This window comes from Ovis aries, chromosome 1 (genome assembly GCF_016772045.2).
Source record: "Ovis aries strain OAR_USU_Benz2616 breed Rambouillet chromosome 1, ARS-UI_Ramb_v3.0, whole genome shotgun sequence".
Taxonomy (NCBI): Eukaryota; Metazoa; Chordata; class Mammalia; order Artiodactyla; family Bovidae; genus Ovis; species Ovis aries.
Genome location: NC_056054.1, coordinates 250,867,796 through 250,939,884, shown reverse-complemented (window position 1 = coordinate 250,939,884; position 72,089 = coordinate 250,867,796). Strand labels below are relative to the sequence as shown.

The window sequence follows — 72,089 nt, the reverse complement described above, 5'->3', positions numbered from 1 at the left end:
GTGGGAGGAATATTCATGAGTTATTGGAGAACAGGGGTGCGGTTGGGACCTAGCACTGATGCAACCCTCCTTTTCAGTCCTGCTAGAGGCTTTTCAGGTTGTTGTCATGGTGATTGTCAACTGTCAAGGCCTGATGGCTATTTCACTGAGCATGCTAATGCATTCTAGTGAGCATATAATGAGGCTCAAGATATATTGCAAGTCAAATCTTCCACCATATTAGGCTTTAACAGTTATTTTTTTCTCTCTGCGACTCAGAATTTTATTAGAGCTTGGAGCCTGGAGATTTACATTGTATACCGTACTCATCTTACACAGGAAAAAATCTGAGCTCTTAAAGGTGAAAAGCCTTACACAAAGCCCTAAAACAAGTTACTTATCATCTCTAAATTGTGAAGGAGGAGGCCTGGATGCTGGTCTCCAAGATCCACAGCACCTATCCTTTCTCAACACAGGTTTCCTTGTTGGATGTGCAAATCTGATCAGAAAAAGAACTTCCCTATCTGAAACAAGGGATCTCAGCAGGGGCTAGGAATTTGGCACTGGTCTAGTCCACCAATTCGGTAACAATATCATGCTTCCTGCACTCCTGCCAATCTTTTTGATTTTTCAAATAGCCATGCTCCCTCCTGCCACAAAACCCTTGCCTTGGCTGTTTTGTTTTTTTCTTTCCCTGAAGCTTAATAAGAGTAATTGGTTTCCATCTGAAAGAGGGACAAGTGTATGATTCTGGGGCAACAGCCTTGGTAACAGTATCAGAACCTTGGTAGAGATTACCACCACTTGCTAATATTTCCAGTTCTCTTCCTCGCTCCCTTGAAGTTAGATGGAATCCTTACAGCTGAATGTATACATAAGGCTTGCTTTGGCCAATGAAATGTGAGAAGTGGCATCTGCTACCTCTCAGTTCAGTTCAGTTCAGTTCAGTTGCTCAGTCATGTCCATCTCTTTGCGACCCCATGCATCACAGCACGCCAGGCCTCCCTGTCCATCACCATCTCCTGGAGTTCACTCAAACTTTTGTCCATCGAGTCGGTGATGTCATCCAGCCATCTCATCCTCTGTCGTCCCCTTCTCCTCCTGCCCCTAATCCCTCCCAGCATCAGAGTCTTTTCCAATGAGTCAACTCTTCACATGAGGTGGCCAAAGTACTGGAGTTTCAGCTTTAGCATCAGTCCTTCCAAAGAACACCCAGGACTGATCCCCTTTAGAATGGACTGGTTGGATCTCCTTGCAGTCCAAGGGACTCTCAAGAGTCTTCTCCAACACCACAGTTTAAAAGCATCAATTCTTTGGTGCTCAGCTTTCTTCACAGTCCAACTCTCACATCCATACATGACTACTGGAAAAACCATAGCCTTGACTAGACGGACCTTTGTTGGCAAAGTAATGTCTCTGCTTTTGAATATGCTATCTAAGTTGGTCATAACTTTCCTTCCAAGGAGTAAGTGTCTTTTAATCTCATGGCCAGAATCACCATCTGCAGTGATTTTGGAGCCCAAAGTAGAAGCATTTAAGACACAGAGTGTGTTTTTCTCCAGATCCTCTCCTTTCCACATGCTGATGTAAAGGTACCACAAGAAAGGATCAGTGCTGTGAATCTTGGAGCTAACACTTGAAGGATGGCTACCCTGCAAAGCTGACAGGAGCACACTGGGTATAAACCTTCGCCATGTTCGACACTGTGATTTAGAAGTTGTTTGTAATTGCAGCAAACCTAGCAAGCCTATACCTTACTGATACAATCCCAAATTTGAAAAACTCCTCAGAGGAAACACATAACCCAAAGGAAAAACACTAAAATAATTCAGAATTTACACAGACTTTCTTTCATCTATAACTATATCTACATCTCATCTACATTCACAGACCTTTATTCAGTTATAAATTTCCATATCTAGCTTTTCAGAACTGCATCTGACTTGCAGCTTCTGACTTTCAGTCTTAAACACTGAAGAAGAGTGTCTTTTATTTTCATTTTATAAAACTGAATAGAAAACGATTATCAAGTGCCACTCTACTATTACTACCAAACTAAGTATCTGAATTCACTCATTTAATGTTCCTAACAGATGAAATGAAGGCCTATTATTATATACATTTTCCAGATGAGAAACTGAGGCTCAAGTGTACTTGTATTTCCTACCAGATTGTAAATTCCTTGGAGACAGGATATGATATTGTTGTTCAGTCGCTAAGTCATGTCTGACTCTTTGTGATCCCGTGGACTGCAGCACACCAGGCTTCCCTGTCTTTCAATATCTCCTGGAGTTTGCTCAAACTCACGTCCACTGAGTCAGTGATGCCATCCAACCATCTCATCCTCTGTTGCCCCCTTCTCCTCCTACCCTCAATCTTTCCCAGTATCTGAGTCTTCCAATGAGTCAGCTCTTCACATCAGGTGGCCAAAGTATTGGAGCTTCAGTTTCAGCATAAGTGTTTTTATTTGTTTAAGAGTTATTTATTTTTGGTTGCACTGGATCTTTGTTGATGCATGCAGGCTTTCTCTAGTTGCGGTGAATGGGAGCTATCCTTTGTTGCCGTGTGCAGGCTTTTTCTTGCAGTGGCTTCTCTTGTTGCGGAGCACTGGCTCTAGGTCACACGTGTTTCAGTAATTGTGGTACATGGGCTCAGTAGTTGTGGCTCCCGGGCTATAGTGCACAGGCTCAATAATTGTGGCCCACAGGCTTAGCTGCCCTGTGGTAGGTGGGATCTTCTCAGATCAGGGGTCAAACCTGTGTCTCCTGCATTGGCAGGTGGATTCTTTACCACTGAGCCACCTAGGAAGCCCATGGTGTTTATTTCTATACTTCCCACAGTTGACACAGGGCCTCCCTCTCAGTGAGTCTTCAACACATATGTATTAGATCCCTTCATCCGAATCCACATAGCAAGTCATGAAACAGGGATTCAAACCCCATCTGTTCAGGACAATAGCCCCAGTTCCTTCCACACCATACTCACACCACTCTAGCCTCCCTGAGTTCTATTCCTCCAGGTTGTTAATTAATTCAGTGAATTCTAGGAATATGCAATTTATGACCCAACCATACATGCCAATGGGAAAAAGTTTTTTTTTTTTTAATTTTGTATTCAGCTTTGAAAAACATTAAGTCATCTGTTATTTGAAAAAGAAAGAACAGAGAAAACACACTTAATTGTACATAAGATTAAATGGCTTGAGGATGTAACACAAGCCAATCAAAGCACAGAAACCCAGAGTTCACCCTGCAAGAGCATCCTGAAATTGTGTCTCTACTTCCACTCTGGATTTTTGAATGAGAATGAGCTTCCCAGGTGTTATTTTCCAAAGATGACATAACTTAATATCTGGAGGTCTGGACTGCTCTGAACTGGAAAGATAGTATCTTACCATACTTTAGTCCAAGCAGCTTCAGGCAGAACTTCCAAAACTTTTTGACCCAACCTACAGTAAAAGATGCATTGTACTGCAACCCAGTAAGTACATAAGGAGGGATGTGTGTATATGTGTATTTGTAATATTATATAATGAAATAAGAATGTGATGGAATAACACACATCATGTGAAATGCAACATCATGTCTGATGTTTTCTAGGCCGTTTCTATTTTCTATGTTATACTAGTTCATGTTTTAAGAATTGTAGTTGCAATCCACCGAGTTAATTTTACTATCCATTGAGTCTTGCAGTTTGAAAATTACTGGTCTAATGCAAATACAGAAGTGATGATGAGGAACAGGGAGGCCTGGTGTGCTGCAGTCCATGGGGTTGCAAAGATCAAACACGACTGGGCGACTAAGCAACAACAAGCAACACTCCTTGAATGCCGAATATGTGTGTGTTCAGTCGCTAAGTTGTATTTCACTGTTTGTGACCCCGTGGACTGCCAGACAGGCTCCTCTGTGCACAGGATTTCCCAGGCAAGAGTAGTGGAGTAGGTTGCCATTTCTTCCTCCAGGGAATCTTCCCAACCCATGGATCAAATCCAAGTTTCCTGTGTCTCCTGCATTGTCAGGCAGATTCTTTACCACTGAGCCATCTGGGAAGCCCTGAATCCAGGGATACATATCTTATTTACCTGAATCTTTAGCACTTATCACCTCCTTTTATTTATTTATTTTTCTGGATAAATAAGGGAGTGAATACCTACCATAGGCAACCAAACTAGGAGCTAAGTATGCAACCAAGAGCAAAACTAAGAGCTAAAGCTGAGGGAATCCTTGCCCTGGTGGAGTTTACAGCCTACTGAGGGAGACAGACTTTCAGCCAGTACGAAATTAAATAAAAAACTATTTTTGAATGACAAAATTGCTATGAGAATGTCAGCAGATATATGTAACAATGTGTGGGGTCGGGGGTGGCATCTCTCAGAGAGACGTTTAAGCTGAGACCTAACATCCCGATAGAAGTTAACCATGTGGGATGCAGCTAGAGATGATCATACTAAGTGAAAAAAGTCAGAAAGAGAAAGACAAATACCACATGATATCACTTACATGTATAGTCTAGCGAATGAACCTATCCACAAAACGGACTCACAGACATACAGAACATACTTGAGGTTGCCAAGGGTGGGGGCAGGGGGAGCAGTGGCCTTCCAGTTTAGAGTTGGTAGATGCAGACTATCACCTTTAGAACAGATAAACAGCAAGGTCCTGGGACTTCCCTGGTGGCTCACTGGTTGAGACTCCCTGCTTCCCCTGCAGGGGCAGGAGTTTGCTCCCTGGTTGGGGAAGTTCCACATACCTTTCAGTGCAGAAAACAAAACAAACAAACAAACAAACAAAAGGTCCTAATGTATAGCACAGGGAACTATATTCAACACCCTGTGATAGACCATTATGAAAAAGCATATTTAAAAAAGAATGTCTATATGTGTATAATTGAGTCCCTTTGCTATACAGCAGAGATTGGCACAACATTGTAAATCAACTATACTTCAAGTGAAAAAAAAAGTTAGTCACATAAAATGTGAGTGGCAAAGAGATGGGGAGAACATTCAAGGCAGAGGAAAGAGCACCCATTTCAGCGAACAGAGGCAAGAAGGAGTTAGGCACACATGAAATCTCTCCCCACACAGAGTCTGCAGAAAGAAGCCTGGACCTCTACTGGATCTGTCCCCACTCTTCTTTTAGAAGCCCCGACCCCTTTCTCTACAAGGGCTTGGTGGCACTGCTTTGGGGGAGCTTTGCTCTTATCTCACAGGCATGAGTTGGGGCCCAGCCAATCAGAGCTCTGCACTTCCCTGACCACAGTAATAAACGTGATTCATTCAGGGAAGAGCAGGTGACTTTAACCGGACCAACGTCACCTTTCTAATTTGTATGTGCAAAGGGTATTTTTTCCTCTGGAACTCTAGATATAAAATAAGTAAAGCCAGAGCTCGCTTCCATTGTGTGAAGGAGTAGGTTAGAAAATGAAACCAAATGCAGAGGAAAAGAGCGCTAAGAGCAGGAGGAATAGAAGGAGAAAGAACATCAGTTGAAACTCTGGGTCCAGGACTTCCCTGGTGGTCCAGTGGTTAAGACACCACACTTCCACTGCAGGGGTTCAATCCCTGGTCTAGGAACAAAGGTTCTACATGCCATGAGGCCAACAAAAGACAAAGAAGCAGAAACAAAAACCACAAAATCCCTGTGGGTCCAGATTGACCTCAAGCCAGGACCAGCAATACTTCATAATTGTTTGAGCTAATAGCTCCATTTTTCCCTATTACTGGTTTTAGTTGGCTCTCAGCTATTTGCAACTGACTGCAAGTGTGAAAGAAAGGGTAGAAAGCCAATTAATTTATTTTTTAAAAGAAAAAATATGTTTGTGGGGTCACAGACACATTTCTTCCATGAATGGGAAATTTGCCTGGAATATGCCAGGTTTCAAGATTTCCAGATTTATGAGATTGGTCATTTTCTCCCTTCCTTCCTTCCTTCCTTCCTTCTTTCTCTCTCATTATTGTATCAGCTGAGTGGAGAAATGTTAGGGGAGTTTTTAGAGAAAGCTGGGAAGCTACAATATATTCCCAGCTAGAAAAAATATCTAGATAATGTGGCTTAAATGAAGGTGTGGTGCCAACAATAGAGACCAAGAGAAGCAAATTTAAGAACAATTTTGGTTGAATTGCTAGGACTTGGTCATGGATTAGATACAAGGGACTGAACTGCCCAGATGAATGGATAAAATGGTTAATTAACAAATGCTAAGTTAAACCGTCACAGAGTAGCTGAAATGTCTTAGACCCTGTAGTAGGGGCTAGGATAGCAGAGATGAAAGCAGTCCTTGCCTTCAAGGATTTTACAGAAGAGGAGCCCTTACCATTCAGAAAAGAAACAAAAAATGAACAATAACAACATACCAAAGCAGGAGTAGTGAAGGGCTCACCTGGAATTGAGAATGAGCTTTGTAGTCCCAGATGTGGGGGCCTTAGCCTTGCCTTTGGAAGACAGGACTTGTGTTGATGTGTAACCTAGTCTACAGATTCCTCAGGCTGTTGTAGGGGTCAGCGGAAGGACTTGGAATGGCATTGAGAGGACAGTGTTTGAGGGGAAGGAAAAAAGAGGGGGGCAAAACTGTGTGCAGGGTGGAATTGCTGAGTTTCCAGCTACATAGGATTTGGAGAAACAAGGGGTATGAGAATAGCTGCTTCATGATGATTGAATGGGAACCTGTAAGGACAGTATCAGGAGGCCATGTGATTAAATGCTTGGATTGCATGCTTTATTGAACCAAGGAAAAATACATATGGAAAAGCAAGGGGAAAGAGTTAGAGTCAGTTGTCACATTTAAAATAGGAAGCAAAGAGGTAGAAACATGAGAGAATTTGAATCTTGGGCAAACACAGGGCTTGTATATTGTCTCTTGATTGCATCAGCCTTCCCTGCTAATGGTGAGTTACAGACCAGAGTTTTGAGGTTTGAGCAAAGTTATGCCTATGGATGGAAATTTCCTCATCAATAAACAAATGCCAAAGAAATGCCCACAACAATACACTTGGCCACGGATTTTGCTCACCAATTAGTCAGCTGAGCAGTTATGAGTTTTATTTATATATTTTGGAGAGGATGGAGCCACAGTGGTTGCTATCTTCTTCATTAAGATTTCATGCATGAATATTTAGTGCCTTATATATTTAGGGTATCATGAATACTTAGAATTCCAGTACCTCACGTATATTTAGTACCTCAAAAATATTAGGTGGGCTTTCCAGGTGGTGCTAGTGGTAAAGAATCCCCCTGCCAATGCAGGAGACGTAAGAGACGCAGGTTCGATCCCTGAATCAAGAAAATTCCCTGGAGGAGGACATGGCAACCTACTCCAGTATTCTTGCTTGGAGAATCCCATGGTCAGAGAAGCCTGGCAGGCTACAGTCCATGGGGGTTGCAGAGTCAGACAGACTGAAACAACTTAGCACACATGCACAGAATACTAAGTATCTCTTGGTTCCTCCATCTCTCCTCTCTGTGTTTAAACTCACACACCTTGTACTTACTATCTTTTTTAAAAAATTGGTATAGGCTTGTCATGCGGTTTGTTTGTTTTGTTTTTTAGGTTTAGGTCATGCCACTCAGCATGTGGGATCTTTGTTCCCCACTAGGTATCAAACCTGTGTCCCCTGCATTGGAAGAACAGAGTCTTAACTACTGGACTACCAGGGAAGTCCCTGTACTTACTATCTTTACTTCACAAATCTATATAGGGTTTTGCCTTCATCTTACAAAACTATAAACTTGTTCTTTTTCTAAAATAGACTCAAATAGTCTAGAAACAAATGCACAATACAGTAAGACTTCCAGGTCTCCAAGTTGGAGGAGCTTCCGCAAGTGGTGAAAACTATTCTGGCCAAGAGGGCCTGAAGCCCTGGCAAAGGCTCTTCAAATACCAAAGAGGAAAGGGACCTTCTCCTTCAGGAGTCAAGAGCTGAAAGCAGGAAAGGAAGAGGGGCAGCCAGAGCCTTCCAAGGGGTGCTTGGGGGACAATAGCCAGAGGTGTGATAGGGAAGCAACCGGAATAAGCAGAGCAGCCTAACATTCAACCGAGACAGGTAGGATGGTTGACACCCAAAGTTGTAGCAAGTGGCTTTTCCCTAGGATTCCAAGAATGGACACTTAAGGGAAGACGTGAGAGGAAGCCAGGCTAGGTCCAGCCCAGCCCTGCCCAGCCTTCAGTCATATGAATAAAGACCAGCTCATACCAGGACTCCCCAGGTTTCTTGCAAATCTGTAACTTCCTTAAAGTAGGTTATTTTTGTTATTCCTTGTTTCCCTGCAGCTCAACTAGTAAAATGAATAGGCTTTAAGCAAAGAAAGGAGGAAGTGCAATGGGGGGCTGGCTACTTACTTAAAAACCAGCCTGGGGAGTTGAGAACATCCCCAGATGGGGTACGTGGGGGTGGGGTGGCTGTGAATGGACAGCACCCAGGGGGTCTGTGAGGACAGAGGAAAAGGGGTCCATTGCAGTGGAGGTGTGAATGCTGGCTGGGGTGAGGGGTGGGAGTGGGGGTAAGAGCTCAGTTAACTCCTCAGGCTACACTTGGGCTTTCTAAAACCGCTTTGCTTTGTAGTCAGAGGTGTAGGAAAGAGGGAAGTGTGGGAAGCAGTTCTGCCCCCTCCCTCTCTGCTCCCACCATTCCCTGGGCTGCCTCTTCCATCACTGTACCCTCATTGTCTGCTCTTCTTAGGTCTCCCCCGCCCAGACCATGAACGTCCCAGGAGCAGGCACTGTGTCCGATTCACCTCTTTCTGCCTCACAATGTGGCCCAGCATGGGGTCTGACACTTGGAAGTTTCTCAAAGAGTTACTTGTTGAATGAATGAACAAATGAATGCTTTCTCCAAACTACACTGAACTCTGGATGGGATTTACAAAGAAGGAAAGGCCTGATTACCCACTTATCCTGTGCCTCCAGGATTCAAGAAGGCAATGAGCCCCTAAGGTTTGGTTTCCGTGTTTATATGTGTTTTCCTAGGGATAGGATTCTGAATCATCCGTCGGATTTTTAAAAGGGTGTGTGTCCCCCAGAAGGATAATCACTTAAGAACATAGTCCAAGATGGATGTTTTATATAAATTGTCTTCCAATTCATTTTCCTGAACCGAATTATTTTTTCTTCCCAACACTACTGTTTTCTTCTTATATATAATCTCTTGGAGTGTGTTACTTTGTAACATTAGAATCTCCCACTCATCTGAGGAAATGGTAACGAGATGCCAGTGAGGTTCAAGACATGCCACTCCAAAATATGACACCTTGGCATATTAAATACCTTAATTGGAAGAAATTTTAAAAAGCAGCAGAGGGACTTCCCTGACCGTCCAGTGGTTAAGACTCTGTGTTTCCACTGCAGGGGGCTCAGGTTTGATCCCTGGTTAGAGAACTAAGAGCCCTCATACTTCTTGATGCAGCCAAAATTTAAAAATAAAATAATAATTTAAAAAGACAATAACATTTTTAAAAATAAAATAATACTAAAAAGTGGCAGAAGCAGGATGGTCATTCTAACCTCCCTGCCCTTCTTCCCTGAAACAGGTCATAAAACTCCCTTGTGAAAGTACCCTCCCTAGACCAGGAGGAAGGAGAACTTTCTTGTTGCCAGGAACAGTGAGTTTGGGGCAGAGGCTATTTAAGCAAACTGCTAAGCTAACCCATACCTTCCTAGTCACTTCTCGGCCATTTACTACTCCTAGCACAAACCCTCTGTCTTGTCAATTCTTCACACATTCATTATTTGCTTACTAGATGGAAAAGCTTCCTGCTCTGATTACGTCTTCATTCACTCAATGAATTAAATAAAAATGTGTTAAGAGTAGTATGCAGTTTTCTTGTTACCCTGCCTTTGCCAGTTTCATTTTCATGCCCAGCCAGGGGTCCTAAGAGGGCAACTTTTTCCTCCTCTCCCCTGCCTCAGCCTCAGCCCCCTTGTTCCTTTCTCCCACACTCCCAGCTCCTTTGTTCCAGATTTTGCAGGTGGGAAGATAGTGTGGAGGGGGTGTGGGGCTTGTTGGAAGTGAGACCTCAAGGGCAGAGGCAGAACCCGGAAGAGAGCTGTGGAGTCACCCTGCTACCTAATCCAGCTCTCCGCGCCTGCATAACAATGGAAGGAAAGAGGAAGTGGGAAAGAATCAGGTCATCTAATTGAATTAGAAGGGGAATTACCCAGACCCTGGAGCAGAGGTGAAGCAGGTCCCACAAAGAAGGGCTGAAGACAGCACACAAAGATGAGGAGGGGGGAAATCAGTAACAGATATTCACTTGCATCCAGAAGCAAAAAAGTCAAAAGCCCAGAGCTGAGCTGCATAGGCCCTGAGGAAAGCTGAGACTGGCAGGCAGGTCTGAGCCGGGGAAGGATCCCCAGAGGAAGAGAGAAAGCTCCAAGCCCCACCAGGATTTCTCGGCGGCTGCCTTGGCCTAATACTGAGTATCGGTGCCTCAAGGGAAGGATGAGTCAGCGTCAACAGATTCAACTTTAGGATAAAAGCCACTGGAAGGCACTGGGCAAACACATTTCCTGTGAGAGGGCTCTCTTATCACCCAAACCCTGGCCCTTTGCAGGAAACTAGGGGGTCCCTGGACCCTGCAAAAGAGCTCCTTCTTTAAGAGAATGAGAGTGAAGTGCCTGGGTAATTACCTTCTTTCCTCTGCAGAAGGTTTCAGCCAGACATGATGCCCATTGGTTTCATAAAGCTATCTAAAGCCAAGGTTGGCGTAGCACAGAGGGCAAAGGGGTGAGTATCAGCTGATGGCTGTGACTGTCACACCTTACTGCAGGAGGCGAGGAAATCTGGAAACTAAAGAATATTCTTGGTCTTGGGCATGGCTGTAAGTGCACAGAGTGCCTGGGTGCCTCACGGAGGAGACTGAGAAATGGTGTGGAGATCTGGCCACCTGGCATGTGGTTCCTTTGAAGAAGGTAAATTCCACCACCCCATCACGGCATTCAGGATTGTTGAAAGGATGGCAGGACTGGTTGCATCACTCAGCCTGAGAGCTCAGCACTTAGCCTGTGAGAGCGGTTCACAGTGGCTAAGGAACCGATGATTATATTGCGTGTAAGGGAAAGATTGCCATCTTTGGAGGAAGTTTGAGATCGGTGAGTTTGCTTATATGGTTTTGTGGGTGTTTTTGTTTTTGTTTTTGTTTTTTAGGAGCTTTCCTGGTAACTCAGCTGGTAAAGAATCCACCTGCAATGCAGGAGACCTGGTTCGATTCCTGGGTTGGGAAGATCCACTGGAGAAGGAATAGGCTACCCACTCCAGTATTCTTGGGCTTCACTGGTAGTTCAGCTGGTAAAGAATCCGCCTGCAATGTGGGAGACCTGGGTTCAATCCCTGGGTTGTGAAACCATTTACCACAGACTGGGACTTGAACATACATGCGGGGACTCGGACCGAGCCAAAACCCTGCTTGGGACTTGAACTCATGTGGCTGGGACTCAAACCCAGTCAAATCCTTGGTACCTGGTTTCAGGACTTAATGAAGCTCAGGTTCTTGATGTTTCATTGCAGAAAGAATTCAGTGAGAGACAAAGTGATAGGTAAATGGATTTCTTCACAGTCAGAGAGAAGCACACTCCTCAGACAGAGTGTGCACTGTCGCAGAGGGCAAGTGCAACCCCAAGATTTGGTGTGATTAGTATTTATAGACCGGGTAATTTCATATGCTAATGAGTGGGAGGATTATTCCAACTATTTTTGGGAAGGGCAGAGATTTCCAGGATTTGAGCCACTGCCCACTACTTGGTCTTTTAACAATGCCTTGAAATTGTCATGGCACCTTTGGGTGTGTCATTTCACTTGCTGATTGAGGATCTAGGTCTAATCGGGTTATACTGTGTCCTTGGGCAACAATACATGAACCGTGAACTTCCAGATGTTCAAGCTGGTTTTAGAAAAGGCAGAGGAACCAGAGATCAAATTGCCAACATCCACTGGATCATCGAAAAAGCAAGAGAGTTCCAGGAAAACATCTATTTCTGCTTTATTGACTATGCCAAAGCCTTTGACTATGTAGATCACAATAAACTGTGGAAAATTCTGAAAGAGACGGGAATACCAGACCACCTGACCTGCCTCTTGAGAAACCTATATGCAGGTCAGGAAGCAACAGTTAGAACTGGACATGGAACGACAGACTGGTTCCAAATAGGAAAAGGAGTATGTCAAGGTTATGTATTGTCACCCTGCTTACTTAACTTCTATGCAGAGTACATCATGAGAAACACTGGGCTGGAAGAAGCACAAGCTGGAATCAAGATTGCCAGGAGAAATATCAATAACCTCAGATATGCAAATGACACCATCCTTATGGCAGACAGTGAAGAGGAACTAAAAAGCCTCTTGATGAAACTGAAAAAGGCGAGTGAAAAAGTTGGCTTAAAGCTCAACATTCAGAAAATGAAGATCATGGCATCTGGTCCCATCCCTTCATGGCAAATAGATGGGGAACAGTGGAAACAGTGTCAGACTTTATTTTGGGGGGCTTCAAAATCACTGCAGATGGTGATTGCAGCCATGAAATTAAAAGACGCTTACTCCTTGGAGGAAAAGTTATGATCAACCTAGATAGCAATATCAAAAAGCAGAGTCATTACTTTGCCAACGAAGGTCCGTCTAGTCAAGGCTATGTTTTTTCCAGTGGTCATGTATGGATGTGAGAGTTGGACTATGAAGAAAGCTGAGCGCCAAAGAATTGATGCTTTTGAACTGTGGTGTTGGAGAAGACTCTTGAGAATCCCTTGGACTGCAAGGAGATCCAACCAGTCCATTCTAAAGGAGATCAGCCCTGGGATTTCTTTAGAAGGAACGATGCTAAAGCTGAAACTCCAGTACTTTGGCCACCTCATGAGAAAAGTTGACTCATTGGAAAAGACTCTGATGCTGGGAGGGGTTGGGGGCAGGAGGAAAAGGGGACGACAGAGGATGAGATGGCTGGATGGCATCACTGACTCGATGGACATGAGTCTGAGTGAACTCCAGGAGATGGTGATGGACAGGGAGGCCTGGCGTGCTGTGATTCATGGGGTCGCAGAGTCAGACACGACTGAGCGACTGAACTGAACTGAACTGAACTGAACTGGGCTATGTCATTCTTTCAGAAGTTGTGCCCTGCTTTCCCTCCTGTTACAGTTGCGATGATCCCCTGGAGAAGGGGTAGGTTACCCACTCTGGTATTCTTGGGCTTCTCTAGTGGCTCACGTGGTAAAGAATCTGCCTGCAGCACAGGAGACCTGGGTTTGATCCCTGGGTTGGGGAGATCCCCTGGAGAAGGGAAAGACGACCCACTCCAGTATTTTGGTTTGGAGAATTCCATGGGGTTGCAAACAGTTGGGCACAACTGAATGACTTTCACTTCACTTTTTTTTATTTTGCTATTTTGTGGGGTTTTCTGACCGAACCTGGGGTCTTGTGGGATCTTAGTTTACTGACCAGGGATTGAACCAGTGGCCCCCCTGCAGTGGGATCATGGAATCCTAACCACTGGACTGCCAGGGAACTCCTCTAAATGTACCATTTTAACTAACCATTTTTTAATTATACAATAATTAGTTACATTCACAATGCTGTAGAACTGTCACTACTAACTCACTCCAAAACTTTGTTTTAAATTTGGCTGTGTTAGGTGGTAGTTGCAGCATGAGAGATATTTCTCTGTGGCACACAGACTCTTTAGTTGTAAACTCTCTAGTTCTCTAGTTGTGGTGTGCAGGCTCCAAAATTCAAGAGTTCAGTAGTTGTAGCCAAGGACTTGGTTGCAACAGGGCATGTGGGGCCTTATATCCATGTCCCCTACAATGCAAGGTGGATACTGGGCCACCAAAAGTCCCTCCAAAACCTTTTCACCACTCTAAACAGAACCTTTGTACTCCTCTGTGTACTTGTTTCTGTGGCTGTTTTTCTCTCTAGAATATGGTGATCCTTGTACTGGTAGAGTCTTGCCTGGTTAGTCACACCTATTCAAGTTCTCCTCACCTGAGTTTCTTTCATCACAGGATTGCCATGAGTTCTTTCTGTGTAAACAGTACTGATACGTTTGTCCTACATATGCATACCTATTTCAACAAACCAGGTATTTGGCCACACTACCTCAAAACTTAGTGCTTAATACTACAACCCTTTCACTGGCTCACAATACTGTGAGTCATCAGTTTGAGCAGAGCTCAACTGGGCATTTCTTCTGGTATTATCAACTAGGATCATTCATGCCACTGCAGTCTTTTGGTGGCCCAACTGGAGCTGGATGCTATATAATATGACCTTATTTTATGAATAAGACATTCAGTGTCTGGCACTGGCTATGGGCTAGGTAGTTTATTTCCAGCATGCTACCTAGGTAGCAGGTTCCAGAAGCAACAAGAGAGAGAGGTCAAGACCCAGTGTACAAACAGTTTTTAAGCTGCTGTTGGATCATCTTTGCTGATGTCCCATCATCTAAAACAAGTCATATGGGAACACCCAGAGTCAGTGTGAGAGGGGATTTAATGAAAATCCAGATATAGGCAGGTATGGCTCATTGGGATCATTATTGTAACAATCTACCACATCTACATACTATTATGCATTTTCATTGCCTCCTTAACAGTATATCTATTTTCAAGAGTTACACAGCTGGAATCGAGATTGCCGGGAGAAATATCAATAACCTCAGATATGCAAATGACACCACCCTTATGGCAGAGAGTGAAGAGGAACTAAAAAGGCTCTTGATGAAACTGAAAGAGGAGAGTGAAAAAGTTGGCTTAAAGCTCAGCATTCAGAAAACGAAGATCATGGCATCTGGTCCCATCACTTCATGGCAAATAGATGGGGAAACAGTGGAAACAGTGTCAGACTTTATTTTGGGGGACTCCAAAATCACTGTAGATGGTGATTGCAGCCATGAAATTTAAAGACGTGTACTCCTTGGAAGAAAAGTTATGACCAACCTAGATAACATATTGAAAAACAGAGACATTACTTTGCCAACAAAGGTCCGTCTAATCGAGGCTCTGGTTTTTCCAGTGGTCATGTATAGATGCGAGAGTTGGACTATGAAGAAAGCTGAGCACCAAAGAATTGATGCTTTTGAACTGTGGTGTTGGAGAAGACTCTTGAGAATCCCTTGGACTGCAAGGAGATCCAACCAGTCCATTCTAAAGGAGATCAGCCCTGGGATTTCTTTGGAAGGACTGATGCTAAAGCTGAAACTCCAGTACTTTGGCCACCTCATGAGAAAAGTTGACTCATTGGAAAAGACTCTGATGCTGGGAGGGGTTGGGGGCAGGAGGAAAAGGGGACGACAGAGGATGAGATGGCTGGATGGCATCACCGACTCGATGGACGTGAGTTTGAGTGAACTCTGGGAGTTGGTGATGGACAGGGAGGCCTGGCATGCTGCGATTCATGGGGTCACAAAGAGTCGGACAGGACTGAGAGACTGAACTGAACTGAACAGATGTGGAAAACAAATTTATGGTTACCAGGGTAATAGGAGGCAGGGATAAATTGGAAGATTGGGATTGACATATACACATTACTATATATAAAATAGATAACTAATAACAGTGTATATAAGTGTATAACTATATATAAAATAGATAACTAATAAGGACCTGCTTTATAGCACAGGGAACTCAATACTCTCTAAAGGCCTATATAGGAAAACAATCTAAAAAAGCGTAGATATATGTATAATAGAATCACTTTGCTGTATACCTGAAACTAACACAACATTGTAAATCAACTATACTCCAATAAAAAAACTGTTTAAAAGAGAAAAAGTAATATATCTATTTCAGTTATACATTTTTTTTTTTTTTTTAGTGCTGTGAGTCAAGTTTTATTTGGGGCAAAATGAGGACTATAGCCTGGGAGACAGTGTTTCAGACAGCTCTGAGGAACTGCTCTGAAGAGGTTGAGGAGACAGGAAGGATATAGGTTTTATAATTACATTTGTAATAACTGTAAAATAATCAAAGGACTGCCAAAATGTACTTAATCATTATTACTCTAGTTTTTGCATTTGTTTTAATTTTCACTATTATAAATAATTTATTAGTTAAATGGATACATATGAGTACACACTATGTGTAAGGAATTATTCAAGGCCATTAAGGACACCATTTGCTTTGATTCTTTGTGAGCAGTGGGGAGGAAACACAGACAAACACATGAATATATAATATGCAATATGGAGAAAAGCAAGAAAAGAGATTAAAGCCAGAGGATGGGGAGAAGGGACAGGGTTTGGTACTTTAAAATCTTTTAAAAAATATTTTGGGATTATATTCTAAGAATAAAGGATAATTTCTTTTGTATCGCCTCCTTGTTATGAGAAGTGAGGTCACAAGGACATAGGGCAGGAATATTGTTAAGGCTTTCAAGAAGGATGGATGGCCCAGTACTCTTCCAAGAGTTTTCCCAATTTATATTGCCACCAGTAGGAATTTGCCAGATTAGCATCTTGGACAACAGTAACACTTAGCATTGTTAGTAAAAAAAGAAAACTTTGCCAATTTAATAGGTGATTCTGGATACCTTTAGTCAAAGTGTCTTCTTTTTTTTAGTTTAACTTTTCTTTCTTTTTTTATAAAGATTTTGGTTTTTATTTTTTGGCTGTAGTAGGTCTTTGGGCTGCACTTGGGCTTCCTCTGGTTGCTGTGAGTGGAGGCTAGTCTTCCTTGTTGCACACAAGCTTCTCATTGTGGTAGCTACTCTTGTTGTGGAGCTTGGGCTCTAGCCACAGGGCCTTCAGCAGTTGCAGCTCCTGGGTTCAGTAGTTGTGGCACACATGGCTTAATTGCTCCATGGCGTGTGGGATCGCCCAGACCAGGGATCAAACCAGTGTCCCCTGCATTGCAAGGGGGATTCTTAACACTGGACCACCAGGGAAGCCCAAAGTAGCATTTCATATAATTATTTATCTTGACCACATTTTGGACTTTGTAAGCTTTTGGACTGTAATTGCCATTTGCTGCTGGTATGGTGTGTATGTGTGTGAGTGTATACATTTGTATGAGAGGAAGAGAAAGAGGGAGAGAATGAAACAGAGATTAAAAAATTTTTTTGGATATGATGACACTTGGACATATACATGTTTCCTGCTGTGGAGGAAAAAAAAGAATTGGAGATAGAATATTGAATCATAAAGAGTCAAATATGGAGAAAACCTTTTTTTTTTTTTCCTGTAGAATTAGGCAATTTATTGTCAATTCAGACCTTGGAATTAAATAATTCCTTAAAGAAAGTGTCAGTCACTCAGTCATGTCCTACTCTTTGTGACCCCATGGATTGTAGCCCACCAGGTTTCTCTGTCCATGGGATTTTCCAGCAAAAATACTGCAGTGGGTAGCCATTCCTTTTTCCAGGGGATTTTCCCAACCCAGGAATCGAACCCTGGTCTTCTGCATTGCAGGTAAGTTCTTTCCTATGCCCTGAAATAATTCCTTAACATCCCCAAATTTACATACATTTGGTAAAGGGAAATATATGAAGATAAAATAAAAAGATTACCACAGGTCTAAAATATATCATTTTATGCTAAAATTGGGAAACTGTCCAGAAAATGAAATGTAGAGTTCCTAGATGGCAAAGAATGTATAATTTATTTTTGTTTCCCTGGAGTTCGTAAGAGTTTCATAGTTAATATTGGTTGAACAAATGAAGCAACCATTTAACTTGTTTGCACTGTTATGCAAATATATTTCATACCCTGCAGGGTCCTGTGAGGCTCCTGAGCGCAAAGCCTTTTCATGTCACCCATTTTTTTGATTATAGGAAACAACCTTCATTCAGCCTCCAGGACCTTCCCTGAGTTTCAGTGGGCAGATTCAAGCAGTTGTCAGTTAGGGACTGGAGGGGACGTGAGACCAGGGAGAAAGAAACAGCCTTGGGACAAGGTGCCATTTCCCCATCAACGGAAACCCACAACATCTTTGAGCTATTTTGTGGATACTGAAACCCCCTCCAGGTGGGAAAAGTTACGGTATGCTGCCCACAAGCAAGAAGACCCAAGGTCAGTTAAACCTGAAGGCTGACAATGTTGACTCCTACTTACCTCACCACAAATCCATCAGAAGAATGTCCACAAGCTGATTACTCCCTCTTTTACTATAAAACCTGTCATCATCTTCCCCAAGTTAAGACACATGGTTTTGAGGGCATTCGGCTGCTATCTCCACTTTTGCCTGGCAAAGCAATAAAGCTACTCTTTTCTACTTCCCCGCAAACTCTGTCTCTGAGATTTGATTTGGTACTGGTGTACACAGAAGCTGAACTTTCAGCATCAATTTTATCTCTTTGAAAATCAGGAGGCTTAGGTAGGTATTTTTTGAAGTAGTAGCTGAACCTTGGCCCTCAGGAAGGATAAAAGTTTCCTTTGTAGGGACCCATACATGGTAAGCACCCACTTAAGGCTGTGACCCTGTGCTATTTGGGGATAGTCATGGGCACTGACCAGGAGATGGGGCCATTTTTGGTCCTAACAGGAAGCGCCCCAGTTTTGGGCTCATTGTGCTCATTGTGTCTACCCCTGCTTTTTTTTTTTTCAGGGTGATGAGAAGTTTATTTGTTGCTTTGCGCAGCATCAAGTAGGGGATAAATCTGGAGAGAGAGCCTGGTTTGGAGGTGTAGGGACTCCAGTAGGCTTCCTTTCTGTGCCAGAGGGTACCAGGGAGGACTTAAGACTGTTTTCCTGGATAGCTAGAGGGGTCTGAGGTGGGGCAGGGCTTTCAGTAGGGGGCCCTAGACAAAACAGGTTAGAAAGGGCTGGGAATGGACAGGAATTCTTCTGAGGGGTGATGTCGAGTGCTGCCTTCACCCAACCAGGCAGAGAAGAAGGGCACAGAGGATGGACGTGGAAGACCAGTCAGAAGAAGAAGCGCTCACCTGGCACAGTTTGGCCCAGAGGGCACAGGGGATTCTTCACCACCAGCTGAACGCACAGCACACTGCAGGTGTGGCGAGGCACCTCTCAGCTGGGCCCCACACCCAATCATGTAGTCATGACAACCCTTGATCCCAGTGAATGTCTCGTAGTAGTGGAACTTGTAACGACTAGTTTGGAAGTCCAGAAAGCTGTCCTTCATGTCTGGCGGGGACATCTTGCAAACAAAGGAGTGGGTAAAGAAGAGCATCCCATATATCAGCTTGTATGCTGCCTCCTTGGGGATCCCCGCTTGCTTCTTGCAGGCCACTGTTGTAATGCAGACACACTCCATTCTGGTCAAATAGGTGCAGGTTGTGGACCATCGTTAGAACTGCTCTGACTGCCTGTCACTCAGTACATCCTATCTCTACTTCCTCAGTCTGTCCGTGTCCATGACCCATACATAGTTTGTCTGTCTGTCCCCATGAGAAAGTGTTTCATTAATTAATGCATGTATTTATGCATTTATTTACCCATCTATTCATTTGAGCATGTATTCATACACTACTGCAGTCATTCATTCAGTACACATTAAGTGTAAATTCTGTGGGAATTCCCTGGCAGTTCAGTGGTTAATTCTGCACTTCACTGCAGTTAGTGTGGGTTTGATCCTTAGTCTGGGAACTACCGATGTGAGAGTTGAACCATAATATAGGCTGAGTGCTGAAGAACTGATGCCTTCAAATTGTGATGCTAGAAAAGATTCTTGAGAAACTCTTGGACAGCAAGGAGATCAAATCAGTCAATTCTAAAGGAAATCAACCTTGAATATTCATTGGAAGGACTGATGCTGAAGCTGAAGCTCCAATACTTTGGCCAGCTGATGTGAAGAGCTGACTCACTGGAAAAGAGCCTGATGCTAGGTAATGATTAGGTAATGAAGACAAAACGAGAAGGGGGCAGCAGAAGTTAGATAGCATCACTGACCCAATGGACATGAGTTTGAACAAACTTCAGGAGATAGTGGAGGACAAGGAAGCCTGGCATGCTGCAGTCCATGGAGTGACAAAGAGTTGGACACGACTTAGTGACTCACCAACAGTAATAACTGGGAACTAAGATCCTGAGTGCCACATGGCACAGCCCCCCAAAAAGTTACAACTTTTTACTTTGGTACCAGAAAAATCAGTGATAATTAGAGACCCAAATGGGTGTCCAGGGAAAAGCTCCAGGCTCCAGACCTACAGCCCCATTGTTGGTGTTGTGTAAATTGAGATCATGACAATGTGCTGGCCAACCCTTCTTGGTTCACTGACTTTGAACAAATAAATTCTTATTTTACCAAACCCAAAGCAAGATGTGCTGACTAAGCCTTCTTTACCAGGATAATTGTATTATACTTCTCTTCGTAATAGCAAAGGTTAGAACAACAATGCGTGACCTTAACAGCTCCGGGCACTGAATCTGCACTATGTAAGCTGTGAAAAAACAGATATCCCAGCATTCAAGTGAGACTATTTGGCAAGTTTATGTAACTTTGTATTAAGAGATGAGGGGAATGTTTGTTTGTTTTAAAGCAAAACAGATTCTCTGACTTTAAGGAGTTATAATCCAGGTGAGAAATTAAGGCCAGTCTACCAAGAGTTACGGATCATAGATCTCAGGAATGCATTATGTTGAAAGCTGTCTAAAGACCCATCTGGTCTGAAATTCCCTACCAAGGTGGAACTCCCCTGACAAAGTACTCTGGACTCTGCAAATAGTCTTTTCAGCTTTGTACCAACATTTTTGTGTGAGGAAACTATTATTAATTTTTTAATTAGAAAAACTGTATATGCTTAATGTAGCACATTGAAACAATAAGGCAGAGTATCACAGTAAAAAGTAAAGCCTCAGCTCAAATCCCCTCCCCCACCATTTGTTACCAGATGGTGAGAATGGCTATTTTCTGTACTTGCACAAGCATATATATAAAAATTCCATCCCATGCTTTCAATTATAATCTATTTTAAAAATAACATGTACAATATAAAAACCAAAAGAGTATAAAAAAAAAATACAGTAAAAAAAAAAGAAAATTTTTTCAAAAGGGAAAAAAATGAAAAAAAAATTTAGAAAAAAGAAAACAGGAAAAGAAAAAAAAATCAAGAAAAATTGAAAAAGAAAAAGACAAAAACAATCAAACAAAAAAAGAATATACAGTGAAAACAAAATCTCTTCTAATCCTTTCCCTTTAGTACGTCAGTTCTGATCCACAGAGGCAGCCAGTGCTGATCCACAGGGGCAGCCACTCTTACTATCTTTATATATATCCTTCCAGAAATAGTCTGTGCACTTTCCAAGCATATATGTTATTCTTTCTTTTAAAACAAGGCGCAAGTGTTAGCAGATTAAATACATTATTTTCCCCTTAATGACATATCTTAGAAATAATTCCATATTATAACTTGGAGTCAGTTCCTTCATTCCTTCTAACAGGTACATAGTATTTCATTTTAAAGATAAGTCATAATTTAACAAACCAATTTATTATGAATATTTTGGTGTTCCTGCCCTTTTGCTATTAGAAACAAGGCTGCAATGAATAATTTTGGCTGCATTACATTTTTTTTTCATGCAAGGTTGCTGTATAAATATTTAAAAGCAGAATTGCTGGATCAAAGGTCAGATGTACTTGTTGTTTTGATAGATATTGCCAGTTCCTCTCAATAGAAGTACCATTTTGTATTGTTTTTTAGGTGCTAAGTTGTGTCCAACTCTTTGCCACCCCGTGGACTGCAGCATGCGGTACCTCCCTGTCTTTCACTGTCTCTTGGAGTTTGCTCAAACTCATGTCCATTGAGTCAGTAATGCCATCCAACCATCTAATCCTCTTTTGCCCCCTGTTCCTCCTGCCCTCAATCGTGTCGGATTCCTTGCGACCCTATGGACTGTAGCCTGCCAGGCTCCTCTGGAATTTCTTATCATTTTCTTTTACAGTGTTTTGCTTTTATCTATTTTTGCATTTGTTTCACCATATTGAGTAAGGCTTATCCACAGCAAAATACAAAAATCCTACTATATTCTCTTCTAGTACTAAGATAGGAAGGGGGTCAGTTAGTTCAGTTCCTCAGTCATGTCCGACTTTTTGTGACCCCATGGACTAAAGCACGCCAGGCCTCCCAGTCTATCACCAACTCCCAAAGCTTGCTCAAACTCATGTCTATCGAGTTAGTGATGCCATCCAACCATCTCATCCTCTGTGGTTCCCTTCTCCTCCTGCCTTCAATCTTTCCTTGCCTGAGGGTCCTTTCCAATGAGTCAGTTCTTCCCATCAGGTGGCCAAAGTATTGGAGCTTCAGCTTCAGCATCAGTCTTTCCAATGAGTATTCAGGACTGATTTCCTTTCAGATTGACTGGTTTGATCTCCTTGCAATCCAAGGGACTCTCAAGAGTTTTCTCCAACACCACACACAGTTCAAAAGCATAAATTCTTTGGTGCTCAGCTTTCTTTATGCTCCAACTCTCGCATCCATATATGACTACTGGAAAAACCATAGCTTTGACTAGACCGACCTTCATCATCAAAGTAATGTCTCTGCTTTTTAATATGCTGTCTAGGTTAGTTAGAGCTTTTCTTCCAAGGAGCAAGCATCTTTTAATTTCATGGCTGCAGTCACCATCTGCAGTGATTTGGGAGCCCAAGAAAATAAAGTCTGTCACTATTTTCACTTTCCTCCCATCTATTTGCCATGAAGTGATGGGACTGGATGCCATGATCTTAGTCTTTTGAATGTTGAGTTTTAAGCCAGCTTTTTCACTCTCCTCTTTCACTTTCATCAAGAGGCTCTTTAGTTCTTCTTTGCTTTCTGCCATAAGGGTGTCATCTACATAAAAGAGGTTATTGATATTTCTCCTCGCAATCTTGATTTCAGTTTGTACATCATCCAGCTCAGCATTTTGCATGGTGTACTCTGCATATAAGTTAGATGAATGAGATGACAATATACAGCCTTGACACGCTCTTTTCCCATTTTGAAACCAGTCTGTTGTTCCACGTCCAGTTCTAACTGTTGCTTCTTGACCTGCATACAGATTTCTCAGGAAGTAGGTAACGTGGTCTGGTATTCCCATCTCTTGAAGAATTTTCCACAGTTTGTCATGATCCACACAGTCAAAGGCTTTGGCATAGTCAATAAAGCAGAAGTAGATATTTTTTGGAAACTCTCTTGCTCTTTCTATGATCCAACAGATGTTGGCAATTTGATCTCTGGTTCCTCTGCCTTTTCTAAATCCAGCTTGAACATCTGCAAGTTCTCAATTCATGTACTGTTGAAGCCTGGCTTGGAGAATTTTGAACATTACTTTGCTAGTGTGTGAGATTAGTACAATTGTACGGTAGTTTGAACATTCTTAGGCATTGCCTTCCTTTAGGATTGGAATGAAAACTGACTTTTTCCAGTCCTGTGGCCACTGCTGAGTTTTCCATATTTGCTGGCATATTGAGTGCAGCACTTTCACAGTGCTTGAAATAGCTCAGCTGGAATGCCATCACGTCCACTCGCTTTGTTTGTAGCCATGCTTCCTAAGACCCCTTGACTTCACATTCCAGGATGTCTGGCTCTAGGTGAGTGATCACACCATCATGGTTATTTGGGTCATTAAGATCTTTTTTGTATAGTTCTTTTGTGTATTCTTGCCACCTCTTCTTAACATCTGCTTCTGTTAGGTCCTTGCTCTTTCTGTCCTTTATTGAGCCAATCTTTGCATGAAATGTTTCCTTGGTATCTCTAATTTCCTTGAAAAGATCTCTAGTTTTTCCCATTCTGTTATTTTTCTCTATTTTTTTTTTTTCCATTAATCTCTTAGGAAGGCATTCTTATCTTTCCTTGGTGTTCTTTGGAACTCTGCATTCAGATGGGTATGCCTTTCCTTTTCTCCTTTGCCTTTTGCTTCTCTTCTTTTCTCAGCTATTTGTAAGGCCTCCTCAGACAACCATTTTGCCTTTTTACATTTCTTTTTCTTGGGGTGGTCTTGATCGCTGCCTCCTGTACAATGTCACAAACCTCCATCCATAGTTCTTCAGGTACTCTATCAGATCTAATCCCTTGAATCTATTTGTCACTTTAACTGTATAATCATAAGGGATTTGATTTAGGTCATACCTGAATAGTCTAGTGGTTTTCCCTACTTTCTTCAATTTAAATCTGAATTTTGCAGTAAGGAGTTCATGATCTGAGCTACAGTCAAGTTCCGGTCCTGTTTTTGCTGACTATATAGAGCTTCTCCATCTCTAGCTGCAAAGAATCTGATTTCGGTATTGACCATCTGGTGATGTCCATGTGTAGAGTTCTCTCATATGTTGTTGGGAGAGGGTATTTGCCCTGACCAGTGTGTTTTCTTGGCAAAACTCTGTTAGTCTTTGCCCTGCTTCATTTTGTACTCCAAGGCCAAACTTGCCTGTTACTCCAGTTTCTCTTGACCTCCTACTTTTGCATTCCAGTCCCTTATATAAAGTAGATAGCCAATGGGAATTTGCTATATGACTCAGGGAACTCAAACACGGGCTCTGTGACAATCTAGAAGGGTGGGATAGGGTGGGAGATGGGAGAAAGGCTTGGGAGGGTGGGGACATCAGTGTACCTATGACTGATTCTTGTTGATATATGACAGAAAACCACAAAATTCTGTAAAGCAATTATCATTCAGTTAAAAAATAAACAAAGTGGAAAAAAAAAAAAGCTCAGGTTCTCTCTCTTTTTTAAAAAATAATTTTATTTATTTATTTATTTTTGGGTGTGCTGGTCCTTCATTGCTTCCAGCAGAAGCTGCTCTCTAGTTGAGGTGCCCTCTCTAGTTGAGGGCCTCTCATTACTATGACTTTTCTTGCTACAGAGCATGAGCTCTAGAGCATAGGCTCAGTAGTTGTGGCACACAGGCTTAGTTGCCCTGTAGCATGTGGAATCTTCCCAAACCAGGGCTCGAACCTGTGTCTCCAGCATTGGCTGGAGATTCTTTACCGCTGAGCCATCAGGGAAGCCCAAAGGTTAGGTTCTTGATGTCTCATCACTGAAAGCATTCAGTGAGAGACAAAGTGATAGGTAGATTTATTTATAGAAAAACACAGTTCACAGCATGGCCCATGTCAGAATGTGAGAACAGCACCAAGGTATGAGGTTGTCTTTTTTATGTGTGTGGATGTGCTCAGTCATGTTTGACTATTGGCAACCCCATGAACTGTAGCCCCCAGAATCTGTCCATGGGATTCTCTAGGCAAAAATACTGGAGTGGATTGCCATTTCCTTCTCCAGAGGATCTTCCTCACTCCAGGATCAAACCCACATCTCTTGTGTGTCCTACATTGGCAGGCAGATTCTTTACCACTTCGCCACCTGGGAAGCCTGTCAGTTTTCATAGGAGTCAGTAATTTCATAGGCTAATGAGTGGGGAAAGTATTACAGCTAATTGGGGGAGGTGCCCAGGAACTGGACCACTGCCTACTTCTTGAACTTTTTGATTGGCCTTTGAATTGTCTTGACACATGTAGGTGTGTCATTTAGCTTGTTGATGTGTTACAATAAGGATAAGCTGAGGCTCAAGTTCTAGTGGAAGTCCACTTGTCTGCCATTTTGGAATTTGTCAGGAAGCATTTAACAGGAGGCTTCCTGTGTGCTGCTTTGGATCTGTCAAGAATCCTCTCTTCCTTATTAATTCCTGAATATTCAGGAATTAAGAGGAGAGGCAAGCCTCTCCTGGGGCCGAGGGATCCAGGTATTTCCTTAGTTAGTTTTTCAATATGGTGATACGTACCCTCTTCCTTCTTGTGAACCATGCGGTAAAAGTGATTGTTTATAACTCTCTCTCTCTTTAATATGGATCGCCTATGTTTTGTAAGTCTGGAATTTTAATCTTTATCTTTGCTGAGAATAACTACAGTATATATGCCCACATCATGTTGATTAAAACACCTTTGCTCCATCAGAGCTTTGGTCCCCGTGTCTTGCTTTCTCTCTCTCTCTCAGTGTATTTCTTTGGAGAGCAGAGGTCCTGTGGGTTCACTTTCCTGCCCAGGCTTCTAAGACCCTCTGGAGAAGGCGCTCTGCGCCTTCACCCCATTGAGAGGGCACCTGAGGCCTTTGTGAACAGAGCAAGCCCCGTGTCAGGGACTTTATTGGTTTTCTGCTTAAACCAAGGAATATCAGCCTCTTTCTCTCTCCTTTAGTTTCTTATCGTCAACTCCAGACCACTAGGTTCCTGTTCATTAAAGGACCTCAACAGGACTTGCTTTGTTCTAATCAGTTTATGTCATGTCCTCAGGCTATATTATTGTTTTTAAGGTTGTGCCCTGCCCCCTTCCCTCCTGTTTTAGAAGTGCCAAGTGGTAATCACTGGATCTACAGGGAACTCCCTGAATAATCCATTTTTAGAATACCATCTCTATAATAAACTATAAATATATATATATACACAAATTTTCACATATATAATTTCTGGGCTCTAAATTTTGTTTCATTAGTCTATCTGCCTAGTGTTTAAAAGCAAAATTCAACCAAGTAAATTTGAAGAATTACAATTGGCTTCATTGGGCGCTTCATGATTTTTGTAGAGCCTAATTTAGCAACTAGAAGAACCTCCAAAGATTTGTACAAAATGGAAGGTTTTTATAGAAAGAAGGGTGGGGAAAGGGTTAAGTGCTAAGTCGCTGCAGTGGTGTCTGACTCTTTGAGACCCCATGGACTATAGTCCACCAGACTCCTCTGTCCATGGGATGGATTCTCCAGGCAAGAACACTGGAGTGGGTTGCCATTTCCTACTCCAGGGGTACTTCCCAACCCAGAGGTCGAACCCTGTGCTCTTAAGTCTCCTGCTTTGGTAGGCAGGTTCTCTACCACTAACTAGCACCACCTGGAAGCTCCATGCTGGGGAAAGAGAGCTATTAGCAAAAGAAAAGAAAGGATTATCTTTAGGCCAGGACATCTATTTTAGAAGAAAAGGAATGGCAAAAGTTTTATCATGCAGACTGGCAGTTCTTGAATGGAGGAAGAGGGGTGGAAAGGGAGAGGGCCAATGTGATATGCTGGGAGCCAGTGTGAGGAATCCCGCCCGTGACAAGGTCATGAGGAAGGAAGCTGACATACGCAAGGCGTGCTCAGACTTCAGAGACCCCTCTGGAAATTCCTAAGCATGTACCCCAACAAAAATCTGCCGGCTTTTGTGCTCTGCTTTTCTACTCTTCTGACATTTTCTGGAAAAAGTCAATTCAGGGCTTTAGTCTTCTGCATTTGAAAGAGTGTTTCAATCCAAAAAACCCTCTGATGGCTTTCTAGCCTGCCTGCAGGACTCGTACAGCTGCGCGTGTGATTGTTTGAGGCCTCCTGACCGCAGGAGGCACAGGAAGCTTAAAACATCCTAGGAATGTAGGAGCTTCCGAGGAGTCAAAATCTTTAGAATAGGACTGATTAAAGGTTTCATTTGTTGAGTCAATATTTGCTGCCAAATTTTCACATCCTTTATTTGTAGATATAGTTGGTATACAGAAAAACAAGTAGTAGACCTTGTATTAGCAACATTAGATCTTTGAGTTAAGTACCTTCTTTGTTATATCCCACTGCACCTTTGTTCTATAGAGATGTAACTTTAATGCTTTAAGGGATGTAGATTAAAGAAAAACACTTCAGGGGAAACAAGATTAACATTCATTAAGGAAGAGAGCCAAAAGTGTTAACAAGCCTCTTGGCCAGAAGATAATGTAAATCACCTGAGACCTTTTGTATACAAAATGATGTATAGAAAGAGTCTGAGCTGTGAACGCTACATAATCTTGTGTTACCCATTGATCTCTGTGTTTTATCAAAAGTATAAAAGGCCTTCTGAACAATAAAGGATGGGGCCAGGGGCCAGGGCCAGTTTCTCGGACCAGCTTCTCGGACCAGTTTCTCGAACTGGTCTCTTGGCCTGGTTTTTTGGGACTCTGGCTCCCCCCGTGTCTCTCTCTCTCTTTCTTCTTCTCTCCCTTTTCTTCTCTCTGCTCCTTACTTTAACTTCAGGCTGAATCTCCACCTGGGGCGCGGAGGCTCGCCAGGTCTACTTACTTGCCCTGGCTGTTAAGACCCGCGAGAAAGGGAGCTTAAGGCGAGGCACCCTTAGATATTCAAGCGGGCGCCGGTGGCCCAACGTAGATGGTGCAAATTCCTTGTCTGGAATTTTATTGGCCTTCCTCGTAAACCAAGCTATTCAGCCCTCTTCCTCCACTTAATCTTCTTACTACACTATAGTTTCTTAATCTAATCTTACATTAATAAACAAACAAGTCTTTCCACGCCGACGCCGTCCACCCTTCGAATTCCCTGGATCCACCGGGGCTGGACCCCGGCAGTGATAGATTACTTTACTGGTGTCAGATCTGAAAATTCCAGGCTGGTTGGTTCAGATTACATTTCTGGAAGAGGGTGAAACTTCAGTTTTGTTTTTGTTGTCCAGTCACTAAGACATATCCAACTCTTTGCAACCCAATGAACTGCATCAAGCCAGGCTTCCCTGTCCTTCACTATCACCTAGAGTTTGCTCAAATTCATGTCCACTGAGTCAGTGATGCTATATAACCATCTCATCCTCTGTCGACCTCTTCTTCTTTTGCTCTCAATCATTCCCAGTGTCAGGATCTTTATCCAGTGAGTCTGCTCTTCACATCAGGTGCCAAAGCATTGGAGCTTCAGCTTCAGCATCAGTCCTTCCAAAGAATATTCAGAATTAATTTTCTTTGGGATTGACTGGTTTGATTTCCTTGCTGTCCAAGGGACTCTCAAGAGTTTCCAGCACCACAATTTGAAAGCATCAAATCTTCGGCGCACAGTCTTCTTTATGGTCTAACTCTCACATCTTCACATGACTACTGAAAAATCCATAGCTGTAGGCAAAGTGATGTCTCTGCTTTTTAATACACTGTCTAGGTTTGTCATAACTTTTCTTCCAAGGAGCAAGCATCTTTTAATTTCATGGCTGCAGTCACCATCTGCAGTGATTTTGGAGCCCAAGAAAATCACGTCTGTCACTGTTTTCACTTTTTCCCCACCTATTTGCATGAAGTGACGAGACCAGATGCCATGACCTTAGTGATTTGAGTTTTAAGCCATCTTTTTCACTCTCTTCTTTCACCCTCATCAAAAGGCTCTCTCGTTCCTCTTCCCTTTCTGTCGTTAAAGTGGTATATTATCTGCTTGTCTGTGGTTATTGATATTTCTCCTGACAATCTTGATTCTAGCTTGTGAGTCATTCAGCCCGACATTTCACATGATGTGCTTCCATAAAAGTTAAGTAAACAGGGTGATAATATATAGCCTTGATGTACTCGTTTCCCAATTTTGAACCAATCCATTGTTCCATATAATGATATAACTGTTAATTCTTGTCCTGCATACAGGTTTCTCAGGAGACAAGTAAGGTAGTCTGGTATTTCCATCTCTTTTTAAGAATTTTCCAGTTTGTTGTGATCAACACAGTCAAAGGCTTTAGTGTAGTCAATGAAGCAAAAGTAGATGCTTTTCTGGAATTCCCTTGCTTTCTCTATGATCCAATGGATGTTGGCAATTTGATCTCTGGTTTCTCTGCCTTTTCTAAACCCAGTTTGTATGTCTGGAAGTTCTCAGTTCACATACTGTTGAAGGCTAGGTTGAAAGATTTTGAGTATAATCTTGCTAGCATTTGAAATAAGTCCAACTGTATGGTAATTTGAACATTCTTTGGTATTGCTTTTCTTTGGGATTTGAATGAAAACTGACCATTTCCAGTCCTGTGGCCACTACAGAGTCTTTCAAATTTGTTGGCATATTGAGTGCAGCACTTTCACAGCATCATCTTTTAGGATTTGAAATCGCTCAGCTGGAATTCCATCACCTCCAATAGCTTTGTTTCTAGTAATACTTCCTAAGACCCACTTGACTTCACACTTGAGGATATCTGGCTCTAAGCGAGTGACCCCACCACAGTGATTATCCAGGTCATTAAGATCATTTTTTGTAGAGTTCTTCTGTGTATTCTTGCCACCTCTTCTTAATCTCTTCTGCTTCTGTTAGGTCCTTGCTGTTTCTGTCCTTTACTATGACCATCTTTGCACAAAATGTTCCCTTGGTATCTCTAGTTTGCTTAAAGAGATCTCTAGTGTTTCTTATTCTATTGTTTTCCTCTGTTTCTTTGCATTGTTCACTTAAGAAGTTTTTTTTTTTGTTTGTTTGTTTTAATCTCTTCTTGCTGTTCTTTGGAACTCTGCATTCAGTTGGGTATATCTTTCCCTTTCTCCTTTGGCTTTTGATTCTCTTCTCTTTGACTTTTCTCAGCTATTTGTAAGGCTTCCTCAGACAACCACTTTGCCTTCTTGCATTTTTTTTTCCTTTGGGATGGTTTTGGTCACCACCTCCTATACATTGTCATGAACCTCTGTCCATAGTTCTTCAGGCAGTCTGTCTAACAGATCTAATCCATTGAATCTACTTGTCACTTCCACTGTATAATCACAAAGGATTTGGTTTAGCCCCTTCCTGAATGGTTTAGTGGTTTTCCCTACTTTCTCCAATTTAAGGCTGAATTAGGCAATAAGGAGCTCATCATCCGAGCCACAATCAGCTCCTGGTCTTCTTTTTGCCGAATGTTTAGTGCTTCTCGGTCTTCAGCTACAAAGAATATAATCAATCTGATTTCAGTATTGACTATCGGGTGATGTCCACGTGTAGAGTTCTCTCATGTGTTGTTGGAAGAGGCTGGTTGCTATGACCAGCGTTTTCTCTTGACAAAACTGTTAGCCTTTGCCCTGTTTCATTTTGTAGTCCAAAGCCAAGTTTGCCTGTTATTCCATGTATCTCTTCGCATCCTATTTTTTCATTCCAATACCCTATGATGAAAATGACATCTTTTTTTGGTTTTAGTTCTAGGTCCTGTAGGTCTTCATAGAACTGTTCGCCTTCAGCTTCTTTGGCATTAATGGTTGGAGCATAGATTTGCATTACTGTGATGCTGAATGGTTTGCCTTGGAAATGAACCAAGATCATTATGACATTTTTGAGACTGCATGCAAATACTGCATTTTGGACTCTGGTTGACTATGAGGGCTACTCCATTTCTTCTAAGGAATTCTTGCCCACAGTAGTAGATATATTGGTCATTTGAATTAAATTTGCCCATTCCTGTCCATTTTAGTTCACTGATTCCTAAACCGTCCATCTTGGCATCTCCTGCTTGACCATATCCAATTTACCTTGACTCATGGACCTAACATTCCAGGTTACTATGCAATATTGTACAGCATCGGACTCTACTTTCACCATCAGCATGCATGCTAAGTTGCTTCAGTGGTGTCTGACTCTTTGTGACCCCATGGACTGCATCCTGCCAGGCTCTCTAGGCAAGAATACTGGAGCGGGTTGTCATGCCCTTCTCCAGGTATCTTCCCAACCTAGGGATTGAACTGACATCTCTCACAGTCTCCTGCATTGGCAGGCGGGTTCTTTACTACTGTTGCCACCTGGGCACCAGACACATTCAGAGCTCAGCAAGGTTTGCTCTTTAGCCTAGCCCCTTCATTCTTCATGGAGCTGTTTCTCCATTCTTCCTCAGTAGCATATTGGACACCTACCAACATGGTCGGCTCATCTTCCAGTGTCGTATCTTTTTCTTTTCATTGTATTCATAGGGTTCTCAAGGCAAGAATATTGAAGTGATTTGCCATTCCCTTCTCTAATGGACCACATTTTGTCAGGCCCTGACTAGCAGGGACATTAAATCAAGTATTAAATCTAGGCTTTGTATCATGGACTTTTAAGAGCAGTGATGCCGTTTTTAGGACTATGATTTTTCTTTTAACTTTTCTCATGTCACTTACCATACTGTTTTTGTTATTCTATGCTTAACATGTTTAATTCCTGGAAGATATGGTCATCTGTTTTTCTCAGCTATCCTGTGGATTTTGTGCTATTTTTTGAGCAAAATAGCTTTTAGGTATTTTTTAGCACAATGGTTTTGATCTATTTTGTGGATACTGAAACTGCCTCCAGGTGGGAGAAGTTAAGGTATGCTGCCCACAAGCATGTAGACCCTAGACCAGTTAAACCTGAAGGCTGACGATGTTGATTCCTACTTACCTCACCACCAACCCATCAGAAGAATGTCCACGAGCTGATCACACCCTCTTTCACTATAAAACTTGTCACTATCTTCCCCAAGTTGGGACACATGGTTTTGAAGGCATTAGCCTGCTGTGTCCCCCTTTGCCTGGCATAGCACCAAAGCTATCTTTTTCTACTCTCCCCCAAACTCTGCCTCTGAGATTTTATTTGACAGAGATGTAACTTATACACTGAGCACATCATGAGAAATGCTGGGCTGGATGAGTTATAAGTTGGAATCAAGATAGGTGGGAGAAACATCAACAACCTCAGATATGTGGATGATACCACTTTAATGGGAGAAAGCAAAGAGGAACTGAAGAATCTCTCTATCAAGGTGAAGGAAGAGAGTGGAAAAGTCAGCATAAAACTAAATATTAAGAAAACTAAGATCATGGCATCTGGCCCCATTACTTTATGGCAAATAGAAGCAGAAAGGTGGAAGTGGTGACAGATTTCCTCTTCTTGGGCTCTAAAATCACTGCGAATAGTGACCGTAGCCACAAAATCAGAAGATGATTGCTTCTTGGCAGGAAAGTTATGACAAACCTAGACGGTGTGTTGAAAAGCAGAGGCATCACTCTGCAACAAAGGTCCAGCTAGTCAAGGCTATGGTCTTCCAAGTGGTCACATATGGTTGTGAGAGCTGGACCTTAAAGAAGACAGAGTGCCAAAGTATTGATGCCTTCTAACTGTGGTGTCAGAGAAGACTCCTGAGAGTCCCTTAGAGACCAAACCAGTCAATCTTAAAGGAAATCAACCCTGAATACTCATTGGAAGGACTGATGCTGAAGTTGAAGCTCCAGTATCTTGGTCACCTGATGCGAACAGCCAACTCATTGGAAAAGTCCCTGATGCTGGGAAAGATAGTGAGGGTAGAAGGAGAAGAGGGCATCAGAGGAAGAGATGTCTAGATGGTATCACCAATATAGTGAACATGAACTTGGGAAAACTCCAGGAGATGGGGAGGGACAGAGAGTCCTGGCATGCTGCAGGCCATGAGGTCACCAAGAGTCAGACACAACTGGCCTACTGAACAGCAACAAAGAAGCTAAACTTTCAGCATCAAAAGGAATTCATACATGTACATGGAACACTGGGTAAGTAGATGAGGCTTTTTTAGTCCAAGATGATGGTGGTGGTAGGGAGCAAATCAGGCTACTCCAGGCCCTACTTCCGATGTGGGGGCTGAGGGAGCCACAGGTGGGACACGGTGAACCCCCACTGGGGCACATTATCTGGGAAGCTCTTCACTAGAAGGTCCACTCCTTTCCTCTCTCCACTTCTCCCTTCATTTCTGCTCCCCAGATTTGCTTTTCTTTCTAGACCTAAATATACCAAGCACATTCTCTTTCTTTCTTTCTTTCTTTCTTTCTTGTGTGTGGCTGAGCTAGGTCTTTGTTGTTGTGAGCAGGTTTTCTCTTGTTGCAGCACGGGGGTCTACTCTCTAGTTTCAGTGCACCGGCTCTAGGGCTTGTGGGCTCAGTGCCTGTGGCCCACAGGCTTAGTTGCCTCTCGCCATGTGGGATCTTCCCTGACCAGGGATGGAACACTTGTCCCCTGCATTAGCAGGCAGATTTTTAACCACCAGACCACCAGGGAGGTCCCATATTCTCTTTTTAGGACCTTTGCATTTGCTCTTCCCTCTGCCTAGCTAGCTGTGGCCCCAGAAGTTCACGCAGCTGGCTACTCATTCTCTAGCTCACTTGATGATCTTGCCTAAAGGACCACCCCTCTCCTGCCCCAAGTCATGCTGCTTTCTTGGTATCACATCTGTTTTGGAAACTCCCAGAAGATATGTGTGTTTGTTGTCTTTCTCCCTACCACTAGAATGTAAGTTCCAAAAAGGCAGAAGTCAGATCTGTTTTGTTCTCTTCTATCGCCAGGGTCTTACTCAGTGCCCTGCCCATGCACTCAATAAATATTTGGTATATGAACGAGGGAGTGGGCTTCCTACTCTAGATCTTGGAGGATATTTTTTATGACCACATCAGTTCTTATTCCCAGGTTGACCCCTCTGTATCCATCTACTTCTCACAACCAACCAGTTTGATTAAAGGGCTGTTGGAGGTATTTGTCTAGCTATTTATGATTCCTACTATCTATACTCTGTTTCATTTTTGGGGCATCTTGGCCACAGAGACACCACAGGACCTTATCATCCCCCTTGCAGAACCCAGATAATACTATGCCTGCAGTATTCTTAGAATCTATTCATTTAGTAACCTTATCAAAAACGGAAATGAGGTTAACTTGGCAGGAAATGAGGTCAGTTTGGCAACTGGTAGTGAAACACTGAACAATGTGAGAGCTAATAGTCTGAGTTAACAATGCAAGAGACGCACAGCAGTGCAATAGAAAGATCAAATAGACTATAAGCCATGCAGGGCAATTTGGGCTCAGAGAGAGGATTCCAGTAAACTGGTGATTGATGGCTTTCTCTGTACCTTGTGCAGGTGAGTATGTAGTGGAGCACTGCTGAGTCCTCCCAACCTGGGATAAAGATCTCTCAGGGTGTTGAGGGGGAATGGCTTCAGTTAAAATTGATAAGCACCACTTATTAAGCTTCCCATACCCTGTATTAAGCATCTGTTATCTCTACTTCGGCTTCTAATCCCTAAGTAGGTGATGTTAACCATTTCAGAGAGAATGAAATAGAATTTTAAATGACTAAAGGACATAACTAGGGTCACTGGGTGCATGAAAAGGCAGGGAGGGAATCCAGCCCACACCCCCACCCGTTTGCTCCCCCCATTTTTTTTCTTTTTTTAATTATTTTCTTTTCTTTTTTTTTTTTCTATATTAAATGCGGTGGAAAATGCAAACATAGGGCTCTAATTTTTTTTTTTTTTTCTTTCTGGCAGCAATGTGCAGTATGTGGGATATTAGTTCCCTGACCAGGGATCTAATCCATACCCTCTGCAGAGGAGGTGTGGAGTTTTAACCAGTGAACTACCAGGGAAGTCCTCTAATGTACTTTTTAAAAATTGAAGTATGGTTGATTTACAATGTCATGCTAATTTCTGCCATATAGACTCAGTTATACACACACCTGCTGCTGTTGAGTCGCTTCATTTGTGTCTAACTCTTTGTGACCCTATGGACTGCAGGACTGTGAAGAACGGTGAGCGCCAAAGAATTGATGCTTTTGAACTGTGGTGTTGGAGAAGACTCTTGAAAGTCCCTTGGACTGCAAGGAGATCCAACCAGTCCATTCTAAAGGAGATCAGCCCTGGGATTTCTTTGGAAGGAATGATGTTAAAGCTGAAACTCCAGTACTTTGGCAACCTCATGCGAAAAGTTGACTCATTGGAAAAGACTCTGATGCTGGGAGGGATTGGGGGCAGGAGGAGAAAGGGACGACAGAGGATGAGATGGCTGGATGGCATCACGGACTCGATGGACGTGAGTCTGAGTGAACTCTGGGAGTTGGTGATGGACAGGGAGGCCTGGCGTGCTGCAATTCATGGGGTCACAAACAGTCGGACATGACTGAGTGACTGAACTGAACTGAAGGCTTCTCTATCCATGGGATTCTCCAGGCAAGAGTACTAGAATGGGTTGCCATGCCCTCCTCCAGGGGATCTTCCTGAACCAGGGATCAAACCAGTGTCTCCTCCAGTATTAGTAGGCAGGTTCTTTACCATTAGTGCCACCTGGGAATCCATGAAAGTGAAAGTTGCTCAGTTGTATCTGACTCTTTCTAACCCCATGGACTATACATATACAGTTCATGGAATTCTCTAGGCCAGAATACTGGAGTGGCTAGCCTTTCCCTTCTCCAGGGGATCTTCCCAACCCAGGTCTCCCACATTGCAGGTGGATTCTTTACCAGCTGAGCCACAAGGGAAGCCCATACACACACATATATATCTTAAAATATTCTTTTCCATTATGGTTTATCCCAGAAGATTGGATATAGTTCCCTGTGCTATACAGTCTAATAAATTCTTTTGCAAGTAAATATTGGTTTGAATCTACCTATTTAAAAATGCTTAATTAATTCTGAAATGTATATTTAAGTCTTTGGAATTATTCTTGTTAATGGGCCAAATACTAAAATAGAAGTTAAGAGTCAAGAAAATCTACAGAAAAGTCTAAAATAGTTATTAAAGATGATCAACACACTCAAATTTCCAAATGTCACAGTCCGTCAAAGCCAATAGCCATAAAAGCAATCAAAAGAATATACCCATAAATAAAAATAATGATGCTGCTAATGTAGATGAGGGATAACAGTTGAGCCCATTTACCTCTTGTTTCAGCCAAATCTTTTCTGAATTTGTGAGGTCAATGAGGCATTTATAACCAGAAAGAAATGAGGCAGATTCGAATTATACTCCATGTGGAGGACACTAAATGTTTTCATCACAGAATCATATGTCCCCATTTCTTTTGAATTATCATTGCCACTGGTTGCCTCCTCTTCCCCTCTGCTAACTAGTTAAACTATTTGAAAAGACCCTGATTCTGGAAAAGTCTGAAGGCGGGAGGGAAGAGGACAACAAAGGATGAAACGGTTGGATGGCATCACCAACTCAATGGACATGAGTTTGAGTAAACTCCGGGAGTTGGTGATGGACAGAGCGGCCTGGCATGCTACAGTCCATGGAGTCGCAAAGGGTCAGAAACGACTGAGTGACTGAAGTGAACTGAACTGAACTAGCTCTCCGCCTGCCCCACCGCAACGTCACCTGCCCCACTGACTCTAGTTCTACACCAGGATGTTTGAATTGGCACTAGGGGAAGGAGTAATGTTCTTGGGTGGGGTAGCTGGAAGGTGTAGTCTGAAAACTGCCAACAGCTATTATTACATTCACTTGTAGTAACTTGTCTGCAAGAGAATGGTTAACATACAGAGAGATGCACAGACAAGAAAAGGAAGGGGAGAGAGAGAGCCACTCTTAGTTGTCATTGCCCTTGAGGCTCTTTCTGTGGTTATCTAAGCTAGTAGAACTGGGTTTCTTTCACTTGCAGCCAAGAGGCTGACTGTTTACTTTTTCATTCCAAACACCTCAGCCATCAACTTTCTATTGACTATTTGAGGTTCATCCTGTCTGATGGGGGAGAATTCTGTTCTCTGTGTGGGTTCATGAGGCCCTACCATTCTCTCCTGGGAAATCTCCCTTCTAGGCTCTTCCCCTTCCAGCAATGTGTTTTCAGGGACTATACATAAGCTTTAATACTCATTTACTTGAAATAAAATTAATTCTACTTTTTGAGTCACCCTCATTTATTTAAAAATAATCTGTTGGTGTTTTTCTTTCATTTTATCCCTACAACTGGGTGTGGGGAAGCCTTAGCCTAAACTGTGTGGTGTAGTAGATGAAGCACCAGAGTCAGAACTCGGGGCCAGAATCCTATGTGATCTTGAACAACTGTCTTGAAAGTTTTTGAATCTGTCTCCATCTGTTAAATGACATGAATATGTGCAAACATCTAGTACAGTGCCTTGTACACACTGTGATGCTGAAAGTTCAGCTTCTCTGTAGGAAAAGGAAAGAAAGGAAAGTGAAGTCACTCAGTCGTGTCTGACTCTTTGGGACCCCATGGACTGTGGCATACCAGGCTCCTCCATCCATGGGATTTTCCAGGCAAGGGTACTGGGGTGGGTTGCCATTCCCTTCTCCAGGGGATCTTCCTGACCCAGGGATCAAACCCAGGTCTCCCATATTGCAGGCAGACGCTTATACTGTGCTTTGCCAGGCAAAGAGGGAGACAGCAGGCTTATGACCTCTAAACCTCTAAGTGTCTCAACTTGGGGAAGATAGTGAAATTGGAGGAGGGAGCACAGAAAAGCCTTGCGCCCAGGAGCCTCACAGGTCCCTGCATGGTGCCAATCACATGCTCAGTAAATGTTTGTGAAATGAATAATTTAATGAGGGAATTGAACCCTAGTGTACCCTTTTGAGTTTACTATATGGACAGTAAATTCCTTTTGGTTTTTAGAGCTCTACCCCTCTCTTAGTCCACTGAGACCAAAGGTTATACCCCTTCTCTCCTGTTTGTTTAAATAGCAATGCCCTGAGAGAGAGCATTTGATTGGCAGAGCTTCTGTCACATGCCCCAAGGGAACAGTAAGGGGAATTTCCTATTGAAAGTATCTTCTCCAGACACTTGCCACTTCCTGCTAATTAATTTATGCTTAGAATACCAGGGTGAACTTACCATAAAATTATCACACTACCAAATCAAATATATTCACAGAGTCCATTATTTGTGCCTTTTCCCCATTCCTCTAAGAGAATAATCAGATTTGAATACAGAAAGTCAACAGCTTTGCTATCAACCAAAAACATTTATTAATATGAAGCTTCTCAATGTGGGAGAAGAGCAGGGGATGTAAAGAGGTGGCAGGTCCAAACTTTAATCATGAAGACCTTGCCCATTCCAAAGACAATATTTCTGTAGTAGTGTCCATCTGTAAATCAGCAATATGTTTCCTAAAGAAACATCTAAAATCTTCTAGGGTCTAGATTGGGATAGCAGAAGATTAGATTTTTTTTTTTTTTTTTTTTTTTGGCCACTCTAGGCAGCTTGCAGGATCTCAGTTACTTGACCAGAGATTGGACCTGCACCCTCAGCAGTGAAAGTGCTGAGTCCTAACCAGTGAACCATCAGGGAATTCCCAAAGAGGACTTTATTTTTTACTTTTCCCCCAGTCTTGCTGTGCTATAGCTGACATTATATTACATTAAGGTATACAACATAATGATTTGATATATGTAACTATTGCAAAATGATTACTGTTAAGTGAATTTGAAACACCTAATCTGGATAACTTTTATTTTTGCATCTGTAATTGATTTTCATCTCCTTATTGACTCTTGTACACTAAATTTCCTCTGATTATAAATTAATTTATCCATGGATTTCTTTTTAAAAGCTCCAAACTCTTTTTTTCCCCTATTTTAATATTTATGTATTTGGCTATGCCAGGTCTTAGTTGAGGCAGGAGGGATCTTCGATCTTCGTTTTGGCATGTGGCATCTAGTTCCCTGACCAGGGTTGAAACCTGGGCATGCTGCATAGGAGCACAAAGTCCTACCCAGTGGACCACTAGGGATGGCCTGTCTGTGGATTCTTATCCCACAGTGTACAGGATCACAATTAGATAAAGTACAGATGCCAACATAACTCCTTCCCTGGACGCCAGGACAGGCTCACACAGACACAGATTTTGCTCAGCCCTAGCTGATGCGATCCTGGGCAGGTGCAGCTGGGACCCTGAAGGACTAGCCTCTGGCTAAGACTGGGCAAGCTTGGTTTGCTTCCTGAAGTTAAGTCTAACAGGGTATTTTCCAAGGGTCTTTTTTAAACCAGAAATATAGATTTGCCCTTGTGGTCTAAGTAAACACTTTCCCCCTGAATTAGGCTCAGTGTTAGGCAATCGCCGACTGCCAGAGCATGTGATGCAGTCAACACCTTTACCCTGGTTCTCATCGCCTTGCAACCTGAATAGAGGAAGCAAAGTTCAGTTGGTGTGGGGTCCTGATCCTGGCAGAAGCAGTGCCCAGTCTCTCCTGAGGATACTTCTTTTACCAGTTGTTGACTTTGGAGTAGTTCTTTTCAGTAATCAAAGTTAGCCACATCCAGGGTGTCCTCAGTTCTGTATTCTGATCCCCAAGCCACCAGTCCTGCACCTTGGAATGCCTTTACTTCCCAGGGGCCTCAGAAGAGTATGAAGACTGAGGCTCCTGCTGGGCCATTCCTGTGCCCTGGGGCTGTATCTGGAGTTTCAAGCTGTCAGCAAGACAGAGTCCTGGCAGAGCCTGAAGAAAGATAGTGACTTCAAAGGAAGAGGGAGAATTCCACACTAGAGATAAACTCTAGAGAAAGTTAAAGCAAGAATGGTAAACAAAATTTAAATACCACTCAGTCTCCTGGGTTAAAAAATTAGTTACAAAGAGAAGGAGCTGAAAAGATTAACATTAGCATGTTAACAGATTCATCTTTTAAAATGCGATTACAGCTAATTTTTCTTTTTAAAAAATTATTTTTATTGAAATGTCCTTGATTTACAAGGTTATGTTAATTTCTGCTATACAGCAAAGTGATTCACTTTTTTCTTTATATCTTTTCTATCAGTAGGTGTTAGCTTTTCCTTTTATTAAGTTTTTTTATTTTGCTGCTCTGTTTATGGGGTTTTAGTTCATGACTAGGGTTTGACAGTGACAGCACCAAGTTCTAACCACTGGACCTCCAGGAAATTCCCTTAAGTTGTTTTTTAAATCACGAATGTATTGGAGGATCATTGTAAAGTGTTCAGATCACACAGATAAGTGTATATAAAAAAGGAAAGGATCACTTCACCCAATCAATACCAGTCCCCCCTCCTCGCAATTTATAACCACTGATAAAATTTTATTGTAATTGTGTACATGCGTGGGTATATATGGGCCTTTCCCAGTCGGTGTTAATGGTAAAGAACCCGCCTGCAAAATGCAGGAGTTGTACTAGACCCAGGTTGGCTCTCTGGGTCGGGAAGATCCCCTGGAGTAATGGCAACCTACTCCAGTATTCTTGCCTGGAGAATTCCACAGACAGAGGACCCTGGTGCGCTAAAGTCCGTAGAGTCGCAAAAAGTTGGACACGACTGAAACTACTTGGCACTCACTCATAGGCATATATATTTAAATGTATGATCAAAGTTTTTTCTCTTAACAGTGAGTATTGATGACTTCTCAATGTTAGGTCTATCACTTTTAAATAGCTGTAAAGTATTTTGTAAATTAATATTGTAATTTGACTAAATATTCTCATTAATGTTTAGTTTATTTCAAAAATATTTTTCAATTACAAATTCTGTTGCATTCAATATTATTGCATGTACTAACCTGTGTACATCTGTGTATCTTTAGGATCAATTTAGGGAAAAGGGCTAAAGATCTATCCACTTAAATTCTGGATAGAACTTGCTAAACTGCCTTCCAAAAGACTTACCAATTTATTTTCTGCTCAACAATAAAACAGAGCACCCATTTTTCCATAGCTTTGCCAGTAATGGACATTATTGGATGTTTAAATTGTTGCTAATTCTGTCCTCCTCCCTCCAAATCATTTTACACTATTTAAATTCACATTTCTCTGATTCCTAAGAATGTTGAGTAACTTTTCATATCTTTATTGGATGTTTATATCTCTCCTACAGATTGTGTTGTTGTTATTCAGTTGCTAAGTTGTGTCTGACTCTTTGCAACCTCATGGACTTCAGCATGTCAGGCTTCTCTGTCCTCCACTGTCTCCAGGAGTTCAGATTCCTGTCCACTGAGTTGGTGATGCTGTTTAATCATCTCATCCTCTGCTGCTCATTCTCCTCCTGCCCTCAGTCTTTCCCAGCATCAGGATCTTTTCCAATTAATCAGCTCTTCATGTCAGGTGGCCAAAGTAGTGGAGCTTCAGCTTCAGCATCAGTCCTTCCAATGAATATTCAGGGTTGATTTCCTTTAGGATTGACTGATTTGATCCCCTTGCTGTCCAAGGGACTCTCAAGAGTCTTCTCCAGCACCACAATTTGAAAGCATCAATTCTCGGGTCTTCTTTATAGTCCAGTTCTCAGATCTACACATGGCTACTGGAAAAAACCATAATTTTGACTATATGGACTTTTGTTGGCAAAGTGATGTCTCTGTCATCTAAGTTTGTCATAACTTTCCTTCCAAGGAGCAAACATCTTTTAATTCTATGGCTGCAGTCATTCACTGTCCGCAGTGATTTTAGAGCCCAAGAACGTAAGATCTGCCACTGTTTCCACATTTCCCCATCTACTTGCCATGAAGTGATGGGACTGGATGCCATGATCTTAGTTTTTTGAATGTTGAGTTTTAAGACAGCTTTTTCACTCTTCTCTTTCACCTCTTTCATCAAGAGGCTCTCTGGTTCTTCTTCACTTTCTTCCATTAGAGTGATATCATATACATATCAGAGATGTTGATATTTCTCCTGGCAATCCTGATTGCAACTTGGGATTCATCCAGCCTGACATTTCATACGATGTACTCTGCGTGTAACTTAAATAAGCAGGATAACAATATATAGCCTTGACAGGCAGATTCTTTACCTTCTTAGCCACCAGGAAAACCCAAGAATATTGGAGTGGGTAATCTATCCCTTCTCCAGGGGATCTTCCTGACCCAGGTATCAAACTGGGCTTTTCTGAATTGCGGGTGGATTCTTTACCAGCTGAGCTACTAGGGAAGCCCCACACTCTAGAGGGCTGACTAAAAAGCTGTGGCACCTGGGCTCGTTGCTCTGTGGCGTGTGGAATCTTCCTAGACCAGGAATCAAACCAGTATCCTCTCCATTGGCAGGATTCTTGTCCCCTGCACCACCTGGGAAGTCCTTCCTTCTGTTTTAAGTTTTGGTTTTTTGACTACAAGACATATGGGATCCCAGTTCCTCAAGGAGGGATGAAACCTGCACCCCTCAAGTGGAAGCATGGAGGCTTAATTACCAGACTGGCAGGGAAGTCCCTTTAATACTTTCTTGGGTTTTTATATTGCACTTTGAAATCTGTCTGGAATTTTTATTGACATGTAGTGTGAGGTAGAACATAATTTCGAAATATTCATTTTTCTAACACCAGTTTTTTTTTTTTAAGATTTATTTATCTATTGGCTGTGATGGGTCTTCATTACTTCAAGTAGACTTTTTCTAGTTGTGTCTAGTTATGGCAAGTGGGGGCTACTTTTTGTTGCAGTGTGCGGGCTTCTCATTGCGGTGGATTCTTTTGTTGAGAAGCACAGGCTGTAAGCGCGTGGGCTTCAGAAATTGCAATGCATGGGCTCAGTAGTTGGCGGCAGACAGGTTTAGTTGCTCCATGGCATGTAGGATCTTCCAGGGCCAGGGATTGAACCAGTGTCCCTCGTGTTGCAAGGGAGATTCTTAACCACCAAGGAAGCCCCTCCAACATCAGTTTTTTACTGTGATTTGCTATTTGATAAGGCAGCTCTCCTCATTATTGATCATTTTTAAAAAATGTTCTATTCTCTACTCTTGATTTTCTTTTTATTATTATTATTATTTTTTTTTTTAATTATGTACTCTTGATTTTCAGCCTGAACAACCTTTGAGACTCAAAGCTTGAGGATGACTTTATGGTCATTTCAATAGATGTCAAAATAGCATTTGATAAAATTGAAAATCTACAATATGAAATATGCAGTTGTCTAAGATAAAGAGAGACAAAGAGCAAGAAAAAGAGCTTTTTGTACCTTAATGGAAAGAACTCTAATACAAGTGAAGAAAGCAATAAAACAATGCATCTTATGAATCCTTTAATTAAAGAAAAGTTATGTACATATACGCCTGTGTATGAAAATATATATGAATTCCAAAACACAGGTCTGGAGGGATACATGTTTCAATGCCAAGGCTTTTGTTTCTGGGGAGAGATTAGGAGGGTACAGATGTCCTGGATACTGTGTGGTGTTCTGCGGATGCCCTTTCTTGGGACCAGCACACTTCACCCAGTTGCGAGAAATGTTGCCTATTGCCGGCTTATACAGAGTGCCTCTCCAGACAGTGCCCTCAGCTGCAAGTAGCTACCTTGCCAAGCCGAAGTTCCTCCCTGGGGAGAGATTGCATCCAATGACTGGCTCTTATGTAGTACAAATGCATGTGCCCTTTGCTTCAGTTTGGCACAGTGATGAAGGGCAATCCTAGCTTCAGAGCTCCCCCCAGGGATGGCTGCAACCTCTGTTGCAACCTGCAACTACTTGGCAACCTGTTTTCTCTTGGCTTCATCTTGCTCCTCTCTTCCCCTCCCAGATGTTTCTGAGAGTACTTCCCAATAACTTGCACACAAGTTTCCTTGAGAGTTTATATCTTGGGATACTCAGCCTACAACAATGGGCAATACATTATTGACTGGTGGAGGGTAGGTGGGTATTTTTTTTTTCTTCACATTTTGCTCTCTTACTTAAACTGGAATAATTTATTTATAAGACTTGAATAATTTTTACTTTGTGTTTAAATATTACCATTAAATAGAAATCTAGCAAGGATGTTGCACTAGCTTTTTAAAAGGACCTCTCCTGCCATGCATATCTTTACCCCTTCCCACCCAGCAGTCTCACTCCTTAGCACAAGTCATTTTATTTCTATGGACTTCCCTGAGTGGGGATCACACACAGCCTGGCTTGCTGTGGTGGAAAGAACCATACGATAATAGACAGTTTTCATACAGGTGGACTTTTCAGTGCTGTATAAGAATGATAAAAGAGCAAGGCATCTTTGAACCAGAACAGCCATTCGAAGCATTCTGAGAGTGGTTGACTCTGTCTTGGATCCGGAGCAGGTGAGTGAGCCACATTCCTTGAACAAGATTCCTGGAGGAATTTCACATCACAAACCTCTGAGCTAAAGCACCAGAATTGAAATCCAGGGTTCTGAGCTGCAGATTCTCAGTGCAGCTTTCTTTCTACCAAAGGAAGTCTCCATTTTCTACAGACTGAATATTCTCTGATTAGAATCCGCCTCCAGATGAACACAGCAGGTATCAATTTTCTGACAAGGGTAGAGGAATTCTTGTCCTTTGAAAGGAAGGGAATAAAGAAAGTTATTCAACCCTGAGGAAGTAGTTGTGTATTCCATAGGACTGAATATTCCTTGAGTGAAGTGAATGAAGTTGCTCAGAACTGTCCAACTCTCTGCGGCCCCGTGGACTGTAGCCTACTGGGCTCCTCAATCCATGGGATTTTTCCGGGCAAGAATACTGGAGTGAGTTGCCATTTCCTTCTCTGGGGGATCTTCCCAACCCAGGGATCGAACCCGGGTCTCCTGCATTGTAGGCAGACGCTTTACCATCTGAGCCACCAGGGAAGTCTTATTCCTTAGCTGCTCAGAAATTCCTTCTTCCCCCAACTTTTCTCCAGAGAAAAGTTTTCAGGTTTCTCTGGAGACTGATCTCCAGAAGCCGTGGGGAAATACTCTCCCACTAGTTATTCTCACACTTCTGGGAAACCTCCTCTTTAGGAGCCAAGAGCTCAGACTGGCCAGTGAAAACTTAAGCAGAATGAGGTAGTTGGAGACTTTCCTAAAAAACGAGGAATCTCAAAATTGTCCTGTTTATTGATCCAGGACAACTGTGTATTATTCTTCCTCAAACAAACTTCATACAACTCCAAACGCAGCAAATAACAAGCGCTGATGAGGATGTGGAGAAATTGGAGGCTTTGTGAATTATTGCTAAGAATGTAAAATGTTCCAGCCTCTGTGGAAAACAGTATGACAGTTCCTCAAAAAATTAAAACTAGAATTATATGATCCAGCAAACCTACTTCTGGGTATATACTTGGAAGAATTGAAAGCAAGGTATCGAAGAGATATTTTCATGCCCATGTTTACAGCAGCATTACTCACAATAGCTAAAATGTAGAAGTAACCCAAGCGTCCACCAACGGATGAATGAATAAACAAAGTGTGGTATATACATACAATGGAAGATTATTCAGCTTTAAAAAGGAAGAAATCCTGTCACATGCTACAACATGGATGAATTTTTTTCTTTATAAAATTTTATTGGAGTATAGTTGATGTACAATGTTGTGTTAGCTTCAGGTATACAGCAAAGTGAATCAGTTATACATATATATTAATCCACTTTTTATTTTTAGACTCTTTTTCCATATAGGCTATTACAAAGTATTGAGTGGAGGTCCTTGTGCTGTGCAGCTGGTTCTTGTTAATTACCTATTTTATATATAGTGGTGTGTACATGTCAATCCCAATCTCCCAGTTTATCCCACCTCCCCTCCCTCCATAACAATGTTTGTTTTGCTCTGCTTTTATTTTATAAATTAGCTATTTGTACTTTTTTTTTTTTTTAAGATTCCACACAGAAAAGATGTCGTATGATGTTTGTCTTTCTGTGTCTGATTACTTCACTCAGTATGACAATCTCTAGGTCCATTCACGTTGCTCCAAGTGGCATTATTTTGCTCTTTTTTATGGATCAGTAATATTCCATTGTATACATGTACCGTATCACCTTTATCCATTCCTCTTTTGATGGACATTTAGGTTGCTTCCATGTCCTGGCTATTGTAAGTAGTGCTGCAACGAACATTGGAGGGCATGTATATTTTCAAATTACAGTTTTCTCCAGGTGTATGCCCAGGAGAACATGGATGAACTTTGAGGACATCATACTATGTGAAATAAACCAATCACAAAAAGACAAACACTGTATATGTGATTCTACCTATATTAGGTATTTAAATTAGTCAAATTTATAGTTTCAGAAAGTTGAAAGGTGGCTGCCAGGGAAAGGAGAAAATGGGGAGTTGTTTAATGGGTATAGAGTTTCAGTTTTACAGAATGAAAAGTTTCTGGAGACTGGTTGCACCAGTAGTGTGAATATGCTTAACATTACTGACATGTACTTTTAAGAATGGATAAGATGGTAAATTTTCAATTATGTGGTTTTTCTTTACAGTTAAGAAATAAATGGAATTCCCTGGCAGTCAAGTGGTTAGGACTCCATTATTTCACTGCTGAGGCCCCAGGTTCAGTCCCTGGCTGGGAAACTAAGATCCCACAAGCCATGTGGCATGGCCAAAACAAAACCAAACAAATACATAAAACACGAAATGAACAGGTCAAAAAGCATATTAAATGTAATTGAAAAGGGAATTAATAAACTAGAAGACACAACTGCTGAAAGTATTCCGAATGCAAGACAGAGGAACAGATGTTAGGAGACATCAACTATGCAATGAGAAAGCCTAACATATAGACCACTGGGTTTCAGCCGGAAAGGAGAAAATGAAAAAGAAATATTATTCAAAGACAAAATGCTTGAGAAACTTTCCAGAATTGATGATGAGTCCTCTATTTAGAAAAGAATGAATCTCAAGAATAAAAATAAACCCACATCTACACTTTTCATAGGGAAACTACAGAACATTGAAGTCAGGGAGACTATAGTAAAAGTATCTTGAGAGCTACCCAGATGAATGATCAACTAGCGAAGGCAGTAGGTAAATGGGTAAATAGGCAGCAGTACATCATACAATGGGTACATTGTACATCAGTGCATGAAATATTTAGTGCTAAAAAAGAAATGAGCTATCATACTTCCCTGCAAGTCCGGTGGTTGACTCAGCACTTCCAGTGCTTCTGCTGCAGGGGGCGAATGTTTGATCCCTGATTGGGAGAACTAAGATCTGCATACAGGACATGACAAAACATTTTTTTTTTTTTTTTCATAAACAGACTTGAAGTTGCCAAGTCGGGGGAAGGGTGGGAGAAGGATATATTGGAGTTTGGGATTAGTAGATGCAAACTATTGTATATAGAATGGATGAACAACAAGGTCCTACTGTATGGCATAGGGAACTACATTCAATATCCTGTGATAAACCATAATGGAAAAGAATAAGAAAAAGAATTTATATATGTATAACTGAATCACTTTGCTGAAAAGCAGAAATTAACCCAATAGTTCATAAATTAAAAAAGAAGCAAGTATGTTTATTATCTAAATTTGAAAAGCTGTGAAAAAAATTTTAATACACATTAAAAAGATTGGTTATTGCTAGGTATGGTCATGCCCTATTCCCTATTCCCTTCCTCTTACCCTCTGTTTGTCTTCATTAATGTGGATGATAGCTTTTATTTTGTAAGTAGAAGAAGGAATAGGCCAAGGTGCAGGAAGAGAGGAGACAGTTTATTCAAGGAGGAAAGGGTGTTTGGTTTTAAATAGTGATATTGACCTTGGGAGAGAAGAGATCCAGAAAGGCCATTGGTCTATTTTCATTTAGGGTGGTAAAATTCATTCTGCTTCAGTCTCTATGGGGCAGGGGACCACTGCAGACAGTCACAATGCTGGTGCCCATTCACAGGAGCTTAGAACTCTAGATACATGGCCATGTCTGAGAGGAGTTGTTCACCAACTCTGTCAGACAATGTCAACCACAATCTTTCTAGATATCTTGGTTGGTCTATATTATCTGATATATATTGCCTGAAATTTTGCAGATTCCAACTTTTTTTTTTTTTGCTTGTGAGCAGAGCAAGGTAGGATAAGGTTTTGAAATTTTTTATCTGCAGTTTGGACCTGTCTCAGAAACCCCAGACAACTAATTGAATACTTTCATTAGAATGTCTAAAGAAGCATCTCAAATTTAATATGTCCAAATATCAAGCCCTTGATTTAATACTTTTAACTTGCTTGTCTTGCTGTTTTTCCTCTCAGAAAATGGCAACACCACCCTTTCAGATACTGAGGCCCAAAACTTGGAAGCATCTCTCTCTTCTTTCATCTCTCATACCTTATGTCCACTGCTTCAGGGAATTCTGTTGGCTCTGTCTTTCAAAATACATCCAGAGTCCACCCACTTCTCATCACCCCCACTATGATCATACCGGTCCAAGTCTTTTTTCTTTTTTTCGGCTGCGCTGGGTCTGGGTTGCTGCAAGGGCTCTTCTCTAGTTGCAGTGTGTGGGCTTCCCACTGCAGCGGTTTCTGTTGGTGTGAAGCAACTCGGGCTTCAGCTGCACGGGCTTCAGCTGCACGGGCTCTAGCTGCATGGGCTTCAGTACTTGGGGCACGTGGGCTCACTAGTTGCAGTTCTTGGGCTCTAGACATAGGCTCAACAGCTGTGGCACACAGGCTTACTTGCTCCGAGGCATGTGGAATCTTGGTAGGCAGATTCTTTACCACTGAGCCACCAGGGAAACCCTCCATTATGTCTTACTTGGATTACTGCAATAGCCTCCCTAACAACCACCCATGGTAGGACCTGAGCAAATAGTTGTTGAATGAATAAGTGAAGCAGTTCCTACATATGAGTTATCTTTGGTGGTTCGATGGCGCATAGTTACTTTTGAGACCCTTTGCCATATTTTGGAGAGAGAATAGGAAGAAGTATATTTGGGCAGCAAGTACTGTGGGCCCATGGAGGAGACAACAGGGAGGAAAGTTGAAGCAAGCATGAAAAATACAGGAGACTGATTCATGGCAATGTATGCCAAAACCACTACAATATTGTAAAGTAATTAGCATCCAATTAAAATGAATAAATTTATTTTAAAAAATACAGGAGAGAGGAGTCAGTGGAAGTGGGAGTCTGAGTGGGAACCAGCAAAGACAATCCAGGTCACTGAGTGCCCCTGTCCCTGCTGTTGTGATTGCCTATTCTTTGCATGTATAGAGAGCCTGACTGGATACCGGTTTCTGCCTGCTGACCCATCCAACCTGGGGTCTGTGAGGTGATCTCCATGAAGCCTGGACAAGTGAATGACCCTCACTGAAGATCAGGTGAAGAGCGAGTTTGCTTCTGAGCTTCAGAGACGCATTCTCTAGAGGGAGGGAATTGAATGGATCAAGCAAGATCTCAAAACTGGGGCTGGAGAGAAAGGTAAGGGAGACATCTTGGTATGGCTTCACCTAGGATTGCTTCCTCTCCTCCTGGGGGAGCCCTGTGACCCTTTCTTCTCCCCGTTCCTGTAGGAGATCCAGCAGCTGCTTCCAGCAGTCTAGGTCTTCTGCCTATGTTGAGTCCTTCCAGAAGTTCATCCTTCTATCCCTTAACTCTTCTCAGTCATTCTTCCACTAGGCAGCTAAGGTGTGGTCCTGTCCTCTTGGTCACTCAGAGACTCGTCTCCAGACTAATGGCTAATGGATTATGCTTCAGGGAAAGTGCTTGGCTTGGTCCCCTACATGTGAGTTCCATTTCCTCCCTTGGGTGTGTTTTAGTTTCCAACTGGGATCTTTGCCATAGTAATTATAACAATCACACTCTGCATAGAAGATCTTAAAGCTATGTAGGCAAACAAACATAAAGGCATTCTTTTTTTTTTTTCTTTTTAATATTTATTTCTTTGGCTACATCAGGTCTTAGTTGTGGCATGGGAGATCCTAATCATGACATGTGGGATCTAGTTCCCTGACCAGGGATCAAACCCAGGCCCCCTGCATTAGGAGCATGGAGTCTAAGTCACTGGACTACCAGCGAAGTCCCCAGAAAGGAATTCTTAAGGAAAGTTAAGTAGTTGTCAGAATCTCCAACTCCACCAGACCCAGAAGCTTTGTACTCACCTGCCAGTAACTGCTTGGTGAGGCTTATTTAAGCAGCTTGAAATTCTTTCTACAATCACATTGAAATAGGATATCCTGAGGGAAAGGGAAGTTTCCCACCCCAACCCTGCTCCTCCCCAAGCCTTCCCCTTCCAGCCAGTAACACTGTTATTCACCTGACTGCTTGGGAGAAAAGCCTAGAAGTTTACCTTCATTCTTCCTTATCCCTCACCTCTCATCCTCTCTGTCAACAAGGCCTATGGTGTGTGCAACTAGAGATTATCACACTAGGTGAGTAAGTCAGAGAGAAAAAGACAAGCACCATATGATATCACTTATATGTGGAATATAAAACACGGCCCAGGACTTCCCTGCTGGTCTAGTGGTCAAGAATCCACCTGCTAATTCAGGGAACACGAGTTTAATCCCTGGTCTGAGAAGATCTCACATGTTGAGGAGCAGCTAAGCCATGTGATGCAACTACTGAAGCCCGTGTGCTCTAGAGCCCATGCTCCGCAACAAGAGAGTAGCCCTCACTCACTGCGACTAGAGAAAGCCTGCGTGCAGCAACACAGACCCAGCACAGCCAAAAAGAAAATAAAATGTGCACAAAAGAACCTGTCTATGAAACAAACAGAATCTGGAATGTAAAGAACAGACTGGTGGTTGCCAAGGGGAAGGGGGCTGGGGGAGGGGTGGAGTGGGAGGCTGGGGCCAGCAGATGTAAGCGTTTATATATAGAATGCAGAAACAACAAGGTTCAACTGTATAACACAGAGTACTACCTGCAGTATCCTATGATACGCCATAACGGAAAAAAGTATACAAAAAAGAATGTATATATATATATGTATAACTAAATCACTTTGCTGATAGCAGTAATTAATGTAACATTGTAAATCAACTATACTTCCATTAAAAAATTGATTAAAAACAAAACAAAAACCATGAGCTTTTGTTTACAAAACATGCCCAGAATCTACTTTCTTCTCCTCCCCACTTAGTGACCTTTGCATTCAAGTTGAACAGCTGCAGTGATGTGCTAACCAGTCTTCCTGCTTCTACACATCTTGCTCCAGATCACCCTCTCCAGAGCAGCAAGAGCCGTTTCTCAGGGACAAGCCCCTCCCACTATTCTGCTCATAACCCTCCAGAGGCTCCCACAGAACTTCTGACACATTTCAAACTTCCTACCGTGGTGCAGGAGGCGCTGCATGATGAGTCTCCAGCCTTCCTCTGTAGCCACCTGTCTTACTGCTCCCCTCCTTGGCCTCGCGGCCTTGCCTGCTCCTTCAGTGTGCTTAGAGCCATGGGATCTATTGCCATTGTTGCTGGCAGTGCTTAAAAGGCTTTGTGAAGATTTCTTCATGAATGGCTCCTTAGTATTTAGAACTGAGCTCAGCACTATAGATCCCTAATGAAATACCTCTGAACTCAGTGGCTTCAAAAGAGCAGCTATCTATTTCACTTACGATGTCTCTGAAATTCAGGCAGGGCTTCAGGAGGAAGATGCGTTTTTGTTCCACTCAGCATCAGCGGGGGTAAATCAACTGAGGAACTACTTCTAAAGTGACTCGCTTCCATGGCTGGCCCACTGAGACTGGCAGTCACCTCTTGGTTAAACCAGGGTTGAGGGCAAGGGATCTTGGTTGGGTCCCAGAAAAGTCAGGTGGAAGCTGTGCTGTCTTTTTTATGACAAAGAAGTCACACAGCATCAGTAACATTGAACTTGGTTATTAGTTATGCAAACGGAAACACCTGTACAAGTTCAAGTGGAGAAAACAGACTCTACCACTTGAAGAGGGAACAGCAGAGTTCTGCAACAGAACATAGCAATAGGAATATCGCTTTTCTGGATAATTCTATCTGCTGTTACCTCCTCAGTGCAGCCTACTCTGACAGTCCTATATAAATTATCTCCTCCCCCTCACCCCAAATAGTCATTCTTACCATTGCAGTCTCTAGTGACTTCATAGCACATTAAGTTATTTTGCTCATTGTTGGCTCATGTGCAGCCTATTACAAGAATATAGCCCCCACCTCTCCCACCCAAGAACAGGATCCTTGCATGAAGGGATGCCAGACCAGAGGCTGTTGCATTAGACTCTGGCACATGCAGTTGGAGAGGTAAAGACTATTTCAAGATATGTAGAGATGGAGATATTGGTATTTTTGATTGAGGATGTAGGGGATGAGGGGGCTTCCCTGGCGGCTCAGCAGTAAAGAATCCACCTGCCAATGGAGGAGACATGCATTCGATCCCTGGGTCAGGAAGATCCCCTGGAAAAGGAAATGGCAACCCACTCCAGTATTCTTGCCTAGAGAATCCCGTGGACAGAGGAATCTGGGGGGCTACAGTTCATGGGGTTGCCAATAGTTAAACATGACTGAGCACACCCACAGAGTATTCTTGTCTGAGAAATCCTATGGACAGAGGAGCCTGGCAGGCTACAGTCCAAAGGGTCGCAAAGAGTCATACACGACTGAGTGACTGAACATACACACAGGGGATGAGGGGAGAAGGGAGGACACTGGGTTGCTGGTCTGTCTCAAAGCGAGGAACTGCATGAAACTGGGGGTATTCATGGCTTAGGGCTGCCTCACAGAGGCCACGCTGAGCCTTGCATTACTAGAGGGGTAAGGGGTGCTAGGTGTGTGCCAAGCCTAGTTGGATGCTCAACATATTCCTTTCTTGTTCCTCCCAGGCTTCCAGGCTCATCTCCCAACTCTCTTGCAGTTGGGTGGGGGCCAGGTGAAGCTGAAGTATACCACTGTCAGGCATGGATTAAACGCCAATCCGCAAGATCCTGCATGTTCTCTTTCCCTTCCTTATAGGAGGCGTGAGAACCACGGCAGCATCACGAATGAGAGAGGCCTGGGTTCCTGCATGACACGTAGAATAGAGAACCACCTCTTCATAACCTTTTAAAATTCATGACGCAGCAGTTTTGAAGAGACTAAGACAGTCGTAGAATACTGCCACATTCAGGATTTGTCTCAGTGTTTCTTCATCTTGTTTAACTTCCTCCTCGATTCCTTGTGTTTTCTGCAAATGGAAACCCAGCTCTGTAATGTGGTTCCATTCAGGTTAACTTTTTTCAAACATGATGTCATACTTTATACTGCATCCAATCAGAGGGACATCAATGCCCAGGCTCCCACCTCCCGTGATAACTATGTTTGAAGACTGAGCTCAGATGGTGGCTGCAGATGTCTCTACTGTAAAAGCACTTCCCACTTTCACAATGAGCATGTAAACTGTGGAGTAACTCTTGGTCACTATCCTGACATCCTGTTCCTGAACAACATTTCACCCAATATTTTCAACATCCATTGTGGTGCCTTCCCTCAACTGTTTTTATTTAGCATTTATTGAGCAATTTACTATGTACTAGGCTCTCTTCTAAGGGTCTGCATGGCTTGGCCTATGGTCCCCTTCCAGCTTCAAAGCCAGCAGTGATGGGTTGAGTTCTCATATAGCAGCACTCTGAGCTTGCTTTTATTATCACATCTTTTCTGAGTTTGACTGAATCTCCTTCAGTTTCCCTTGTCCATTTTATAAATATAGCAGCACCTGGACTCTCTGATCTTCATTACAGCATGTGGGATCTTTTTACTTGCAGTATGGGGGATTTTTAGCTTTGGCACACAAACTCTTAATTGCAGCATGTGAGATCTAGTTCCCTGACAAGGGATCGAACCTGGATCCCTGCATTGGGGGCAGAGTCAGAGCCACTGGACCACCAGGGAAGTCTCTCCTTCATCCGTTGTTAAGGACCCTTGGGATTACATTGGCCCTACCTGCATAACCCAGAAAACCTCCCTGTCTTAACACCAGTTGATTAACTCCACTTGCAACCTTAATTCTCCTTTGCTATAGAACCTAATATACTCATAGTATCTGGAAATTAGGGCATGGACACCTTTGGACAGGCCCTCATTTTTGCTACCACAGAAGGTGAGTAACTTTCTTTCATCACACAGTTAGCAAGAAGCAGAGATGGGGTTTAGGCTCTGGAAGACTGATTCCAGGGCCTACATTTTTAATTTGAATGTTTTTTTATTTTTTACTGAAGTATGGTTAATTCAATCCCTGTGTATTATACTTCCTATGCAAATGTACTAAGTAACAGGTTTGGAATAGTTTATTATGACTTGCACAATCCCTCTAGATACCCTCTTCCCCTGATTTCATAAGTTATCATGAAATTCCCTATGGCAGTTTGACTTCCCACAGCATGCTAGCTTATCTAGATCAGTCTGGAGCTAGCTGGATTAAGTCATTTACTTGCTGCATGATTTGGGCTCATTATTAAAGTTCTCTGTGCCCTAATTTTCATAATATAATGTGGAGAATTAATGATATTTATTCTATAAGTAGGTTGTGAGGATAAAGTCATTATAATTAAAATGTTTACACTCTCAGTCATGTCTGAGTCATGTCTCAGGTCTCAGGTCTCTTTGTGACCCCATGAATTGTAGGTTGCAAGGTTCCTCTGTCCAAGAGATTTCCCAGGCCAGAAAACTGGAGTGACTTGCCATTCCCTCATCCAGGGGATCTTCCCTACCCAGGGATCAAACCAGTGTCTCCTGCTTTGTAGGTGGATTCTTTTCTGCTGAGCCACCAGGGATGCCTCAAAATGCTTACATAGCAAGTGCTATGTATTAGCTAGGATTGCTTATTATTTCTGTATAGTCCTGAGAGATCACAAGGCCAGACTGGTTTTCTGACCCTTATCTTTCATTTGCAGTCATCAAGAGAGGCAGTCACACAGGGAACAATCCTGTGCCCCAAATCACAAAACTTCCATAAGAAACAAATGGCCTCTTACAGCAACCACCAGCACTGGCATAAACAGCCAATGCTAAACTTTTTGGGAGTAAGCACCAGAATAAATTTGATCTCTTTTTTTAAAAAAAGTCTGTCAACTTTTATAATTTTGGAGAATACTGACATATTTGCAGCATTGACTTTTTTGTCATTACATTAAAAAAAAATAGACTTTTTTTTATAGCAGTTGTGGATTTATATAAAAATTGAAGAGATGGTATAGAGAGTTCCCATACAGCCCAAACCCCCAGTTTCCTCTATTATTAACATCTTATATTAATATGCTACATTTGTGCCAATTAATGAACCAGTATTGATAAATAATCGTTAATCATTAACTATGCTTTATTCATATTTTCTTTAAAAATTTTTATTGGAGTCTAGTTGCTTTACAATGTTGTATTAGTTTTTGCTGTACAGCAAAATGAATCAATTATATGTATACTTATATCCCCTCTTTTTTAGATTTCCTTCCCATTCCAGTCATCATAGATCACTGAGTAGAGTCTCCTGTGCTACACAATAGGCTCTCATTAGTTATCTATTCTATACATAGTAGTGCGTATATGTGGAGAAGGCAATGGCACCCCACTCCAGTACTCTTGCCTGGGAAATCCCATGGACGGAGGAGCGTGGTAGGCTGCAGTCCATGGGGTCACAAAGAGTCAGGCACGACTGAGCGACTTCACTTTCACTTTTCACTTTCATGCGTTGGAGAAGGAAATGGCAGCCCACTCCAGTGTTCTTGCTTGGAGAATCCCAGGGTTGATGGGATTGGTGGGCTGCCGTCTATGGGGTCGCATGAAGTTGGACATGACTGAAGTGACTTAGCAGCAGCAGCAGTGTGTATATGTCAATTCTAGTCTCCCAGTTCACTCCGTCCCCTTTCCCCGTTGATAACTATAAGTTTGCTCTCTACATCTGTAATTCTATTTCTGCTTTGCAAATAAGTTCATCTGTATCCTTTTGCTAGATTTCACATATAAGCGCTATTATATATATTTTTGTCACTTATACTAGGTCTGTCCATGTCTTTGAAAATGACACTATTTTTTCCCTCTTAATGGCTGAATAGTAATCCACCATATATTTCTACCACATCGTCTTTATCCATTCCTCTGTTAACGGCGGATTTTCTTAATTTTTACCTAATGTCCTTTTTCTGATTCAGGACACCACATTACATTGAGTTATCATATCTCCTTAAGGCTCTAGTTGGCTGTGAGAGTTTCTCAGACTCTTCTCGGTTTTGATGACCTTGACAGTTTTGAGGAGCATTTGTTCCCTTCATACAGTGTTCCTCTATTGGAATTTGTCTGTCTTGTTTCTCAAGGTTAGACAGGAGTTATAGGTTTTTGAGAAGACCACAAACATAAAGTCCTATATTCACTGTATCATAACTTTGTGTACACTACCAACCTGAGTGATCACTACTGGCATGGCCTTGATCATGAGGTTATGTCTGTCAGGCTTCTCCGTTGGAAGGTTACTCTCTTTCCCCCCTCTCCCCAGTGCTCCTTGGAAGGAAGTCACTATGCCCAAAGCACACTTAAGGACTGGGGAATTATGCTGTAGCTCCTTGAGGAATGCCTTAGTTTCCTAGATTTGTATAACAAAGTACCACAAATGAGTGGCTTTAAGTGACAGAAACTTATTCTCCCATGGTTCTGGAGGCTGGAAGTTTGAAAGCAAGTTGTCAGCCAAGCTAGGATCTCTCTGAAGCTTCTAAGGGAGAATTTGCTTCAAGCCTCTGTCCCTGCATCTGGCGCTGCTGGCAACCTTGATGCTGCCAGGCTTGTAGACACACTACTCCAAGGTCTTCTCCACTGGCACAGAGTGTTCTCCCCCCACCCACGCTGTCTTTGTGTCCCTCTCTTCTTACAAGAACACCAGTTATGTTGGATGGGGGCCCACCCTAATGACCTCATCTTAACTGGGTTGCATCTGCAACACTGTTTCCAAGTAAAGTCACAGTCACAAGTACTGGGCTTTAGGACTTAAACATAATTTTTTGAGGGACACAATTCAACTCATAACGACAGGGGAATATCTATTATATATAAATTATCTGAAATTCTTCTGCATAGAAGATTTTTCTCTTCTTTCCTACTTATTAAGTATTTATTTTGTTTTATTTTATTGAATATAAATTCAATTTTATTGACTATAAATACAATGTTGTGCTAGTTTCTGGTGTACATACATCAAAGTGATTCAGTTATACATATATTCATTCTTTTTCAGGTTATTTTCCCATAGAGGTTATTACAGAATATTGAGTGGAGTTCCTTCTGCTATTTAGTAGGTCCTTGTTGAGTATCAATTTTATGTATGTGGAAGTGTTAGTCGCTTAGTCATGTCCAATTCTTTGTGACCCCATGACTGTAGCCCACCTGGCTTCTCTGTCCATGAGATTCTCCAGGTGAGAATACTGGAGTGGGTAGCCATTCCCTTCTCCAGGGGATCTTCCCAATCCAGGGATTGAACTCAGGCCTCCTGCATTGCAGATGGATTCTTCAGTGTCTGAGCCATCAGGGAAGCCCCATTTTATGTATGGTAGTGTGTATATGTTAATCCCAACTCCTAATTTATCCCAACTCCCAACTTTCCCCTTTGGTAACCATAAATTTATTTTCTAAGTCTGTGTCTGTTGCTGTTTTGTAAATAAGTTCATTTGCATCATGTTTTAGATTCGACATATAAGTAACATCGTACAGTATTTGTCTATGTTTGACTTAATTCACATAGTGTGAGAATCTCTAGGCCCAGCCATGTTCATGTATTTAATCATTGATCTATATCAGTATGAACTGACATCTTGCTATACCTGTTTAGTAGCTCCAGAAGTTGTTTTGGGATTTTCTTTTCATTAATTTTATGTATGACTGCACTGGGTCTTCTTTGCTGTGTGTGGGCTTTCTCTAGTTGTAGGAAGTGGGGGCTACTCTTCATTTTACAGTCTGAGGGCTCTCGTTGCGGTGACTTCTCTTGTTACAGAGCACAGGCTCTAGGCACTCGGGCTTTGTAGCTGCAGCATGGGGGATTAACTGCTGTGCGGCATCTGGGCTCTTAGGTCCCCAACCAGGGATCAAACCCGTGCCCCCTACAGCAGCAGGTCAGAGTTTTATCCACCGGACCACCAGGGAAGTCCCTACTGTCTGATTTTAACTGAGCATTTTATATAATTCCATTTTAAATTTTATCCCTTTTTGAAGAAAAGCTTTGCTGCTATTAGTTACATTCAGTCAGTTAACTTCAGTTCAGTGGCTCAGTCGAGTCCGACTCTTTGCAACCCCATGAATCGCAGCACGCCAGGCCTCCCTGTTCATCACCAACTCCCTGAGTTCACTCAGACTCACGTCCATCGAGTCAGTGATGCCATGCAGCCATCTCATCCTCTTTCGTCCCCTTCTCCTCCTGCCCCCAATCTCTCCCAGCAGCAGAGTCTTTTCCAATGAGTCAACTCTTCACATGAGGTGGCCAAAGTACCGGAGTTTCAGCTTTAGCATCATTCCCTCCAAAGAAATCCCAGGGCTGATCTCTCAATTGACAGTAAGTTTGCTCCCTAGGTGACCTCTGACAGTGGCTGGCAACATTTTTGGTCATCACAATTGTGATATCCAATAAATGAAGACCAGTGATCTTGCTAAACCTCCTGTAACGCAAAGTTCTGTGTCTCACAGCAAACAGTGATCTGATCCACAGTGGCAATAGTGTGGCTATTGGCAAACACTGAATTAGGTAAAAGAATCAAAGTGTATTAGTCAGGAAATTGTTAGGGTTCTAAAAAGGATTCCTTGAACCTTATTGACTTGGAGCAGCTTAGTTCAAGGAAGCAATCTTACTAGTGGGCCCGGAGGTAGGGGAAGTGGATGAAAAACATTATTTGATGAAAAACAGTAGTGACTATCGCACAATAACACAGGCTTTTTCCTTTGGTTGCAGAGAATTTTCAGAACAATGTTTTACACACAGTGGTGATAGCATTTGTGTTAGTTCAGGTCTTCCAAGTAGAGGCTAAGATGAGGTTAGATCCCAAGAGATTAGCCAGAAAAAAACCTGAGAGGGAAATGGTAAGGAAGCTAGAGGAGGTTGAGAGAGCCTCAGGCCTTGAGGAGGAGAGGGGAAGGGGAGGGAAGGTTGGACAGGAAGTCTTAGAGTGCAGTGCACTTCTAAAAGTTTTAGCTCTGCTGCTGAGGAGTCCTTGAGCCAAAGTTGCCTGTCAGAAGACTCCCCTGTCTCCAGGGTACAGCCCTGCCTGGAGGTCCCTGTGGTGCTTAGTTACTGATTGTGACGGCCTGAGGGAAGTCAAACATACGCCTGCCTGCAGGGTGGAGACCTGAGAGGCACTGTCCCCTTGCTGCTTCAGCCCTACCCCCTTGCACTGCACTAATATGCTTTCCCAGAGGACCAGGGGGCAGCTCCTGCATGGCTACTTCAGGCCTCTCTTTCTGAGGGGAAACAGAGGGAGCTTATCTGACAACTACAGCCCTATTCATGGAGCTGATTTCTGGTTTACAACTGGTACTTATCTTCTCTCTGCTCCACTACTTCTTCTAACGTTCACTCACTTTCATTGGTCATCTCTGCAGGTTGTAGCTTACCTGGTTGTATGACTCCTGTTAACTGTGGACAAAGAATGCCACTTGCCATATCAGTCAACAAAGGTTGTTGGTCCATCAAGCCCCCAGTCACTACAGCTGCCACACGTACTCCCACCCCCAAAGGTGAGCCCTGAAGGAACTCAGGGTGGACATAGAATCATCCAGCAAGGTATCAGCCACTGCAGCAGCCCTCAAAGCTGCACCCTGAGGGAAACCAGGATGGGAAAAACAGGATACATGCCTTAGATAGATAGGGTGCATATCAAAGGAATGATTTCAGAGTCCTGACTCTTGCATCTTCCCTTACAAATAAAAGCACTAAATTCATTAACTTGATGTCTGGTTTTCTTTAATGAATAGTGATCTTTTGCTCTTCTGATTATCTGGTTTCGGTTGCAAAACCCCTGTATGTCCTGGCTCCTCCCCTCCCTCTTCTGAGCAGTCCCTCAGAGCTGTCTGAGAAGCTGCCTCCTGGGCTTGAAGGCCTCAAAGTTTACCAAATAATACCTAAGTCTCAACTTTGGGGCTGAAGATTTTTTGCATTTTTTTTTCCAGTCGATATAATCATAACCTTCTCAGGCTGGGGTTGCTGTATCCATTCATAGGGAGTACCAAGGGGCACTGATGTGAATCATGTGGGTTCCATGTGTCGCCTCCCCACCCCACCTGCTTATTATGGTATAAAGGCAGTTCTGCCTCCTTCTGCTCATCAGGGTCAATGTCTCTTGCCAGTAGGAGGAGAAACTGTAGCTTGTAGTTCAGTGAGACCCTGGTCACATACCCTGGCAAGAGTGCAGCCTCTCAGGGGTCAGAACCTCTAGAGCCCAGAGTTGCAGGCATGAGAAACACAAATGTGGGTCTTGGGAGTGATGGTGAGTAGGGAGGATCACTCTTGCTTCCCCTCTGGGGCCCAGACCCAGAACCCCCTGGTCCACCACAGACCACTTTCTCCAGCTTGGCTGGTCAGTTACCTCTTGGCAACCTGCACCCTAGTCTCACCCTGTCTGTTAACTCAGTGTCCCCTCAAGCAGTTTCGACTCCTCGGGCTGCCTCTATGCTCCTGCCACCGGGTCCCTGGCTTCCTGCCTCACTGATGCCTCAGGGCGGGCCCAGCCCAGCAGGAGCTCAGGAAGCTCAGACTAGCACCTGTTTAAGACTTTAAGTCTAGTGTCACCCAATGGCTCCACCGAACTTTGCCAGTCAAAATGTCCTGGGACAATACACAAAATAAGAATAGAGTAGACTTTGGGAGAAGGGACCCCCCCATTGCTGAGATTATCTATCTGTTCGAGTCTTGTTATGTTAATACTTTGGTGAGAGTGAGGTATTTGATAGAAATACACTGAGAGCCCTGCCAGGGCTGCTTGTTATGTTTGTTGTGTTTTGAATAGGTAATTATTCACAGGGTTCAAAATCCAAAAGCTACAAAACAATATCCAGTGAAATGTTTCCCTACTACCTCTATTTTTCAACCATCCAAGTTCCACTTTCCAGGCAGAACAAATGCCTTCAGTTTTTCCAGATACTGTAATGCACACATTTATATTTGTTAACCAAGATGGCAACATACTATACGCATTGTTCTGAACCTTGTGTGTACGGTTTTAAAAATCTATCACTGTATTTTAGGGATCATTTCATTGTATATTTAGCGATGCTTTGTTTTTGTGTGTGTGAATGTACCATAATTTATTTACTCAGTCTACCAATGAATGGGCATTTAGTTGTTTTCTAATCATTTGAGATTGCAGAGTGTGGTGAATAATTGTGTACATCTCAGGTATGTGTAGAATAATTTCCTAATGGAGCAATAGCTGCATTAAAGGGTATTTACATTTATCATTTGAGAGATAGTTGCTTCCATAGAGACTGTACAAGTGAGCCTTCTGCCTTCAAGTGAAAGTGAAAGTGAAGTTGCTCAGTCGTGTCCGACCCTTTGCGACCTGTGGACTGTAGCCCACCAAGCTCCTCCGTCCATGGGATTCTCCAGGCAATAATACTGGAGTGGGTTGCCATTTCCCTCTCCACGGGATCTTCCCGACCCAGGGATCGAACCCAGGTCTCCCACATTGCAGGCAGACGCTTTAACCTCTGCACCACCAGTGAAGCCCTTCAAAGTCCATGTTATTTCAGAGTTTTACCAACATAAGGTGTTTACAAATCTTTTTCATCTTTGCCAAATGGAAAGGATAAAACCGTATCTCTATCTTGTTTTAATTTGTATTAATATTAGCTGTATGAAATTGTTGTGATCTTTAGGTAAAAATAATTGTTGACTCTTGGCAATTTTATGTGGTTTTATTTCTCTCAATGTAAGATTGAGAATATTTTAATCTTTGAGTTATTTATGGGGGGTGGAATGGATTGAGGGATGGCGATCGGCATATATGCACTGCTGTGTATAAAAAGGGCTTCCCTAGGGGCTTAGCGGTAAAGAATCTGCCTGCCAGTGCAGGAGATGGGAGTTCAATCCCTGGGTTGGGTGGATCCCCCAGAGAAGGAAATGGCAACCCATTCCAGTAGTCTTTCCTGGGAAATCTCATAGACAGAGAAGCCTGGTGAGCTACACAGTCCATGGGGTTGCAAAGAGTTGGATATGACTCAGTGACTAAATCATCACAACCACCACATGTAAAATAGGTATGTAATGAGAACCTACTGTATAACACAGGGAACTCTACTCAGTGGTCTGTGGTGACCTAATGGAAAGGAAATTTTTTAAAAAAAGAGGGGATATATGTATATGTACAGCTGATTTACTCTGTTGTACAGCAGAAAATAACACATTATAGAGCAACTATACCCCAGTTTTTTAAAAATTCATTTATCTATACATTTTTTCAGAACTTTTGCCATTTTAAAATTCAGGGGTTGCCCTTTACCAGTTTAGAAGATCTCTTTTTATATTAGAGAAATTAAGCTCTTCTTCTGTTATATGAATTAAAAAATATTTTCCCAGTTTGCTATTTGTCTTCTGAATTTGTTTACAATCAAGGTTTTCAATCAAGAATTTAAATTTTTTAAAATTTTAGTTGAACTTATCAGTCTTCTGTTTTATGGATTCTGGATTCAAATCATAGTTAGAGTGAAATGAAAATACCTCCTGTCATATTAGTGAACAAGAAATGTCGCAGCCATCAGTGATTTCTGGCCTCCAAATGTGAATGAGAGTTCCCCAAACTCTGATCCATCAAATGCTGCCAACTCCCCCACGGTAACTGCTGAGGTTCAAGGGGAATGCAAGAAGCAAGGTGAGCAAGGAAACAGGATTGGCCCCAGATAGCTGAGGTGCATAAGAAGGAATGAATTCAGTGAGCCCAGAGGCTTGCATCTTCCCATACACAGAATGTTAAATTCCTTCACTTGAAACCTGATCTTTGATGTTCAGACTGCCTGCTCCCTTTGTTGCAAACTTGTATATAGCCTGACTTCCCTCTGCCTCCTTGGAACAGTTTTCTCGGAGCTACTGAGATTCCCTCTCCCAGGCTCGGAGTCCTAAGCATTCCCACCAAATAAAATAACTCTCTACTTTCAGGTTGTGACTTTATTTTTTAGTCAACATTAGCAATGCTTTTCTTTTTCTCTTCCAAGATCATATGGGAATTTTGTTGTGATCGCTTGTCATGCTGGGGCAGGTGTACTGGGTGAAGTCAGTCATTTCGGGAATCACTGCTCTGGGACTGGAAACTGCAGCAGCAAGGGATCTGCCTCACTTCATTTAAAGTTCATGGACTTCAGGATATCGAGGGGGAAGTTCTGAGTGTTTGGAACTGAGATGGCCCTCTGCCAGGAGGCCAAGACTTATAGAAACCAGTTAAGAAGCAGAAGGGGGTGACAGAGGATGAGATGGTTGGATGGCATCAATGACTCAATGGACGTGAGTCTGAGCAAACTCCAGGAGATGGTGAAGGACAGGGAAGCCTGCAGTCCATGGGGTTGCAAAGAGTCAGACATGACTTTGAGACTGAAGGACAACAAGAAGCTTCAAAGCATATGTGTGGTGAGAAAGCCTAGAAACCCTAGGGCTGGGTTAGCCATGAAAGAATGGATCAGTGTGTCTTAACTGCTGCTGCTGCTGCTAAGTCGCTTCAGTCATGTCCGACTCCATGCGACCCCATAGATGGCAGCCCACCAAGCTCCCCCGTCCCTGCGATTCTCCAGGCAAGAACACTGGAGTGGGTTGCTATTTCCTTCTCCAATGCATGAAAATGAAAAGTGAAAGTGAAGTCGCTCAGTCGTGTCCGACTCTTAGCGACCCCATGGACTGCAGCCTACCAGGCTTCTCCATCCATGGGATTTTCCAGGCAAGAGTACTAGGCCACCTCTAAGCTCTTATGTTTGCTCCAAATCTACCACTAGCTGCTGCAGCCCAGCCCCGAGCACCAGCAGGGACAAGGAACAGGAGCCCTGGGGTCTGCACCCCTAGCCAGTTTGCAGGCTCACAGAGCTCACGCTGGCATCACTCCAAGGGGTGCCCTGTCAGATCCTGTCCTGTCTGCTTATGGTGAGGCTCAGAGGACCTGCAGCCTGTCTCATGCTGCCCCTTTTCCCGGGGTGCTCAGTAAATACCTGTCCTGCCCAGTTCTGTTCTGGGCACTGAGGGTGGAGAGAACAACAAAGCAGAATTTGATGGGTTCTGCCCCCAGGAGCTCAGCACTATGACAGCACACCGCCTCCAGGGGTCCCCAGGGCAGCCCCATTCCCCTCAAATTCTTCATGACCCTCATTGTGAAGGCCTAGGCTGTTCTTTCTTTTCTTTTTCTCAAACTGAGGAATAATTTTACATTCAATAGAATGAACAAATCTTGAGAGTTTTCTGACTTTTGATAACGTGTACACCCTTATAATCCAAATCCCACAGAAAGTTCTCAGTTGGTTTTCCATTTAAACATGCTCTGCTGCTTAGTCACTCAGTCATGTCCCACTCTCTGAACTCATGGATTGTAGCCTACCAGTCTCCCTTGTCCATGGGATTCTCCAGGCAGAATACTGGAGTGAGTTGTCATTCTCTAGGCAAGAATACTAGAGTGGGTTGTCATTCTCTTCTCCAGAGAATCTTCCTGACCCAGGGATCGAACCTAGCTCTCCCACATTGCAGGCAGATTCTTTACCATCTGACCTACCAGGGAAGCCCAGTTAAACATCCCCAACCCCAATTCACTGGTCAGCTTTCTATCACTTTAGCTTAGTTTTGCCTGTTATAGAACTTCAAAAAATGGAATTGTTTTTGTGCTAGCTTCTTTCACTCAGAATAATGATTTTCATGGGCTTCCCTGGTGGCTCAGACAGTAAAAAATCTGCCTGCAATACAAGAGGATTGTATTGGATTCTATCTCTGGGTCAGGAAGATCCCCTGGAGAAGGAAATGTCTACCCACTCCAGTATTCTTGCCTGAAGAATTCCACGGATCAAGGAGCCTGGCAGGCTGCAGTCCACGGGGTCTCAAAAAGTTGAACACAACTGAGCAACAAACATTTGCATGCAGTTGCTTATGAGCAGTTCTTCTTCTTCTTCTTTTTTTTAATTGTTGGCTGGGAGCTGTAAGTTCACAGTGGTGAAGTTCTGGAGGCAGAATACCATTTTTATAGTTGAGTAGTTTTTTTTTTTTTTCCTTTTAGGGGAAATAGTGGTCTCTTTTGCAGTTTTTTTTTTTTAAATGGTGATTGGCTTTTTTATTTTTATTTTTAAAATCTTTAATTCTTACATGCATTCCCAAACATGAACCCCCCTCCCACCTCCCTCCCCATAACATATCTCTGGGTCATCCCCATGCACCAGCCCCAAGCATGCTGTATCCTGCGTCAGACATAGACTGGCGATTCAATTCTTACATGGTAGTATACATGTTTCAATGCCAATCTCCCAAATCATCCCACCCTCTCCCTCTCCCTTTGAGTCCAAAAGTCCGTTATACACATCTGTGTCTTTTTTGCTGTCTTGCATACAGGGTCGTCATTGCCATCTTTCTAAATTCCATATATATGTGTTAGTATACTGTATAGTTGAGTAGTTTTAACACAGTCCATTTACCTACTTATCTCCTGATGATCTTTTGAGTTGTTTCTAGTTTGAGGCTGTTACAAATAAAATTGCTATCAACATTTGTGTACAATATACGTATAAATTTTTATTTCTCTTGGATAATACCTAGGAGTGAATTTGCTAGATCTCTGCTTACATGTATGTTTAACTTTAGTTAAGAACAAACAAACAAACACAACCTGTTTTCTAAAATGGTTCTCGTTTGCACCACAGTTTTACAAATGTTAGGTGTAGTCAGTTTTTAAAATTTCAGCCATTTAAATGGGTATGAAGTGGTATCTCATCGTGGTCATGTTGTGTTTTTAAATTAGTGCATCTTGGGGATTTTTCCACTTCAGCACATACAGATCTGCTTCATTAACTTTAATGGCTGCTCAATCTCTCACAGGATGGATGCATCACCATTTATTTAACTAATCCTCTGTTGATGGACAATGAGGTTGTTTCCGTCTTTGATAACGCTGCCACAAACCTTCTTGTTGATGAGTCTTTGTGTAAATGCACAAGTACACCTCTAGGATAGGTATACCTGCAAGTATACCTTCCAGGATAAGCTCCTGGAAGTAGGATTTCTGGGTCAAAAGATATTTGCACTTAAAATTTTGGATTGATATTGATGGACTATTCATGTAACAGATCAAATTAGCTCTTATCAGAGGAACTAAGATCCCCAGAGCCAAGTCTTCCCCAGTACTCCCATGCTACACATCCCAGCATTCCAGAAGACTCAACACTTTTTGACATTTGATATGATATGATGTCTCTCTTTGACACAATCTTTCTAAAATTACATTTTCTTCTATAGAATGGATGTACTATAATCTGCTTAGTCATCTCCCTACAGTTGGATATTCACTGCTGCTGCTGCTGTTGCTGCTAAGTCGCTTCAGTCATGTCCAACTCTGTGCGACTCCACAGATGGCAGCCCACCAGGCTGCCCTGTCCCTGGGATTCTCCAGGCAAGAGCACTGGAGTGGGTTGCCATTTCCTTCTCCAATGCATAAAAGTGAAAAGTGAAAGGGAAGTCACTCAGCTGTGTCCGACTCTTAGTGACCCCATGGACTACAGCCTACCAGGCTGCTCCATCCATGGGATTTTCCAGGCAAGAATACTGCAGTGGGGTGCCATTGCCTCCTCCGGAGGTTGCTCTAATCTGGAGTTCACTGCAGAGAGGATTGTGGTGAAGAAGTCACCTTGAACTTTTGGGACTTCCCTGGTGGTCCAGCAGTTAAGACTTCATCTCCCAATGCAGGGAGTGAGTGTTCGATCCCTGATCAGGGAGCTAAGATACCTCTTGGGCAGAAAACCAAGACATGGAACAAAAGCAACATTGCAACAAATTCAATAAAGACTTTTGAAAAAACAAACAAACAAAACCCTGCATTTGTGTGCAAACAGTTGCTTAAGCAAATAATAATGGCTAACATTTATTGAACACTTGCAATAAGACAGGTACTGCTCTAAGCCGTTTGTGATGTATTTTCTGAAAACTACTAAAGGCTAGCTAATATTATTATTAGCTTAGTGTTACAGATGTGAAAGCTCAAGCACAGGTGAGTAGTATTTTCAGGGTCCTAGGGCTGATAAGAGACGTTAGTGTGTAGAGCTTAGCTGTGGCCAACTCTTTGCAACCCCATGGACTGTATCCCACCTGGCTCCTCTGTCTATGGGATTTCCCTGGGCAAGAATACCGGAGTGGGTTGCCATTTCCTTCTCCAGGGGATCTTCCTGACCCAGGGGTTGAACCCTCGTCTTCTGTGTCTCCTGCATTGGCAGGCAGATTCTTTACCAGTGAGCCACCTGGAAAGCTGATATAAGATGCTGCTGGAGTTAAAATCCAGTCAGTCTAGCTCCAGTCAGTGGTCCTGACCACCATGCTGAGGGGCCTGGCTTGGAGTCCCAGACTGAGGATTTGGTTCAAAGTGTGCCCACATTTAAAAGTGAGATGCTGTTAAATCACTTCCCAAGAAGGCTGTGTCATTCTCTGGTCCTACCAGAGTGAGCATAAAGGTGGTCTCTTTCCCCTCCAAGGAATATGTTTTCTTCATTTTCTACCCTGGGTTTGGGTATACAGAAATGCGATACACCCAGCATAAGGTCCACCATAAAGAAGGTAGGTGACTGAGGGCTGCTAACCAAAGGAATCATTGGGACTTCCCTGGTGGTCGAGTGGCTAAGAATCCGCCTTGCAATGCAGAGGTTTGGTACCTGGTTGGGGAACTAAGATCCCCAGTGCTTCCAAATAAATCAATAAAAAATAAAAAAATAAAATGATTGGATGGATGAAGTGGGGCATCAGGAGTGCCATTGCACAGTGTGGGGTCTTGCCTTGATATGGAGCATTTTTAAAGTCTTTATTGAATTTGTTACAATATTGCTTCTGTTTTGCCTCTTGGCTTTTTGGCAGGAGGCATGGGAGATCTTAGCTCCCGGATCAGGGATTGAACCTGTACTCCCTGCACTGAAAGGGGAAATTTTAACCACTGGACCACCAGGGAATCCTGCCTTGATATTAATTCATTTAATACAAGTGTGAAGTGTTCCTTATTTTCCTTATTTTTCTCTTCTTACCTCAGAGTGGCTGCTCTCTGCCCCTGATGAAGTGTTTTCTTCTGATAAGAAAGGCCTTCTGTGACCATCCTGTATAAAACAAGAATCCCCACATCACCCTACAGTTCCATAATCCTCTTACTCTTTTTCTCCATTGCACCTATCCCTTTCTGACACCTATTTACTACTTTTACCACTTCTATTTTATTGCTTATCTCCTTGGTCTCCCCTTCTCTCTTCCACAACAGAATATAAGCTTCACAAAGGAAGTGGCTTTGTTTGTTTTAATCACTCATTTATCATCAGTGCCAAGGACATTTCCTGGCCTTACTAGCAGTTCAGACAATATTTGGTGAAGATGGCGCTTATTCTTCTCTGTTCCAGGAGCTGGAGCTGCAGCAGCCAGTGGGACAGAGGACCTGCCCTCAAGGCCCGATAGGAAACCTGACTGGGCCTAGGAGGCTGGAGATGCTCTCGGGGCGGGGCTGAAGGTCACTTGCATCTTTTAAGGAAATTTCTAGAAGAGGCAGCCAGTGCTCTCAGAGACGCGGCCCGCCCGCCCCACAGCGCCTCCTGGCGGCCTCCCTGCGGGCGGAGCAGGAGCCGCGCGGGGCTGCGGAGGGACCTCCCTCTTGCTTGCGCACTGGGGACCCCGCGAGCTCTCCGGCCGCTTCTTCCCGACTTTCAGATACTTCTGTTTTCGGCCGTGGCGGAAAGAGGAAGGAGGACTGGGGAAGGGCGAAGTGAGGGGCGGGGCCGACAGGGAATTGGAAGGGAGGTCAGAATCTTGACGACTTCTTCCTCCGCGTCATCCGCAAGACATGTTTATTCAGTTTCGAGGTCCCCTCATTTTGGGACATGCTTGCTTTTCCTCCGGACCCCTTCGAGTGTTATCTTCTTTCCCTTCCTCCCACACCTCGCGAGGCGAGGAGCGAGGTCAGAAGGCGGAGACGAGTGCCGTGCTTATGTCCTCCTGGGACACGAAGTCCCTCGGCATTGTCCTGGGCTTTGAGATCAGGCAGGCGGGGCTTCCGTGTTTGCGTTCGGGCTCCACGGTCGGCGGGCACTGGGCGCGTCGCTTCGGGCTTGGTTTGGTGGAAGCCCTGCCCTACGACCTACTGGGAAGGAAGAGCCTGCCCGCGCCGAGGTCAGGACGCCACCTGGCGGCCGAAGCCCGCGTCCCGCAGCCCATGTGCGCCTTGTACGTGCATGCTGAGTCGCTTCAGTCTTCCCTGACTTGATTCCCCTCGCAAGAACACTGGAGTGGGTTGCCATGCCCTCCTCCAGGGCATCTTCCCCAGCCAGGGATGTCTCTTACCTCTCCTGCATTGGCAGCCGGGTTCTTTACCACTGGCGCCACCACCGCCTTGAGGGGCTCTTTGAGCACAGGGATCCCGGTGTTGGCGTCACTTCCCAGGCTCTGCCCTCCTGCCGTTAACACAGGATCCCTGGGTCTATTTCACTTCGTGATTGGATCATTTGGAATAGGCATGTTAAGGTGGTATTCGGTGCTGTTGTTGTTGCTAGGTCGTGTCTGACTCTGCGACCCCATGGACAGCGGCACACCAGGCTTCCTTGCCCTACACTATCTCCTGGAGCTTGCTCAAACTCATGTCCATTGAGTCGGTGATGCCATCAAGCCATCTCATCCTCTGTCACCCTCTTCTCCTCCTGCCCTCAATCTTTCTGGGAAAGGGTCTTTTCAGGGTCTTTTCCAATGAGTCACCTCTTCATGTCTGGTGGCCAAAGTATTGGAGCTTCAGCTTCAGCATCGTTCCTTCCAATGAGTATTCAGGGTTGTTTTCCTTCAGGTTTGACTATATTGATCTCATTGCTGTCCAAGGGTCTCTCAAGAGTCTTCTCTAGCAATTTGAAAGCATCAGTTCTTCAGCACTTAGTCTTCCTTATGGTCCAACTCTCACATCCATACATGAATACTGGAAAAACTATAGCTTTTTTACTAGACAGATCTTTGTTATAAAGTGATGTCTCTGCTTTTAGTATGTCTGAGTTTGTCATACCTTTCCTTCCAAGGAGCAAGCTACAGTCACTGTAGTCATGGCTATAGTCACTGTCTGCAGTGATTTTGGAGCCCAAGAAAAGAAAATCTGTCACTGTTTCCACTGTTTCCCATCTATTTGCCATAAAGTGATGGGATCAGATGCCATGATCTTTGTTTTTTGAATGTTGGGTTTAAAGCCAGCTTTTTTACTCTCCTCTTTCACCCTCAAGAGGCTCTTTAGTTCCTCATCACTTTCTTCCATTAGAGTGGTTTCATCTGAAGTTGTTGATATTTCCCTGGCAATTATGATTCCAGCTTGTGATTCATCCAGCCTGGCATTACGCATGATGTACTCTGCACGTCAGTTAAATAAGCAGGGGGACAATATAAACCTTGACATACTCCTTTCCCAATTTTGAACCAGTCCATTGTTCTATATCCAGTTCTAACGATTTCTTTTTTTTTTTAATATTGTGTGTGTATGTGTGAACCATTTTCAAAGTCTTTATTGAATTTGTTAACAATATTGTTTCTGGTCTATGTTTTGTTTTTTGGCCATGAGACATGTGGGATCTTAGCTCCCCAACCAGGGATCGAACATGCACCCCCTGTATTGGAAGGTAAAGTCTTAACCACTAGACTGCCAGGAAGGTCCCTAATTATTTCTTCTTGACTTGCATACAGGTTTCTCAGGGGACAGGTTAGGTGGTTTGGTATTCCCAGCTTGTTAAGAATTTTCGACGGTTTGTTGTGATCTGCAGTCAAAAGCTTTCACGTAGTCAATGAAGCAGATGTTTTTCTGGAATTCCCTTCCTTTCTCTATGATCCAATGGAGGCTGGCAATTTGATCTCTGGTTCCTCTGCCTTTTCTAAACCCAGTTTGTACATCTGGAAGTTTTCAGCTCATGTCCTTCTGAAGCCTAGCTTGGAGGATTTTGAACATTACCTTGCTACCATGTGAAAGGAGTTCAATTGTGCAATAGTTTGAATGTTCTATGGCATCTTCCTTCTTTGGGATTGTAATGACACCTGACCAGTCCTGTGGCCACTTCTGAGTTTTCCAAATTTGTTGACATATTGAGTATATAACTTTAACAGCATCCTCTTTATGATTTGAAAAAGCTCAGCTGGAATTCCATCACCTCCACTAGCTTTGTTCGTAGTAATGCTTCCTAAGACCCACTTGACTTCACACTCCCAGATGTCTGGCTCTAAGTGAGTGACCATACCATTGTGGTTATCTGGGTCATTATGGCCTTTTTTTGTATAGTTTCTCTCTGTATTCTTGCCACTTCTTCTCAATCTTTTCTGCTTCTGTTAGATCCTTACTGATTCTGTCTTTGTCATGCCCATCTTTGTATGAAATGTTACTGTGATATCTCCAATTTTCTTGAAGAGATCTCTAGTTTTCCCATTCTGTTGTTTTCCTCTGTTTCTTTTTGTTGTTCCCTTAAGAAGGCTTTCTTATTTCTCCTTGCTATTCTCTGGAACTCTGCATTCAGTTGGGTTTATCTTTCTCTTTCTTCCTTGCTTTTTGCTTCTCTTCTTTCTCAGGTATTTGTAAAGCCTCCTCAGACAACCACTTTGCCTCCTTGTATTTCTTCTTCTTTGGAATGATTTTGGTCACTGCCTCTCGCACAATGTTATAAACCTTTGTCCATAGTTCTTCAGGCACTCTGTCTAACAGATCTATTTGTCAATTCCACTGTATAATCGCAAGGGATTTGATTTAGCTCATTCCTGAATGGCTTAGTGGTTTTCCCTACTTTCTTCAATTTAAGGCCGAATTTTAAAATAAGGAGCTCATGATCTGAGTCACAGTCAGCTCCAGGTCTTGTTTTTGCTGACTGTATAGAGTTTCTCCATCTTTGGCTGCGAAGGCTAACAGAGTTTTGTCAAGAGAACACACTGCAAAGAATATAATCAATCTGATTTCAGTATTGACCATCTGGTGGTGTCCATATGTAGAGTTGTCTCTTGTCTTGTTAGAAGAGGGTGTTTTCTATGACCAGTGTGTTCTCTTGACAAAACTCTGTTAGCCTTTGCCCTGCTTCACTTTGCTCTCCAAGGCCAAACTTGCCTGTTACTCCAGG

At 42.8% G+C, this 72,089-nt stretch overlaps 1 non-coding gene and 1 pseudogene across 1 annotated transcript; both read right to left on the bottom strand.

The window, feature by feature from the left end:
* Window positions 1–18,702: 18,702 nt before the first annotated feature.
* Window positions 18,703–19,195, bottom strand: LOC101111249 (trafficking protein particle complex subunit 1-like; annotated as a pseudogene).
* A 25,500-nt stretch (window positions 19,196–44,695) lies between these two features.
* On the bottom strand, window positions 44,696–44,767 carry TRNAC-ACA (transfer RNA cysteine (anticodon ACA)). The gene has a single exon. It is a non-coding gene; the product is annotated as a tRNA-Cys (tRNA).
* Between the last annotated feature and the right edge of the window lie 27,322 nt (window positions 44,768–72,089).